This window comes from Labrus mixtus, chromosome 24, assembly GCF_963584025.1.
Source record: "Labrus mixtus chromosome 24, fLabMix1.1, whole genome shotgun sequence".
NCBI lineage: Eukaryota > Metazoa > Chordata > Actinopteri > Labriformes > Labridae > Labrus > Labrus mixtus.
The window spans coordinates 1,877,484-1,945,203 of record NC_083635.1 but is presented as its reverse complement, the minus strand read 5'-3'; the positions used below and the strand labels follow the sequence as shown (position 1 = coordinate 1,945,203).

The window sequence follows — 67,720 nt, the reverse complement described above, 5'->3', positions numbered from 1 at the left end:
CAGGACCAAACAAGCACAACAATAAACAGACAGAAGAGCACAGGATGCACACGATCATACGATAAAAACAAAGTCAAACAGGAAGAGATCATACATGTCCTCTGTAGGAGCGGTTTAAATAAAGTCTAGAGTTTACTGAAAAGAAATGGCCGTCTTCATAATCTCCATCATGTCAAACTCATGGAAGTTGAAATTGAATATGTTTCTTTGAATTACACACAAAGTCATAGACCATCCCTCTTTTCAAACAAAATTCTGCTCAATTTTTTTAAAATTCTGCTCATTTTGTAAAACACAGAATCTTATTTCTTTGCCCACAAACTAAAACCTACTGCAAGTACACATACCAAAAACACACACACACACACACACACACACACACACACACACACACACACACACACACACACACACACACACACACACACACACACACACACATCGGCTTAAATCAATAGCCAAATAAGGCCCACACAAAAAGCGGTAATGCACATTTCTCATTTATTTATTCCTTTATCTCTTCATTCATCTCTATTTAGTTCTCCATCAGATTCATCCACCCGCTGGTTTGAAGATGCCCACGAGCTGCAAGAAGTCGGAATCTGATTATAAAACAGTGAGTAGGCCCGGGGCGTGCTTCACTGGATCCACCGTGTCTACATGTGCGTCCGGGGCGCACATGTGCATTGTAGACTACTAATATATGTGTGTTTACATGGCACCTCCATGCTTGGGTAGAAATAATCAATAGATGAATCACCCAAAGCGGTGTAGCTCTCTCCGGGCGGTGTGGTGCAGCTTAATGCTATTCTTTCCATTCACCTTGGGAACGGCATCCATCAGGCCTCCCCCCAAAGTGAGGTACGCTTGCCTAAAACACCACCAGCGCTCGAGGGCTCCGCTTGGAAAGGGATGCAGGGAGAGCACAGTTGACCCCTTGGCCTCCTCCATGTTTGCGCTCGCTTCCCTCCTCTTTGGCGGAGCGGCAAATCACAGAGTTCCTGCCTCATTGGCGTTGTCAGACGCTTACAGTAGTGTTTATCTGCATTGTGCTGGTGGTTAACTGGTTCAAATGTTATGGAAATGATATTTTACCTCTTCTTTGATCCTGTAAACGCCCAAACACGCAGGCCTTTTTTTTCCCCCCAGTTGAGGGAAGACGGACTTAAAGAGGCGCTAAAAATACAAACACAAGGAAAAAAATAGACGTCCAAAAAGGAGCTGCATGCTCTTAAATTCCCTTAAATTTCTCTGGTCTAACTTTTCTGCTGCTGCTGCTTAAAGGACACAATGAAAGATTTGAAACCAACTCCTTATTCCTCATAATTTGCTATTAACTCAATCAATTCTTATTTATAAAGAAATCAAAAGAAAAGTGATCTTTTGACTCTCCTTGTAAAGATCAGGTCAGAACTGTACTCTGCTTCCTTCTTTAAAGTAGCCAAACAATAATCCTCCAAAGGTCAAGTCCTTGAACAACTTCCTTTTAGGCAGAAACCTCGAGCAGAACCAGACTCATAGGTGTACAAAAAAAATCTGCTGAGAAAGATGACAGATGAGCTCTCGCTCTCATTTGTCTTTATTCCTTTCTTATCGCAGAATCCTGAAATAGGGCGGAGGTGGGGTTGGGGAGCGGCTCTGCTTTGGGATGAATGCTCGACGTGTCAGATTCAGTGCTGTGACAAACTGACACAATCCCTGCAGTTAATTTGTCACCAGCGACTGCTCCTTCACAGACGCACCCTGACTCCATACAATGAAAGAAATGAACGCTATAATGCAAAAACAATGATCTAAGTGGAGTTTGACTAATCACTCAAACAATCACACCAGTGCGGCCGTCATCTCACTGACATCTCTCTGTGGAGCTCTTTGAGTGATAATAATGCAGTGCTGATTTACAACCAAGAGGGGGCACAGTAATCCCTGCTTCAGATCAGTGTCACTACAACCAGCCTGAGAAGTGCATCGACTTTGATGCTGATATTGAGATGTGAGCCCGTTTGTCGACAATTAAATAATCCAAACAGCTGGAATGAACTTGTTGTAGTTAAGGAGCTTTGTCGGGCTGCAGTGAACCTCGTAGTTTTGGTGTGATTTGTCAAACGCAGACCTCAAAGCTCCAGACTTAATGTCATTTAGAATAAAGCCGGGGATTCGAGCTGTAATTCCACTGTATCAATAAAATACTTCATACTTTAAGGCTTTAATGAGAGAGAACAAGAACAATAAGGAACACACGAGTAACAAGGATTTCAGAGGAAACAATAATAACCTAGAAAAGTAATTGTGAAAAAAGAGAGGACACAAAAGAAGCTTCTGAACATGTTATAATCTGGATACAAAGACAAACTAAGCACATGTGATCCTGTAATAAACTACTCGTGGTAACTGGGGGGGAGCGATACACTTCATGGGGTGGGAAGCTTTAAATTAAAATGGTAACTATTTACTTTTCATCCATTAATATTCTCTTTGATTTCACAGTAAGATCACACCAGTAATATTTCCCTTTGTCTGCTCTTTAACTTCAATTTTGTCGTCCTGCAAACACAATCCATTTCCATCTTTTTGTTGATTTTTTCCCCGGTGCTAATTGTATTTTTCTGCTGTATGAGAGGATTTATGGTATTAATATTCCCTCTGATAAAAGTACGATATCATGTCGGTACCTGAAACCTGCAGGTGAAGTACTTAGTATCAGCAGGAACTATTCACTGGTACCTGATTCATACAGCCTAATAGAACTCATACCAACTATGTTTCTCATCATCAGATAGTCGGCATATTATTTTTTTCAGTGCGATGTTTAATTTTCGTCATTAAGATTTTTTTTTAAAAGGGGGGAAATAAGTTAATAAATAAATAAGTTTCTAGAGACGTTTTTAAATTCCTTATTTTGTCCAATAAACAAACAGTCCAACACTAAAAGATTCTTCATTTACTGTCAAATTAAAACAAAGAGAAGCAGCAAATATTGACTTTGAAGAGGCTGGAAACAACAGGAAAAATGATTGAACCGATTAATCGATGGTTCAAATAATTGTTGATTAACTTTCTTTCGACTGATTAATCAGTTTTGATTTGATTAATCGCAGCTGTTCAACTCTTTACATTGTTAATCATAGGATGTTATATGAAGTGCTACATTTACAGGCTTATTCTCAGGCCTCTTGATGGAGCCGCAGCATTCCCTAAAATACAAATACTACTTATTTTTTTTCATTCTCCACTTTCTTTTTTGTCTGTCATCATTAATAATTCATCTCCTTTTCTTGGATGCTAAAACAACAACAAACAGAACAACAGCTCAGATAATGTATTCAGTCAAAAGCTCATTGTCTGGGGGAGGAGGAGAGGGGACAGCGAAAATGTGCACTGGAGTGAGACAAGAGAGCACCCCGACAGGGAGAGGCTCAATGTCACTCCGCAGCGTGGCGGGAAGGAAGAAAAACAAACGCCAGAGGGGGAAAAAAAGAAAAAAAAAAAGAGAGGAAGATACAGTTTGTAAGTCATAAAAGCCCAATTAGAGGCATTAGGGTCCTCAAATGGAGGATTACAATGAATAATTTGTGACTGCAATTTTTTCAGGCTGATTGTGCCATTAATGTGGGCGACAAAAAAAAAGATATATTCTTGTGGAAAAGCTTTCAATGTGGAAAAAAAACAACCAATAATTCAAGGTTACATGAATACGCTGCCAGATCTGCACCCGGGCCGTCCATTGACTCAGCTGCCTTACTTTAAATCTCTTCACTCCCGTCCCCCCCCCACCGCCCCCCTTCCGTCACCTCGTCATTTGGAGTGGCTCGACCTTGAATGTCTCCGGTGTGAACCAGTGGCCTCGGCTTTCACATTACGCCAGAATGGATCCTGACTCATTCAATTTAAACCCATCAAGAAAGCACAATACAAGGCAAATTAGCTGCCATTATTTAGACACTTTCATGCCCCCCAATTTGAGGTTATATGACAATTAGTTACATTTGTCTCCGCTGTCTCCGTGGTTGTCCTGTTCTTGGCAGCACACATGGCCCTCTTCAACAGGATTTTGATGTTTCTATCTTTCATTCTTATAGAGGAATTAGCTAATTAAACACTAATTACAACATGGATAATCCACTGTGATCCATTTTTTCTGTTTTTATTGAGGAATAAACTGCTGAACAGTTCACTCATTATCTTCCTGACAGCTCCTTCCCTTTAATCGAACCGCAGCTCTTTTTTTTAGAGGATTCAAACATTGACTAAATCCGTCCTTAAAGATGATCTTTATGCTGTTAAACTTGACAACATTAATATGTTCTCATGGGACTTTAAATCAGTTCCTCTTGTTGGTAAAAAAAAAAACTTGAGCACACCCTGATGATAACCTCCTCCTAAAACTGAACAAACCTGTATACAGGAAACCTCCTACATGAAAAAAATGATGAAGGGAAAGCCAACAATTAGACTTTTTCACTGAGTCCAGACTGGAAACATGTGGTACGATTAAGCTGCACTCCATTAATGTTGTCAGAGTAATAGCTGTAGGTAAAAATGATCAAAATCAATGCAAGGCTAAACCATTAATACCGCTGTTTTAATTCCATGTTTTGTATAAACCTTCACAAGGACTACCCACAATGCATTTGGCATGTCATGCTAGTAGTGGCTAATTTGGCCTGTAGATTCTGGCCTAAATCAAAGATGTTGTGCGGGCTATGTTGTGAGGTCTGGGAGGCTTCAATTCTTTTAAAAAATCCAAATACCGCAGTTTTAAAAAATGATAAACTAACCATTGAAATCATAATGGATGAAGTCTGAGTGACGTCATCGATCTTCCTATTGATGGCAGTCGCCATGTTGGAAATGTTGTCTCAACCTAACTTTCAGTCAACCTAACGACAGACTGCGAGCTGGAGCTTTCAGCCCCTTGAGACGAACTTGTTCTTTGGCGCCAACTGATGCTGACTCAAGTGACATCATCTAAGGCAAGTTATACGCTTTTTCACATAACACAAAACTGCTGTATACAACTTTTCACATCTACTGTTGGAAAAGCTGGACTCCCCTGAACGTACAGTCTATGAAGTGAACGTCATACTGCGCACCAGTGATGTCATCAGGGATCCAAACAGTCAAACTATGTTGATATAAGAGCCTTCTTTCTCCAATCTCAGTATGTGATCTCCTTGAATAAAAAGGTGTCATAGAGGGGCTTACACATTCCTCTCATTCATCTGATCGTCTGTAAAAGATGAGTGAGAAAGTTTTCCTTTAAAATATCTTTAAAGTTCCTTTTAAGTATTTCATACTTTGTAATGTGAGAAAAGGGAAACATTCAGTTTATCAACTTCTCTTTCGTTACATGTTTTGATCCTGCCTCTTGAGTAGGTAAAGTGGATGGATAATTTATTCATTAACAGGTGAATTTCATTTACCACCTAACGAGGGGAGGTTGTTTCCAACCTGAACCATGTTGGCACTAATTATAGAGCTTCTCCCTGATTGGCTAAAGACAACAGGTAGCAGGTTATAAAAAGACTGTGGAGACAGCTGACTTGTTGGTCCTTTTTGACATTCTGAGAGAAGTAGGAGAGCGAGAGGTTTCTTCTGTATGATCCCTGAGAGTCAAAATGAAAAAACAAACAAATGTGTAGTTTCTTTTTGTGGTACTCTTTTGTTAGCAGGCCTGAATAAACTCTTAGAATGTGATCAATGAACTCCTGTGTGCTGGTCTCCTCTTCCCTCAGTACCAACACAACCAGCCATCCTCAACTGCAATAATATGTTCAAATGAATTTATTTAGAACGGCAGTCTTTGATTGATTGAAGAACAACTCCCTCTTAATTACTCCCTGTGCTTAATTATGGTGCGTTCTAATTGATAACTCCTTCATGGAGAGGGTTTGGAGGTGTGCCGCTGGAGCAGAGCCGAGGCTTCAGAATAGAGGAGGTGTCTCCACGCAGCAGTTTTTATTTTGGTTTAGTGCTGGTGCTCAAGGAGCGACATCTACTGGATCAAATAGTCGCACATTCTTCCTTTAAGCTGTTTTCACACGTGCACTCTTGAACATTTTAGGACAGCATGCCCCTGAAGTCTTACATAGTAGCTGAGTTGGAAGCAAAAACCTGACGTGGAAAAGATGCTGCAGAAATCAGTTCAATCAAACAGTACAACAATATCTCTTTTTTTGCCCCTATAAAAATTTGACAACTGATCAGCCACATATTCACATTATAAATGAAAGAGTGGAAAAGACCATACTGGTATGCAGAAAACATAATGAAGCAGTTTCTTGATGGCACTGGATGCATATTCCCATAGCGGCCTTGTTGCTGTGATGTCATGCTCAGTATGTTGATGTCGCCGCAAATCTGAGAAACATTTCATAGCTTCCTGATTGATCTGAGCACCCAATGAGTTGAAACCATATTTATTAACCTGTCAGCTATTGCCAACGTTGTTTATTAATTCCAGATATTAACGGTACTTACAAGAGCAAGATTAATTGTCCATCACTGTGTAACTTACACTTTAGTAAAAGTGTCCTATAGTAGATAAAGTGTTTGGGCTCCAGTGTTTGGGTATGAATGGACTTCTATGTACACTCTGTCATTTATATATCTTTATTCAAACAAGACAAAGACTTAGAATAAAGAAGACAACGACCTAGCAGGAATGTATCCTCGACCAGCAGGAGCAAAGAAGTGGTTTTACTTCCAGAGGGAGAAGATGAAAGAGAATGTGTGAATGCAGTTAATGACTTCTCTCACCTGTAGTCTGTTTGCAGCTGTTCCCTGAGTTTACCTCTTACCAGGCCCAGAGATAAAGCGTATAGTTTACAACATTTCCCTCTTTCCTTATCTTGTGCTTTGTTACGCCGTGCTGCACAAACTTCACATCAATATCTGCATTGAGTTTTAAGGTGGAGGGTTCAGAGCCCGAGAATGATGCACGGAGAATCACTGCTGCTTTCAACATCTCATTTGAAAGAGTTTGTTGAAGGGAAACCGTCTGGGCCGCTCTCTTAACAGGTGTTCACGCCGCCCTCCAGCGCTGGCTCTTTATGGAGCCTTAAGGTAGCTTTAACCTCGGCGCCATCACACCCGGGGTAAACAAACATGAACCACAGGAATCGTCCATTGACAACCTGGTCCTGCGTGAGGAAATTTGTAATTGTGAGAGAACACTTCAATGCAAATGGTCCTTTTTATATTTTGAGATGTTTTTAGAATACTATATATGCACTTCTCTGCAGACGAACCTTTAAACAGAAGCCAAAATCTGAAAAACTCATAGCTACATCAATATTTTGTGTAAAAAAAAAACTAAAAAAACTTTTCACTCAAGAATATTTGCTGAAGCCAAAATTCTATTTGAATCAATCCAGACACTTCAGGTGCTACTTACAGAATGTTATAATGAATCATTTTGAATATTTGAGACACATTTTATAGCACTGTGATGCTCTCAACACGTCCCCCTTTATGGTCACACGATTAAAACAGAGCATTTAAGCCCCCCTCCTTTTAGCAGACTCCTATAAAGAGAAATTGAGTTAATATTACGTCAATAGGTTGTAATTCAATTCAATTAAATTCAAAAAACTTTATTTGTCCCCGGGGGGCAATTCAAAGTCACACAGAGCAGTAAATTAACAACAGTGCAAGTAAACGAAACATTTTAACCTAAATATAAAGTGTCAATTTAAATACAACTTAAAGCTTAAACTTAACTTAAAAATACAAAAATAAAAGAGTAGATATAAGTGGACAGTGATCGGACTAATAGATGTAAACAGATGTAACCAGAACTATGTGCAGTAAACGAGAAATAAATATAAATATACAGAGCTATGTGCAAGCGGCTGTGTAAGAAAACAGATGCTCTAAGCCACTATAGAAACAAGTCTTTAACACGTTCTCTTCATTTGTCAGTGTTGGTGCAGAGAGATGTTTATTTCCCAGACAGTTGAGTGATTGATTCAAACAGCTACAGAAATAGCACCTTAATGGCCACAACACTGACTTGACTTCACCGTCTGTTTACAAGTCAATGACCAAAGTTCTGCGTGGAAGAAAGAGCTTTGAAGTTACTTTTTAATTGCATGTATTTAAGATATTGTAAAGAGAGAGGGAAAAAAAGCAGAAAAGTTGTCCCTCTCTGTCTCAAATGTAATATGAATTCATGGTATGATACCTGAGGTTTATTAATTCAGGGCCACAGAGACAGCTGAATAATGAAATTTAATGAAAATTTTAGATGGACTAAAAGTCAGAGTGCTTCAGTCATTAATTTTAAAAGCACACATACCATCAGGCTTTGCAGGCAGTAATGATGAATTCCTCCATTGGGCTTTATGCCATATGGTAACAGGCTCAAATCCTGTGCAGAAATAACTTTAGGTTTTTATAAATCCAGCTCAATTCAAGGTCTTATTATATAAAATGGAATTCAGGAAATGGTGCACGATGACAAAACGCTGTTACATTAGGGACTGTAAAATGAGTCGTAATGAGGAGGGCAGCTGATTGTTGTGCCGCACAAAAAAAAGTAAACCCTTCACATAGAAACATAGAAGTTTTCAATGGAGTATCGTTGAAATGGGACAGCCTTGAAAGCCTCGTTTTTAATGTCCACAACTTTTGTAGTCAACATATTTTACCATTTGACTTCAAATTCAGAGTTAAGAGATGAAATAAATTACCAGCATTTTCTACTTTTCTACTTTCTCAGAGTGAAATATTGTCCATTATTTTTGGCCTTTTTGCCTTTATTCATAGGAGCTGAAGAGAGACTGTTAGGAGGAGAGAGTGAGGGATGAGAGTCAGAGACTGAAGTGAAAAGGAAGCATCAACAGACTCTGACAACACTGAAGAACAGAATAATTGTAATCATAAACCAGTAAAATCACTTCAAAGGTTGTATTTGGTTTCAATTCTTAATTTCTTAAGAAAGTAGCCGTGCAGTAAACTCATTTAACTTGGACGTGTAGTTGAAGGTGAGACAATTGTCAACCTATGAACAAACAGCGATTGAGGTGCAGCAGTTTGCATGAAAAACTTTTGTCACCATAAAGCATACATTTTTCAAAGCAATTTCTTCAAGTGGGAACAACAAAAACCCTTCTGTGACCCTTCTTTTTAATTTCATCAGATATTCTCCAACACTCTTGTCTAGAGGAATGTTTGTCACACTTTAACAGGATAAATGATCACTAATTCAATGCTTTATTTCATTGTCGGTGCACTGAAACTTAATTTCTGGTCCGAACAGTGTGAATTATGAGAGTAGAATTATGTTCTCTAAGGATAGCCTTCAACATTTTTATCTTAAATTAATCTATTTAAAAGAAGTCCACTTTCTCTCTGTGCCAAACTTCTTCACAATTAATTGAGTTATCAACTTCTTTTCACATATGTTAAATTAAGTTCAGAGGCAAGTTCCACATCGCTGAATGAGAACTTAAAAAACTCGACCTGAAGTGCTGATCAGTTTTTAGCTTGATGACCTTCAGTTCTTATATTCTATGTGGGCTTCATTTTTCATTCTGAATTACATAGAGCCAATTTGAAAATATAAACAAAAAGGTGTCCTTGTTACAGCACATTTGTAAGAGCCATCCTCTTCCTGCCTCTTTATCTTGCGTCTCCTGTAGCCTGCTCTTTATCTCTGTGTATCTTACAGCGTATTGCGCGAGCACAATGGCTCCGCTACCGGCTAAAGAGGATGCTAGCAGGAGAGTAAATCCACTCGGCTCCCTGCCGTTTACTCATCCTACCTCATGTCCCGTGGACTTGCCACTATACCTCGGGCCCAGCGTGGGCTGCACTCAGCCAGGCATGGTGCTATTGGACCGGGCATTGAAGCCCCGTGTACTTTGACCCCAGCGGAGATTGGATCCTCGGTCACGGGGGAACATAGCAGAGGCTGCCTCCGTGGCACCGCAGTGTGACTTCTGACAGTGGGATAATGTTTTAGTTGTAGTGATAAAACTCCAGACATTATTATAAATAAGCCTTAATCCTTAAAGCATTATAACAAAAAAAAATGTTCAGTTCCTTTTTCCTTCACTTTAAACGTAAAGGCTATGGACACACTTTTGGTTTATCAAAACAAAATAAAAGTTTTTAGGTATTGGTTAAAATATAAAATATAAAAATATGAAACACTTCCAGCCCCAATGAATACAAAACTGTAGTCCTTGATCATGCTCAAACAACAGGAGAAGTAATTCCATCCTATTTGCTGATCTTTATTGTCAACTCGTCTACTTTTATTTTGAGTATGAACAAGAGTTTGCATACATCTTCTTATTCTATCAGTCAGTCAAACAACATTTTAAGTTGAAGCGAATGTAACCCTAATGTTGTTTGAAAATCACTTGGAGTCCTAAATCTGTTCAAAACGTAAAATTAGCTCGTCAACTTGGTTTACATTTGGCAGCAAAAAGGTATCCCTATATTTTTTGAGCGGGCATACAGCCGACTCTTTTTGAAGGTGTTTGTCTATGGAGTGTCAAAGCTGTCAAATGATGTTGTCACATAAACATGTCAGTGTGAGATCCAATATCTAGCCCCCGTCCAACCGCTGACAGAACGCCGCTGTCTCTGTTAAATCCTCTCCTTGCCTGCACAGTATGACTCTTCATAAACAAACAAACAGAGACAAAAGACGAAGACAAAAGCCGAATATCTTACATGTCGAAATTCAAACTCTTTGAAAACCCCCCCCAAAAAAGGAGGAAGTGTTTCCAAAGAGCGGGCTGTAACAACCAGAAACTGTCTCTCACTTAACTACCCATAGCTTTTGAATAGCATTAGAATACATGAGGACTCCTAGACAGAGAGGTGCGCTCCCCTGGTTCCTAATGTATGACTATTTCATATGGACAGGAGCGGGGGGCGCGGGGGGAGCTGTCTGTGGGGGTGATTGACACAGGCCCACATTAGGAGCAGCTTTTGGAAATAGGTCCGTTGAGACTTGGCGGATTGGGTCTGCCGAAGGAACGGTGTCTCCACGAGGAGCCGTGCCTTCTTAACCCCACTCATTGGTATGCCGATGTGCGGGTAAGCGAGCTGTGCTCCGAACGGCACAGCCTTCCAGACTGCTTCCCCCCTCCCCAACACACCGCTACGCAGACACAATCCCACCGAGGACCCGTGACGATATGCAGCGTGGAATACTGAATCAAAATAGACCCCAATTAATAATCACATTGTTAGTTCATTTTTAAGGTGCACACTGGCCTGCAGGAGCTTATTCTTCCGGAAGTTATTGAAGGGAAAAGTTTGGTTTAAAACATTCCCAACAATCTCTAGTACACACATACACACACACACGCGCGCGCACACACACACACACACACACACACACACACACACACACACACACGCAAGGCGTCAAACATGTCATCTTCGAGGAAATAAGAAAGCACAGGCCCTCGAGTCTGTCCCTCCCACATGTGACAAAACACAGGCAAAATAAAATGTTTAAATTTGGTTTTAGATCTCCCTTCTGGTCTCTAGAATGAGAGGAATAACATGTCAGCATTGAGACATACTCTGCTGTCAGGTAAGAAGACAGAATATCACTTTACCCTATTGTGACTTTGAACTATATGACGGTAAGCAGACAGATTGTTTTTGTCACAGAACTAAGTGACCTTGAACCCAGCCGTTCTCTTTTCAAACTCTTCCTCCGTACATCTAAAAATATTCCCATCAGAAGCAAACTGATAGGATTTACAAGACCTAATGTCATTGCAAAGAAATATTACCACAAACATACAGTACATATTTTTGTCTTTATCATTCGGAGGGAGTTATCATTTAGCAAGCGTCGGGGTCCAAGGTGAGACAGGAATATTTGAGTACGCCTAATGAAAGGCAATATAAAAGGTGCCTCTTGTGTTGTTTGAAATCAGCTTGTTTTGTTTTTTGGGCTAATGTTACATGTGCTGGCACTAATTATACAAGCTAGGTAGTCCTCGCACATTCAAAAAAGAATACTCGACCATTTTTGACATGTTCATTTAAAGTTACTAATCAGATGTAAATATGCAAAGCAGGTCCCGATGGGATTTCTTTGATATGCAAATTGAAAGTGCAAACAAAGGTGGGGGAGATGAAGGGGTTTGTTTCCCCCCCCTCCCAAAAAAAAAAAAAAAAAACACAAGAAAATCTCAGGGATGGTATTGTCACGACAATCTGTTGGGGGAGAAAAATGTAAGATACCACCTTTAATGGCGTTTTGTCACACCAAGGCCAGAGCTGGTAGCATTGCGGCTAACGTGTGGGCATGAACACAAACAGTTTCCCCACAGTCACATTTTTGACGTAAATTCATACATACAAAGGCAAAGACTGATACAAATCTCCTCCGATTCACAACTTGGCTGCATTGGAAAGCATGTAAACAGGCATTGGCAGTGTGCTCCCCCTCCTCCTATCATAACAGCAACTTACTGGCCAGTTATCTGTTTGATGGGATGTAAAGGGAAGGTCAGTGTTTCCATAATTCACTCCACAACCATAAATCACATTATATGATCTCCTCTGCACAGATAAATGGTGAGTACTGTTCACTCTGAATGCACAAAACGACCAATTCACTGCTGTATAACACCGCACTTACGGGCACAGGTGGCGGTGTTAAAGACAATGTTTTTCCTCTTTCTGTCACTTACTGTCGACTAGTATGTGCAGATTAATGGTCAAAATCTAACTGCCTTTTTGCAGGGTTTTTTTTCCACCTTAGCAAGATATTAGCCGTCCTAGCTCTGCTCTTGACTGTATCTGACAAAAGTCCCTTTGTGGTCAGCGAAGGGAAGCAATGGAGGGGAGCTGACTTTTATTGACACGAGGCTGTCAGAATGGAGACGGCACCGCTGTTCATTTCCAATTTCAGCCCGCAGATTGGAATCCGCCGCTGGGCTCTCCAGTGTCTCAAGCACCATTTTCCGAACCTATGGTGTGGAAAACATGATTTAATTCCTGTTCAATGCTTTTCATCAGGTTCTCTATCGCTCCAAATCGTCTTTGTGTGGCATCATATTGAAGGAGTAATTGTGCATCGCTGTGGATGGTGGAGTGCAACATCCTCTGGTAAAGTAAGGGGTCAAAAAAAAGAAAATCAGCCAGACAGTTGAACTGCAAAATAATGTGACTTAAGTTGTAGCTTACGGCTGTATTGCTTAATTCTGTAACATATTTACCTTTAAGAAAGAGTCTTCCTCTTCTTTTTTCACTTACAATACATGGGTAATGTCCTTTTTCACTGATTGGGACTCAATGGTTGCAGCCACAGCGATGAAAACAACAGCGACTAATGAGCAGTGACTGCATGATCAATGTTTTAATTACACCTCTGCGGAAAGTAACACAATGCTGCTCCTTCACCGATTCTATGTTTATCCATACCAGAAGTTGAAGGTGATGTAATGCAAGATTTCCCCTTGCACTGGAGTCACATAAAGGCCATCGGGTAGATTTATTTTTGTCTACTAATGTTAGTTCCTGTTGTTATTTTTTACTGGATAAATGACATTAGGATACTTGTGACTGGAAACAAGAGTAATTGGTTAGATTACTCCTTACACATCTCGCTTCCACTGATTCTTGTATGTAGGGTGTATGTAAAGGGATCGCTTGGTTTTTTGAAGTTGGGTTTGTTAATAGGAGTGTATTAGCGGAATAGTAAGTGTATTAGCCATAGGAGATGCCGGTAAGCTCGGCTCTTTATTGAAAAACCATTGGGAAGCACGAGCTAGGTGTAAAGGGTTGAAAAATGTGTTCATAATTATTTAAAATGTGTTTCGTCTTAAGAAAAAAACAAAGGTTATTAAAAGGTTCAAATGGATCACAATGCAATTTAAAGAATTTCATAAATAGGTTCAAAGTCATTGGGACGGTGGAAAAGTTCATGATAGTGAAAATACAGTTCATTGCTAAAAGAACAAGTTAAATGAGTTAAAAAGAGACCCCAATATATTGTTTTATGTTTATGTATCTCAAAGAGCTATTTAAAGCTAGATTCCAGTGCACTGCGCTAGTTACAATGTTATAATACCGAACCAGGTCGCTAGAGGGCGCATAGCGCTTCTGAGGAGCATAATACCCCAAAAGGGCAAAATCTGCAGAATAAGGTTTGAAACCGAGTATTTTTACAGTTATGCATGTGTGAAAAGTAGAGATGTGAAGATGCACACTAGCATGCTAGGCTAGCGCACCTGTTGCTAATGCATAGTAACATTACGGAAATGCTGAGACACATTATAGGGGTTTGTTTTGGTTTGATTATGATTCAGAAATCATACAGAGAGCTAATGTGAACATTTCATGTTCTAATTTATGTGTGTACGTTTCTGGCTGACTCAAGAAGAGACGTTAGTTATGTGTGAATGTGTAATATCTGAGTATGCTAATTTGAGTACGGAAATACCACAGCTATTCAGGTTAACATTATATATTGTTTAATATGTATTTACATACAGACAGACCACTGTAAAGACACACTCCTCCCTGGCACCCCTAGGCCAGGTCGGGGGAGCAACATGGGCAACATGTCGCTGCAGGTGAGGCTACTTTAACAACATAATTAAGCTAATTTAAAAAAAAAAATCACCTAAACACCAATGTTAAGGTAAGTATGGGCTATTTTTGAGGAAATTCCAGCTGCATTTGCATGATAAGTGTCGGTGCAGTGACCGGCAAATTTATATCAGGGGCCAAGCTAAACAACATCTCCTGTGCCTAAGATAAGACACTAATTGACAAGTACCTCAACACCACTTAAAAAAACAAGCTCAGCAGCATCAAGCCAGTTGAGTAATGTTAAGCCAATACGCTTATCTAAAAAACCTGCCTTAAACTAGCAATATGTTTAGCAGTCTGTTGATGGTGAGCCAGCTAGCTAACATTCAGCCATTTGTTTATCTCAAAACATCTCTATCAACAAGCCAGCATCCGTTTGTTAGCAAGCAAGTTAAAGAGACGACAACATAGGAAAACGTAGGGTAACTGGGCGTGTAAACACTGAACTATCTCAATGACAGCTGAGCCACTCACGTTTAAATTCAATTTAAATCAATGAGTTGTGGATGTATTTGTCAGCACTAGCTTGTAATAAACAATTGCCCGTACAGATGACAGGCTTTCATTGGTCAAAAGGTAAATGTGATACATTAAATAACATAGATGTTCAATATTGTTTTTCTAACGACTTGTCAGACATCAGTATCCCAGGTATACTGCTGTGTGCATGGAGTTAAGGAAAAAATATATAATTGCTTCAGGACTAGGCGATTTATCACACAAAAGACAGAATGCATGAAAATATCCATCAAACCACGCATGTTTTCTTACTTGTTGACGGGCTATTGTGGCAAGGCCAGCGCTGAAGTATGGAGGGGAAAAAAATAGAGAAAGGGATTTATTATCCTGTATTGAAGTTCACCCCAAAAGAGCTAGCATTTCACAGGAGCTGCACGCTGACCTTTCCGACAGCCAAAAATGTCATTGAAGGTTTAAGGCAAAGAAATCCAGTCGTATTTAACCAAGCCTTCAAAATCTTTGACATTTCTTCTGATGTTGCCACAGGATGGCACCCTGAAGACTAAGAGCTGGCCTTCTCATAGAGAGCTATAGCTTTTCTACACATACAGGCTTCACGTGGAGGCAGACCTTGTGCAAACACCAGTCTTCACTATGAAAAGATAGGATTTACAGAGATGGCATCGCGGCTGATAGAAGATATGATTTGGTCCTTTTTGAAAGCTCCTTTGTCTTCTTTTCTCTTACATGAATGGGGTATTAATTAGGAAAGACACACACGGGTCACGTTGTAACCGTTGGTGATTATTTTAGAAAGATTATAGAGGTGAAATTAAGATATTCCTTTTCTTCCTTACACACTTTATTTATGTATCATCTTGATTTAGACACTCTAAATCTGTGCAGTTTGTTAGCCCTGCACTAAACCAAGACATAATGACACACACACACACTCGCCCCACACACACACACGCTCACACCCCTCTGAATCAGTATGGTGTCAGTCCGCATCTTCCCTGCCACTCACTAAATTGGAGAGAGAGCTGCTCTGCGCTCAGGCAGAACTAAACTAGGAAGTGCTAAAGCTAGAGGCAGAAACAAGGGACAAGAGTGGGGGTGGGGGAGGAGACAGGGGGGCTTGTGAAAGAGAACACAGTAGTGGAGGTAGAGGAGGGGGGGGGGGGGGGGGGCACACTCTCTACACCACTGGATACCACCGCGGTGGTCCCTCACTGATTCACATTCCCCTAATGCCGGTTGGCAACCTCTTGGACAGGCACGCTCTCCCCACGCACACACCGACAAATGCACACACTCACACAGACACACTCACATCCCCCACGCTGCTCTAACTCACTCACTCTTTTAGAAAACAGACACAATGGTGGGGATGGGTCCGGCTTTAGACGAGGCTCAGCCGCAGATTGAAGTCTTTACACTAGCGTAGTCATCTCGGTGGATTGACATCACCTCCAAGTAAGAGGTTGAGCTCCTGGGAATATCAGCGCTACTGAAGAGATTACCCCCTATCAAGGAAAACTCAGGATATGGAATTTGTTGAATCCCCAAAGCAGGCGGAGTTTGAAAATGTAACCTCTTTCTTATGTGAAGATTTCATTTTCATTTACGTAATGCAAGCGCAGCCCAGCAAGCCTTCTGAAGCATCACACTTTTAATGTTAGGCTCGTATATGCATCTGTGTCTTTAAGATGTGTTGTTATATAATTGGATAAAATGAGTTGCCAATTGTCAGTTTAATAGTTGACTTAGAGCAGTGGTTCTCAACTGGTGGGTCAGGACCCTAAAGCGGGTCGATGAGCCATTTTCAGTGTGTTGAGAATTAGTGCCTGGAAAAGAAATAACTAGAAAAAAAAGTTCCATGAAGCACGTTTTAACCATGTTGTTTTTCCGTCTCTTTGCAGGAGACTTTGCTGTGATTCACTAGGATTGTGGGTAATGTAGTTTATTTTTTTCCCCGGGCAGCAAACAAACCATCTTTTCCTTAAGTTGAGATGAAACTTGTGTCTTCTACAGAAGCATAAACCATGGTTAGTGGTTCATGACATTATGGCTCATAATCAAATCTGCTATGGAGGAAATGATTAGCATTATTACGTACAGATCCACACTGAGACACTCTAATTGAAAAGTCCCCAGCTCAACACTGTATATGAAAAAGAAGTTATGAAAGTATGGTGATTACGTGCTTATTCAGCACCTCACTTTTATCTCTTCAGGGTGGCTACAAGTGGGTGCCAGTGTCCAGATTAAGAGGAAAAGAACTGCAGATAATTTCTGTGCAAGGCTGAATGTTCAGGCTATCTGAAGGTCCAACTTGCATTTAAGTGCTTCTTCATAGCAGCCTTTTTAGTCTACCAACTCAAACAGAGAGAGAGAAAGAAAGAGGGAGTGTAATGGAACTTTAAAAAAAAGTAGTGCTTTATATCGTGAAAAATAGAACAGATTAAACAGTGGAGGTATTTTCTTAATCGAAATGAATTAGAGGTTTCATACACACACACACACACACACACACACAGACGCACACACACCTGTGTCTTTGGCTCCCTGCCAGGAGTTGTGACATGCAGACAGACTATAGTTTTCCCATCTGGCTGCACTTTCACTGTCCTTTCTCTTGGTGTTAACATGCACATCTTTATTCCCACTCTGAATCTTAAACCTCTGTCATTGTATTCGGGCTGCGTGTGAGCGCTTACCTTGAATTTCCCTTAACAATGTAAACAAACATGTCCATTTAAGCTCGGACAGAATCTCCAGCGGCTTGAAAAACAATTTGATTGGCCGTACATTTTTCTAAGTTGATTGGATGTGTAGTTTTATTGTCCGGCAGTTTGGCTGGTGTCAGGTGTCCATTCCCAGGAACAATAGCGGTTACCTTTTGCTACGGACTGTTAACGGCCGCTAATTTAGAGAACTAAGGAGGGGGTTGGAAGAATTTTCTATATGAATTAATTACAAATGCTTGGAAATGTCAAGTATAGATAAAGCCTAATACCCTGTCTCCTCCCTTCTGCAACAGAGAAGCTTTTAAATGGCTCTCTGCCAGACCCTATCTGCCAAACGACACCAAGGTTACTGGGAGAAGCTGAAATATTCATAATATATGCAAAACCACCGCTGTCCATGGACAGTGTTCATTGGAATTCAAGAGCGAGCTTCAAACCTTTGACAACTGCTTAAGTAATTAGTTGCTGGGAGAGCGACACCCCCCCCCCCCCCCCCCACCTCCCCACCTCCTCCTCCTCTCCCTCCCTTGGCATTGCTGCTGAAACTGGCAAGTAAATATTAGAGCATTTTATCTTTTCAGTTTGATACTATAATTGAATGTGTTACGCTTGTTAGATTCGGTGTAATCTAAGTTCATCTAAGGATCATTTGACATGAAAGAAATCGAACGTGTAAATTAAGTCAGCGCGCGGCTAACCAAAGTTTTCCTCGGCTGAATAGACGACAAAGTATTTTTAAAGAATTGCAACAAATCAGGCCTCTTCTGCGAATTAATTGGAAGTGCGAGTAAAAGGCTGTATATGAAAACAGGTAAGTAAATAAGAAGAAAGTGTCAATTAGGATGAAGTTGTTCGTTAAGGAAAGTCTCACAGCATTCTTATGAGTTATGTAATACTCAGGGTTTTGAAGAAGGTGTCTCATGCCTAATTCTGCTCTATTTGACTTACAGATTGTGGCCGATGTATTATTAATCGCAGACAACAAAGAACAACATGTTCTGCGTTGAAACAATAGGAGAATTCAGTGTTGGACATGAGGCTTGTGCTGCTTCTCTGCTGTATCTTCACTCTCCCCCTGTGCAGACTGCGAGTCACCGGTCAGCCCGTCAAGCCTGGGAGCCGCCGCACAATGAGAATCATGCCCGAGTTGGAGCCCAGCCAAAGCCCATTCAAACGCGGCTCCTCGTGTCTAACGCATTACCCTGCCTTATTAATCTGAAGAGACCGTGTTTTTGTGTTTACTAAGCGTGATTCGCTTCTAATTAAAGCCAAATAATTATACTTCAAAGGAGCAGGGGAGGCAGGAGAAGTGTTCAAAGACGAGAGCACCTCTTGTCACGCCGAGAATTGCTTAACACAACAATGCAGGACGGCAATATTAATCAAATGGATTGCAGAGATGTTAAAGTCTTTGCTGCACGAGTTGCGGTGTTAAATCACCGTCAGTTTCACACACAACACTGTACACTAATGAACATCTCTGTACACCTGCATGTCATCATGAAGTTATTTGATTTTAAAGGCCTTCAATCAGGTCATTTATATTCGATTTGCTTATAAATGATTAGCAAATCATTCAACAGGGCCGATGTCCTTTTCAAATATTGATCATTTATTGATTCAAAGTGTTCTTACACATTTCATCCTTGAATTTCTGCAGCTTATTTCTTCATTTATACGAGAAAAACAGCATTTTATAAGCGTGTGATTACTAAATGCTGGATTAAAGAATGGAAAACTAAATAAATTTAATGTTATAAAAAACCTGCGGCAACTTCTAAATAAAATAAAATTCAGTTAGTTTCACATTCCCTTAGTGTAAAGTGAACATTGTTAGCCTGACTCTTGGGCTTGGTTCAGCAGCCATGGCTGGTGTGAACAATTGGACCACCCCTTTTTATGAGCACAAGTGTCCTTGTCCTTGGCAAGGCGAAGGTCGATGTGTTCCCCCCTCTCTCTCCCGCTGTGCCGCTTCCACCGGCCATTCATTTGGGCCTGTGATGGCTCTAATAACATCTCCATCACATTAAAACCGAACCAGGCTGAGGAGATGTTAATACTCCCCTGCACTCGCTGCCAGGGAATTGGTCATGTATTACAACAAGTGCTTTTTAAGAGCCTCTGTGGCCAAGTCTATGGAAACGGCAGATATTCATGACTGCCTGCATGTGAAGCTCTTAACACGGTGGATTTTCAAGTTGTGACAGTTCAAGGGAAGCGGCGCTGTTAACATATTCAGAATGGTCCTGTAGCAAGGCCGTTCCTCCAATCCCTCTTTGCATCTCCACTGCTCGGCTGACAAGGTTGCCTGTTATTTTTTTTTAAAGATGGAGATTAGAGAGGAATGCTGCAAACACTCAACTCAAAAGCAGGGTCTGATAAAAGGATCATTTTGAATTAAAAGGGGAAAAAACGTGAAAAGACAAGGAATCATGCTCATTGTGGAAGGATACATTGTACCAAGATACATAGAGGAGGTTCAACACAAAGCATCAGTGTTCAAATGTATTGTACTGAGATTTATACTCACTATATAGATCACTTAGTTTAAGAATACAGAAGTCTAACACTTTCTTTAATATATAAAAGTCAACACTATTGGGAAATATTACAACACACGGGCAATGTGAACTTATATATGGGAGTTTTAACAGTGAGAAGTGTCAAACTTAAACATGTAAATGGTAAATGGACCTGAGCTTGGAGCTGGGGATCAAACCTTAGACCTTCTGGTTGAGAGATGACGACTCTACCAACTGAGCCACAGCCCCCCTTTTAAAGAAAAAAAAAAAACATTTACATTTATTTTCCAGGAAGGTGAATAAAAAGTATTTTGTTATGTTAAAAAAATAGAGTCTAGGGAAAAACAAAGCTGTTTTTTTTTTTTCATAAACCAGAACAAACAAATTGATTTGCCATTTTGCTGCACTTTTGAGACGGTCCCTAACTTCAACTGTTAAGTTTGCAGGAGGTCACACAGACTTTAAAAAAGGTTAAAAGGATGCTTTTTCTGTTATTTCCCTTTGGGTTTATTGCCACATGTCCTCTATGGTGTATTCCCATGTGTTTAATGTCTGTGTGTTTCAATTAGACTGAATATGGGCACTGAGGGGAAAAACTAACAAATAATATTGCAAAAACGATCTTTTCATAAATGAGTAATATATTTGGTAACATCCTCAATAGAAAAGCTAAAGATGGATTGTTGATTGCTGGGTAGAGGCTGTGCTCCTCGGCTTGCTGTCACCGGCGGTCACCATGGTGAAGGAGGGATTGATGGCAGCCATTGGCTAGTGAAGATGTATACATCATGTTGGTCCAGGGCTGCTGCATCCAGATGGACCTGGGCCATCCATTGTCTGTCAGGGACACAGCTGTCTCAGAAGTGCCCTCCTGCCTTCTCCTTCTTTCTTGCAGTGTTAAAGGGTCTCTCACCCACCACATAGGATGATGTCAATAGGGGAAGAAGGAGCTTTTCTGCCAGCGCACATGATTTGAAGTAGCACGATGATGTGTCACAGAGCGCATGTATGTTTATTTTTTTGTTGCCAACATGTCAGAGCAGGAAAGCTCAGTAATTTATTTCAATTGGTTTGTCGGGGAAAATTGATTTTCAATGTTATATTTTGAAGTGTTGGGACTTGAGAATCTCAAGGGAATTGTGTGAAAAGACGAAGGATACTGTAGTAAAAGTGTTTTTATTACCACAAGCCATCTTCACAAATGAAAAAAAAGTTAAACTATACGGTCTTTTTAAATGCTGTCTCAAACTTACTCCCTGTACAGTTTGTGTCAAATAAGACATGAGCTATTCAGACCAAAACCTTTTTTTTTTACCAGGCTGTTAACATGTTTATAGTTTTCTACTGTCAAAATGGACATTTTAACAAAGGTGTTGATGGGACTTTGGGGGCTTTTGCATTAGGCCTCAAGTGGACACCTGAGGAACTGCAGGTTTTTTGCACTTCTGCGTCGGCTTCATTTTATAACACTGGAGGTTGCAGCTTGAGACAGAAGTAGAACAATAGCACTTTTCTAACTCAAGGCCAAAAAACAAAAGTTTAATTTATGTAGCCATTTTCTCCAAAATGTCGAACTGTTCCTTTAATAAAAACTACAGCAGGTGTTTCAGCTGCACACTCGTCCACAGTCACACACACACACACACACACATTCCAGCCAGCCAGCCAGCCAGTACATCGCCTCCCCCTGAGGTGTGAGGTGGGACCAGGGAAGCATGGAGTTATTCACTGTCTGCCTACTTGGTCCTAATAGTCTGGCACAGCGTGACTGACGCTGCCCCTCTCAGCCGTGATTGAGTGTATTGATCCTGAGCTGCTGCCGCCGGCGTGCTCCCTGGACACCAGTCGGGAGGAGACCAACAATCAGATCCTTCACTGGGGGAAAAAGCCCTCCTCATCTGCCTTAATCATCCGATCGATGATTAGCGCGCCGGCCCTCTCATGTCTCTCTCTCACTGACAAAGACATCTCCTTTAGTCTCTGCTTGCCGGTTGTGTTTTTCAACCTCACTTCCTCCTCTTTATTTCCCCCTTCATCTCGCCCTGTGTGTCTTTGAGCGCTGCATCGGATTAGATGTGTGTGACGGAAGCCAAAGAGAAAACATCTTCAGCGAAAAAAAAAAAAAAAGGGCCTTGTGCTGACCACCCATTTTTTTTTTGAGTGAAAGTGAGGAAGACAGGGGAGGAACTTGATTAGAGGGAGACACAGGGAGAAATAGAGGGGGAGAAAAACAGAGACAAAGGGATGTAATGGAATGTGACAATAGGAACTGTTGAATCACCAGCTGCTTTTTGGGGTTGGGATGCTTCCAACCCCTTTCTCCTAGCCCCCTTAACCCCTCCCTGCTGTCGTCAGTAGCCAATGGTGCACTCCTCGCCTCCGTCGTGCGGCGTTGATTGGGCGGCAAATTGCTCCCATCACCTGGCATTAGTCCAAGTCTCACCAGTCAAAGCTTTTAATCTGATCATTATCCCGGTGCTAAGCGGCGGCACCACAGCTTCTGTTTGCTGGAGCAAGATATTGTGGCTGATTGAGCGAGGCAGACGGCTATAGAATTTCAGTTCCAACGCCATCGAAGCGTTTAAACGTGTGGATTATCAGAACTGGAGCAGGATCTTGTGACCTCACGGAGCTCCTCTCTCTGTCTCTTGCCCTTTCCCTCTTCGAATTCTCTTTTAAATCATGTTGTTTCCCCTCCCAAGGTTACCACTGTAGATAGACTTTGTCCACACACCGTTATAATGGAAGCAGCACTATTATGACATGAAGGACAATTATTGTTTGTCTATTTCATCTTCAGCTCTCCTGAAGACACGTCCTTCAGTGGGATAACATATTCCAAAGAGTTTATTTTTCTTTCACTGATGGAACAAGGCCTCATTCTGCAGAAACCTGTCAAAGTGCGACGAGAGGTAAGGGTACCATTTGACCTGAAAGCCAAAGACGGAGACAAAAAGGAAGACAAAGTAACAATACCAAGAGCGTTGTCCACTTCCAATCCTTGAGGAGCATATTTCTTCGCATTTTGTCACATTTCAGTAAAAATGTTGAAAAAAGTTAAGTCCACTCTCTGCAAATAAAATGTTTCCTTTTCTTGTTTAGGAAAAAAATGAGTTGAAACACCTTTAAAATAGAATCCTCTAAAGAGACTTTCAATTGCATGTTTGGTACAACACAGTCTAGCACATGAATACCAGCCAACCGCTTCCAAGTGCTCACTTTCAATTACCTTCTATTAGAAATTCCAGCATCTACTGCCCCTCGCTGAGAACCCACTCCTGCTGCCCACCCACTAACCTACACACACTCCAATCCAACACCCGAATGGGCCCGAAGAGCCCGCAAAACATGCCAGCAGGCGAAACAATGCGTGATGTAAGTTTGGAGAGCGTCGAGAGGCACTTCATGCAAGAGAATCAGCCCGCACCGTCTCTCGAGATGGAAGGGTGGGTGGGCGGGGAAGACGCGGAAACAAAATGACTGTTTTTAGAAGATCCACTTCTTCCTGATGAAGCAAAGCCATTCCCCCTCCATCCAGTGGAAAAGGCTCTTGTGGATATAGAGGATAACTAACACTAGAGATGGGTAGTTATTGTTCGAGTGGCGTTCTCTAACTTGCAAATAGCCCCTCAAATCGGTGTGGAGGGCTTTTCTTTAATATAAATGCTGGAGTGTTCCCTCAAAGCAAATGAAGGAAGGAAATTAGAAGCAGCATTAGACAAAAGAGGCGTTTGCTGGATGTGAGAAGTTAATCCAACACGAGCAGGGTGCACAAACAGAGAGTAACGATTACTTTTGTTTTATTATAATTGAACAAGTTTAAAGCTTGTGGGCTTTGGTGGAAAACATTTAAAAGAAGAAGAGGCAGAACAGACAGTGAACAGAAATCAGTGAAACCAGGAAGTATCATAAACTCTTTAACATGCATGGAACGCTGTAGCTTCACTGTTCGATCAAGATCTTTGGCGTCATCATTTGTCTTTCATGGTCTATCTAATTAGCCTTGGATAGCCGTAACCATTCACTATGTAATGTGTGTGTATGTTAGGCCACAACAATCACAGAAAAAAACGGCTAAATCTGTCATTTTTGCAGGCTCGGAAACCAAAGCAATAGGCTGAAAGATAAAGTGCTTATTAGAACCAAAACTTCCAAATCTTCTCCTCTGTCGCCCCCCGGTGGTGGAATGAACTTCCAAACTCCATTCGATCTGCAGAGTCCCTCTGCACCTTTAAGAAAAAGCTAAAGACCCAGCTCTTTCATGAATACCTACTAACTTAATGATGATGGTCTCCATATTATTGATGATGATGATGGTAATGACGATGGTTTTTGTTTGATAACGACGACTTATAAGATGGTTTCTATACTGATTAGAGCTCTCAAGAACTGCCCTCAATGTTGTGCTTTGCCTCTGGTCACTTCCTGTCAGCACCTGTGTGTCCAATCAGACTCAAAGCTGATCGTTTGCTCTTACTGACATTGTTCCCTTTTTTCTAGATCCTTGCTTGTGTTGTTCTTACTCTCTGATGTACGTCGCTTTGGATAAAAGAGTCTGCTAAGTGAATTGTAGAATTGTAGAATTGTAAATCCTGGAGGTGCTGAGAAAATGGATCCCCCCCCCCCGACATTGGTCTTCACTAACGCCTGACTGTCAGTCTATTTTACGTGACACATGACAACCACCCTGTTCTTTCACCTGCCAATTCCAAGGAGTGGATGCAGGGCGTTGATGGTTGTTGTTTCGTTCCCATGACAAACAGGAGGCAGGGGAACCAATTAGTTGCAACAGATTTTAACATCCCCCTTGAACCAGAAGGAGATGCAGAGGTTTACTGGAGTCTGTTACTGGCTTTATTATAAAAAAAAGGAAAGAGGGATGTTTTGCTCTCCAGTGCATGCAGAGATATTACTAATTCATTCTTCCAGCATGGATGGAGAATAAAACTGAACAGACATTTGTATGTCTCTAGTACTGATGACTGTGTGGATGCAAAATCCAGATTGAGATGGGCTATAGAAACCACATAATTCAATTCTGTTTGTGTCTTACACAACCTTACACACACCTGTTAGTTCAGCACTCTACAGACCTGTTGCAGAGTCTAATGCAGCTCTGTTCATGTAAGGGAATCTAGTTATCTAGTTAAAAGAAGATTCATTTAAGCACCCCGCTACAGTAAACAGGACTGTTACTATAAACTCTGTGTGTTGGTTAAGTATGAGGATATCAGAACGCTCTCAGATACCATCAGTCCACCTTGACCACCTTATTTAAAACACGGTGAAACCTTAAATGATATTAACAATGTTAAAGTCTTCAGTCGATGCTGAGTTCGGCTGAATTAGAGTCCTGCAGTTTTGGAGGAATCCAGCAGATTCCCTTCATGATTCAAAAGTTGGATCTCATCTTGAAAAGCTCATGAGATGACACTACCTGGCCGATGTAATGCACCTACTATAATAATAACAAATTGGCCCAAAATACTACTGTAAGTGCAGCAGCATTTGCTGACATTCTAACACTGATGAAGTTTTTTCTCTCTAAACAAATCATCTTCCAGGCTGCAGCTGACTTGTTGGACTTCACTGTGTAAATGGTTCAGCACATATGGCAGCTGCTAGCTTTCAGGCCAACTTGTTGAACTTGATGGAAAGTGAAAAGGCCTTCGGGCTGCATGTGTTGGCCGTCCATACCCCATGCTTTCCTTTCCTTCTTTGCTGCTTCCTCTCTTCGCCTATTGATTATCAGAACTTCCTCTCAACACTCGGATACATTACCTCCTCTCCTCAGCGTGTTCTCCAGCACTCTCCAAACAGGTCTGATCCGTAGCAAAGGTGAGGGGGGAGGGGGGGGTGGCTGCAGCTCGATGTGTTCCAGCACAGCAGAGGTGAACGGAGAGAGGTCTGTGTTCCTGGCACACGCTTCCTTCAGCACGCTGTCACGTCTCTTCAACTCTCCCCCTCTCTGATGTTACCTGACAGGTGAGGGTGTGTGTATGTGTGTGTGTGTGTGTGTGTGTGTGTGTGTGTGTGTGTGTGTATGTTGTTTCATGCATTCTGCAGTCCGGGGTTGGGGGGTGAGGAGAAAGGTGAGGGAGGGGGACAAACAACAGGATAGGGATAGGGTTGGATTGGGAAGGATGCTGGGAAGAAAAAAGAGACAGAAGATAGGTAAGAAGGAGACAAGGGGAGCAGGTTGGGTATGTGCATTGTGGATTTATGTGTGTCTGTAAGAATGTGGGCATCTGTGTGCGTGTGTGTGTGTGTGTGTGTGCCTATTGATTTGTGTATTTCTGTGTGTGTGTGCCATGGACAAGGAGGGTGTGTGATGGCAGTGCCTTCAGGCTCCTCCAGGCGTAAGAATCAGTGAGCAGGTGGAGCGCACCGGCATTGCTGTCTTCTGACGAGTCCCCGCCGTCTCCTGTTTTGTCAGGACCCCTGGAGCGAAGACCGGGGAGTGTGTGTGTGTGTGTGTGTGTGTGTGTGTGTGTGTGTGTGTGTGTGTGTGTGTTTTGACCGGTCGGGATGCACTGTGATCATTAGGATTCACAATGGCTTTGACAGCAGGGCTCTGGAGCAGTGGACACAGCATATGCCCAGAGAGATAACTGGTTGGCTGACTGGTTATCTTACTGGCTGGCTGCTACGCTAACTGCGCCCACTCTGCTAATAAATTCACATCCATTAATTCAAACAGACTTTGCAGGCCCGCTCTGTGCAGCAGACTGGTCTGTATTGCATCAGGCAAGACCACGAGTCTGAATTATTTGTTTGCTCTCAAAGTTGGGATAAATTTTGCAGCAGTCTTGCTTCATGTGAATTCAAAGCGTCAGAGAGAACATGTTGTTGATTTTGTAATGTGGATATTTTGGGACTGCTTTTACAAGATGAGGAATTTTAGCTGTAATGATTCTGGGGAATAATAACAAGGCTGCTATTTCACGCAGGCTCTTTGGAGGAAGAGTGTGTGTGAGTATGTGTGTGTGTGACTATCCTAAGTGTGTAAGTGGCTCAGGTGGTAAAGAAAGGACGTCCTAATAATAGCCCCCTGTCTCCACACTGGTCCACAGGCTGTAGCCGTATCGATTCTGCCTCTGCATCTCCGGCGTTGCCCGGCATCGTTATAGAGCACATACTGTAGCGAGGGTTTTTCTGTTTGGAATCTTGTGCAGCGCAGAGCAGCGATTTCTCCGACCTGAGCTGGATAAAGCCGAACGCCCTGGGGGGAGGCAGCAGTGGTTTTTAATTGTTTGTAGTGTTAGTTGGTCACGCTGGAGGCAAGCTCTCCAGGGACAGGCCTCCAGCCGGGGTCGTGACCTCGCTACATGCACACAAACACCAATGACAAAATGAACGAGGTGATATACACAGGCTTGCACAGGTAAACCTGAATACACACACAACTATATGCATACCAATACATTGTTTTACATGTTAAGAAACCCAATTTAAGGTGCACTTATAGTAGGAATTGCATTAAATAAAACTTAGTAAAAAACAAAACAATTTTGATGATAAATTAAAAACTGTTTATTCTGCATCATTAAGTTGGCCACTACCTGTAACATAAACTACTTTTTCACCTTTCCAAACTTTAAAATGTTGCGCTTTATTTTCTGCATACAACCAAATTCTATCAACCTTGAAAATGTTTAAAGAGTATTATTTTTTTTTTACGTTGCATTTCATTTGGTATCCATTAAAATGCATTGTATTTCACTTTTACAAATGTATGAAGTAAGTTGGTCGTAAATGTGCTTTGAGTTTTGCTTAAGTGCCTTTTAATCGTTGGTGAGACTGTAATCATTCGTAACAGTGAGAACCCAAATGGACTCCTCATAAAGGAAAAAAAAATGCAAAATCTTCTCTGCTCTCTCTTCATTTGCAGGAGCGGTTGTTTTATCCTTTGATCTACAGTACATTAATGTAATACTGTGGGTTTGAAAAACCATTAGATGGCCTTTTGTAGGGCAGCAGGTCTCCTTTTAAAAGCACAATGAACCTCTATACAGATCAGGTTAGAAACTTAGTTAAAGGCACAATAACACATAGTCTCAAATTAGTCTTAAATGGTGTTAGCCCTCAAATAAGACCATTGACTTCTGACCTGCGCTGCTGCAGTCCAATTACACCTACAGCTTTTTCCTGTTTTCAGCTGTTTGGAGCGAGACGGAGAGTTCTCAGATTCAGCCGAGAGTTAAAATATTCACATGCTGTGTCTTTTGTCTTTTCCGCCCGCCTGTCTTACTGTCCGTCATGCTCTGTGTCTGTCTTTCTGTCAGGGTGGCAGGTCTTGTTGAATAGAGAGTGGGTCATCTCCCTGACAGAGCTCAACTGGTAGTTATGGCAGCCTCGCCACGGCTGGCTGGCTCCACACAGTCACCAGGAGACAGGGGATGATCAAGTCTGTCCTCCTGCTCCGGCACACACACACACACACACACACACATCGACGATAATATGCTCACTTTCACAGACACACTACATGCACCTTTAATAATAATGGCTGGATAAAGTTGTAAGATCATTACGACAGACAAGGACGTATTAGTCATTTCCTCACCCTTGATGCAGCTTACAAATTGTCACATTTCAAATACTGTCAAAGTAGAGTTGGATAAAAACTCAAGTAAGAAAGCTTTTAAATAAGGTTTTGTTTTTTGTAATTAACAATGTACTGTATACTTATGGTGGCCAAAATTATGATAAGCAATAAGGGAAAAAAAGGATGTTATTTAACACCCTAAATATATTGATTTTATATTGAAATGTTGAAAAGAACACAAAGGCCCATTAAATGTATTCTAGGCCAAACAGAATGATGTTTGCGCACTGCTACTACTGGCTTGAAACATTTGTATAAAAAACAGTTTTGTCCTCTTTTTACAAAATCCACCATAGCTCAACTATTGTAATTTGCATTTACTTATATATACAGTGAAGTAAATTACAGTTCCGGTAATACTTTGATGGATATCAGAACACTCTGGTTATCAGTAAAGATAAAAGTGAATGTCCCAGTTATTCCACACAGCCAACAGTGTTTTAATCTTCTGCGCCACTTAATGTCCCATTTAAATGTTCTGCAGCCTTCAAATATGAATCATGAATATCTGCACCCAGGGGCTGGCCAGCACAGTCTATTAGAATACATCACTACTGTACCAGGGGACCACTTTGTGCATCCCTCTAAAATGTATCATATCTCCACTGTGGAGAGGGAGACATGACTTCATGTGTCTTGTGATGTAAGTATTATTACAATTCATGAAATTCAAACACTTATGGCAGGGCCATTAATTTGAACTATAAGCCATTGGGGAGAGATTTACAGTATAGTTAAGGGCGATCACACCATTAAGGACTTGGGAGGAAGACACATAGACTGTGGAAGATAACTGGTTGGAGCTGCAGCTACAACAGCCACTGTTTGAATGTCTTCATGTGTAGCAGCAGCAATTAATATTTCTGTTTCACCCTCTCAGGCCATAGTCACAAACATTTCCGTTAGAATTATAGAGGGAATAGTGAAGTTCTGAAGGTTCACCAGTTAAAACATAACCCCTGCCTCTTGCCTTGGCTCCCTCTCAGTCTACATACAAAGTGCTGAATTTTGCATGAGCGCCTGAGCGTATAGCAACTGGAACCCTATAGCGTTGTTTACTGATACTTCCTCGAGGCGTCTCGCTCTGCGCAGCCCATTCTGATAAGAGCGCGAGCAGCTGAGACCTGTCTCCCGTCGGTGCTGTGTGATGGTCTTGTTATACAGCGGAGCATGAAGAAACAACGGGCAGGGGTCAGGACATGCAGACGTACTTCTCTGCTTCAAAATGACCAATCAGGAAGTCTGCTCCCAGACAATGTTCATTTCTCAGATAGAGCTGCTACAAATTGACATGTGACTCACAGCAGAAATAGTCTGGGGTTGTCCCTCGTGTTGTAAGTGCCACAAAAGTTATTACCCTATTTGGAGGAAATCGATATCAAGATTTTACTGTTTGACCAATACTGTCTTCATAATGTATTTAGTAAAATCTTACATCCCTCATGACTTGTCGTACTTACACTTACAGTAAATCTCCTCTAATCTTCTGCCTCATAAATATTAGCATAAAACCAGCAGACCATTAGCTTAAAAGGCAGAAGCGCAGGGCTGCCCTATCTGTTCAACAGTAAAGACAAAATGTAAAGTTTTATACCCCACTTATATTTTAAATGTAAGACAAACAAAGTACATGAACTCCATCTGATAGCTTCTGGGGTGCATTTATATATTTCAATTTGTGAGCTTTTAAGGTGCTGGTAGAAGTATGTTTTTCTTTGTTGACAACCAGGCTAGTTAACGGTATTTTAAGAAACCTGAAATAAGCGAACATTCTCCTAGCCTTCTCTTCTAAACATAAACAATGCAAAATATTTTCATTTACAATCTTTGGAGTTGCTGCTGGTTGTAGATTTTCCAGGTTAAAAGCCAAACTAGTGTTATTGGTTATCTGATTTTCTGAAAAAAAAGCATATTGTGCTACCCAGAATATCAACCAATTTGCTTTTCAGAAATACAGATTCATGTCACCTGAACTGGGTTTGATAATGTCTGCAACTATAAAGTGAACAGTACCTCAAAGCAGGGAAACATACACCTTTTTGGAGATTTACTTTGAACTCAGCCAGCTATAATCTTCTCAGAGTGGCCCAGGCTCTGTGTTTGCTATCATTTGTCACATGGCCACAGTGTTATGGGTTCAAACAGAAATGTGCAATGGCTCAGTGCACTCCAACAGCACACTTTCCATCCCCGCTCTCCCCTGGCCCAGTTTCATTATCCTCAAGGTATTCAAGGAGTAATGGCTTCAAGGGCCAGACACCCTGTTGGCCATTTCAAGTTCTTTCCTCAGAATTTCGTAGTTATTGTTCAGGAGCTGCGTGTAAGTGTTTGGAGAGACGGGAAAAAATTTTGCACAGCTGACTGCAGCTGTCTCTGCCTCCATGCCTCCCAATCCTTTCTAAGCTGTACATCTTGTTCTAAATCTGATTTTCAGATAAGTACCTGATGTGATCTCTCTGCGCTACGCCTTTGATGATTTAAATACACATTTGAATCATCTTGCTTTCCAATTGGTCTGACAGTTGGAAAAGTAGAGGAGAAAAAAAAGCTGAGGAGGATTTATTTTAAGTGTGGCCTTGAATCCCACATGCTCCTACCATGTGAGAAATCTACATACACTGACAGGAGGCAAACTATGTAAAGTATTGTTCCCAGACATGAAGTACGTTTCCACGCCAAGTGACAAAAAATGTGACAATTTGACATAGTGTCAACAAGTCAAAATGGCTTTGTTTAGGAATTAAAAATGGTTTCTACATGGGTAAGAAGCGTCTATACGTGTAAACATTGTTTCAGAACCAGGTCGTCTTTTCTCCGAGGAGCTGCTGTGGTGTAACTTCGGCTCCATTGAGCATCACCCTTCACTGGGTTTGAGGTATCTGATTGAGTCCATCCATGTGGAGTGCTATTGAATCAAAAGAGTAAACCTCAAGGACATGGTCCAGCACACACACATCTACTGGGCGGGAGCTGAGGAAAATGCTTGCACTTACAGAATACATGGAATCAGTGTTTGTACTGTATATGTGAAGATAAGTCTGTAACTGCTTTAAAGGGACATTAAATAATGTGCTCCAATGGCATATTTCCATTCAGAAAAGTTGAATTAACAGTAGTTTAAATGTATTGAATTTGACTCGCTGTAACGGAGCAGAGCAGCGAGTGATTTATCATTTACTCCCAGCATGTGTAATCTGTTCCTCCACAACCCTGGCGCGATGTTTTTCCTCATAATTATATTGTTCCTGGTTGTCAGACGTCAGATTCACATTAGTGGTATGAAGGCAAACTCTTGCACAGAGGGAGATTTGTCTCATTTCAAATAGCCAACAGAGAGAGCTGCTGCGAGATGGACTGGTCAGCAACAATAACCCTGCTCTCTCCACTGCAGGAGACAACGCCGCACTACTGTAGACTCGGCTACACCTCTCAAGTGCTTAATTAAATGAGTCCAAGCATAGAGCTAGAACACAACGCTTGGTTTACCATAAACAATGTGATTAAAGCAACCATGGGCCAGCCAGAATGTAGAGTAGGAAAAAAAAAGAAAAAGAAGCCCAGATCACCATGGAGATGTGTGAGAAAAAGAGGTCTGAATACAGACAGGGATGTCATTATTACTTTTTTATTCATTATTTTCATAATGACTGTCATTATGCGCAGGCTCTGATTGAATTCCATTTTGCTCGTCAGGTTTGTGGCGAGCAGAATAATTATCACTTAAGTGATATTAAGATTCACACTAAACATTTTCATGGTCAGAGTCTCTACATGTTTGGCAAAAAAGGACTTTGATGATATGAAAGGAAAGAAAAAGAGGGAATTGAATGTGTTTTCAGTTTGAAAAAAAAAACTAGTTCACTCTGATAAGAAAAGGGACTGTAATACTCCAGACCACTTTGAATACTTTAAAACAGCCGACACATGGTCAATCTTTGCAAATCAGAGTGTTAATACATCATGCAAGTATCCATTTAACTCAAATGTAAATACATTACTTTGTGACATCTGAGCAGATTTAACATAACCGGTATTTATTCTGCATGGACAATGCATTTATAGTCTCTCATTTCAAAGTGATGAACATAGATTATTACATCATGGGAAGTGTAATTCATTCATATCAAGTGATGTATGTGAATTGATGAAATTTTTGCAGCCATGAAAAGTCTTTTTTGTGAGCTGGAGGAGAATGTGAGACCTCTGAAAGGAGATACATTAGTGAATGGAAAATGTTTAAAGACCACTGATGTTGACGCTAACGCCTGTGCATGATCACACATGGGGGTTTTCTCCCCTCTTTTGTTTCCCTTAAGTTGCTTTAATGTCATTAAAATCACAGAGCATATATAGCAGTGATCAATTCAAGAACTGTGCTCAAGTCCAAACAGAAACAGATTTTTATGTAAGTCATTTATTTAAATGTAATATATGAGTGATCAGTGCTTAGTTTTAGAGTTTAAATTATCCCAACTTTAACCACCAACACATTTTAGATGCTGCTAACACATGTAGTATTAATAATAATCCTATGAAAGGAAATCAAAAAATTAATCAGTCATTTATTTGCTTTCTTTGTGGATTTTACCCAAAGTTAAAGAAGTAATATTTTAACTTAATATTTCACTTTCTTAAAGTTTAGTTTAAAGTGAACATTTTAAACACTCCACTGTTTCAGATAAATCGATTATTGTGTCCTGACTGTGGGTCGGTGGGGTTTAACCCTTTACGTGATCTGTTGTAATGTTCTAACAGCTCTTAAAATACAATCACTGCTGTTTAATCAGCTTTTCATTTCTTGTCATGAATTAATTTCACAACAATAGTTTTTTTTAACCTTTATTGTTTGAACTGATTAGGTCTTTCAGACATTGAGGATAAGTTCTGTGTTGGGGTCTATAGGTCGACCTTCCTGGGGTCTAAATGATCCCAAATGTAAGAAACCAAATGGTAAACGTCTTTGTTTGAGAATGTCTATTTAGCACACAAAAGTAAGATTTATCTATAAAATGTTCTTAATATGGTGTAGTAACAATGTTTAATTTTTATTCCTGCATTTCATTGTGTACATGTTTGTATATATTAATAAGGTCAGAATAAAAAAAATGTATTTAAAGGGAAAGATATTGATTTTTTCCATGTCGAGATGAACTTTGCCATTTGAACTGCAGCTGACTTAATGTAGATACAAACAGAGCGACCATGTTTCTCATCCTGCTGTCTTTTCCTCGCTGTGTCTCTCTCTGCCTCACACAGCAGCAGCAGAAGCGGGCGGGCCTGCAGCCTACCAATGCGTTCAGCGAGGGGGGATTTGGCCGGCCTCTAATCAATCACTGACAGATTACCTCCAAAGCCACTTCCACAGCCATTAAAGCAGGACAAATGCAGAATTGCAACTGAACAAGTTGGAGTTTTTAAGCCAACACCAGGACTTCCTGGTTATTTGTCAAAGTCACTGCCGCTGAGCCGCATGAGTGGCTGCACGAGTGTGCCGGGCTCAGAGGCAAGCCGGCCGGGCGTCGCAGTGTGTGTGTGTGTGTGTGTGTGTGTGTGTGTGTGTGTGTGTGTGTGTGTGTGTGTGTGTGTGTGTGTGTGTGTGTGTGTGTCAGGGAGAATGAGGGAGAGAGCAGGAGACAGTAACAGAGTGAGTGAGTTATTGTTAGTGTGTGTTTTCATGCTCTCAGGTGTGTGTGTGTGTGTGTGTGTGTGTGTGTGTGTGTGTGTGTGTGTGTGTGTGTGTGTGTGTGTGTGTGTGTGTGTGTGTGCATGTATGCGCGCCGGCGGCCGCGTTGCTCTCTGCCCAGTGGAGCTTACAGTAAATCACATTCCCTTTATTGCCAAATTTAGCAGCTTATGCTCAATAGGCTCTGCTCAAATCCACGCCGTGTCCCATCAGGGCGTTAGTCTGGGCTCATAAAAGTGGATTGGCCACACACACTCGCCTCTGAGCAAAGACGACTCATCCCCTCTTCTTTTTTTCCCCTGCTCTTCTTTATCTGAGCGACTGGAAACACTGTCTGGGCTGCTCTAATCTCTCCTCTTTTCTCCCTCTGGATTTCCTGCTTTGAGATTGTCCCCCATTCACTGGGGCTTTGTTTATATCACAGTATATTTGATAGAAGACTCTAAGAAATTGGATATCATCATTTTCATAGCCTGTATTACCAGGGGAACATTCTACTCTAAATGTATTGCACACTTTGTAAAGAGTGGACATTTTATCCTATAAGCTTTCTTCTTCATCCAAATTGATTTTGACGTTTTTACGTCGCCGCAGACACGGAGGGTTAAGTGCTGATAATTATTTGGTTGAGATGAATAAAAATATGAAATGTGTCTGGAAGAGGTGGCATCAAAGCAGCCGCATTTTGTTGCATGTTCTTCCTCTTATACTGTGAATATGGAACATTTGGAGTCTGGGTTTGATTAGTGTGACATTCAGCGGGTGCTTTGATTAGGCCCTGGTGTGAAAAGCCTTTGTTTCTACCTTGTTCTTCATTTAGATAACATTAAATCTGTTTTATATGTCCTCCTTTTTCCTATTTGTTAAAAATGCATTATGGGGAAAAAGGCACAGAAAGTGTAGTGGTGAAGTGATGAGGGCCGACACTGAAGTCTGCAGGCACTGGAGTTGAAATTTAGCTGGTCATGTGACTATGACTCCCCCCTATGACTCCCCCCCCCCCCTCCTCATGACCCCGGAGAGAAAAAGGAGGAAAAAAAACACCCCATACCAACACAGGAGGCGGGATTGTATTTGTAGTTGTGTGTGGATGTGTCTTTGTGTGTACATCCTTTTGTGCACTTTGGGTTGTGTGGGCGTCCATGCTGTGTATACGTGTATGGTTGTGTGTGTCTGTGCATGTGTGTGTGTTGCTCTACCCCCCTCCTATTCAATTAAGAGCTTAAGCTCATTAGTGGCAGACTTACATCATTACCTCTCCAATGGCTAATGAGTTAAAATCTATTTAGATTTATGTTGCCGTTAAATCTCCACACACACACACACACACACTCAAACACACAAATGCAGTGTGTGCCCGTCACAAATCAGAAAATATGTTGTAAAATTAAATCCTGTGTCGCCACATAAGATTTTCCACATAAGCGTGTGGATCCTTTTATAGCAACACTGCATATTCAACACACTTGAATTATACCTTTTGCCTTCAGTATGTAAATCAGATGGAGAAAGAGCATGTGTGCTAATGCATCTACATACACTATAATGCTACTACAAAGCCCCTGGTTTCCTCACTTAAACCTTAAAGGGGCTTATAGAAGGCTTTTTCTAATTACTAATAATTTGCATTGTGCAACAAAAGAGGAACAACCCCTCTCCACAAAGCTATTAGATGAGTTTTCAATCAATTCTAATCACAAACAAATACTTGATTGCACTGCAGGGACTGATACAGTTAACGAAAAAATAGAAATGTTTGAAGAAAGAATGAATTCAAGACAATGGAGAATGAAAGGTGTAGCTCTGAACCTTAAAACAAAACAAAAACTGCAAGAACAGGTGGGGAAATGAAACAGTCCACCTTTCTACGTGCTACTCAAGGGCATCATATTTGACTCTCCGACCACCTGCATTCCCGTTTATTTGTGTTTACATATGGAAGCCTTTGATTGAAATTACACCTGTAATGTGATATCAACTTGTGTGGGGGGTGATTAGGAACAATGAACTGACAGTTCCTCCATCTTTGATGTCTTGTTTAAATGTGCTCCCCCCGCTGATGCTTTGATAACTCGCTAACTGGGACATTTTTCCTTCTAATTAGGGCTTCAATTGCTAATTCCATATTGCTGCTATAATTATCACTGGGAGATACGCGGACTCAGTCGGTGCGTTTGCTGTGAGGTTTCGGGCAAACTCGGGGGGGGGGGGGGGCGGGGGCGTCCCCAAACTGTGGGGTCCTCCAGTGTGTTTTTAATCAACTTCGTAGGCTACACAGGTGAGAGCACACCTTCCTCATTCTGTTAACCTATCCCAATGAGCCTTTAAATTCGTATCTTACTGCGAACATTTAAGACTAAAAAAAAATGCTTAAATTGAAGTGTAGCCTATCAAAGAAAATAATGTTAGTTTGAGCAACATTATGCACAGCTGACTCGTAAAAGTGAGTGAAAAGGTCTGCAGTCTCTTTCCATTTTGTCTCAACATTTGGACTCACTGTGCCACACAAACTATACGCCCATAATAACCTTATGGGCAATAATTGGAATTGAGGATTTTTTTTTTTCTCTCTCTCCTTCTTTCCCCCCGTTGAGCGCATGCGCAGTGGGGAGCGTACTGGTCAGTGTGAGAAGCAGCTGTTCAGGGCTGGTGAAATTCCAACATGGCAGTGGCTGTGGTCAGTGTTTCCTGCGCTCACTTGGGATGGTTTCAGCTCGCACACAACCTGGCTTAACCTCGGCACCCCTCGTTCATCAGCAGCACCCCTTCCCGGGATCGATGCGACCCTAACACCCCCACCCCCCCCGCCCCCCAACGTGAGAGGTCGACCTGTCGCTAAAAAAGCAGGTAAGAAAGGGTAGTCTGCTGCGTCTGCGATTACACGGAGTGGTCAGAGCAGACGGCGCGTCTGTGCAGAAGCTCGGAATAATTCACGTCCACTTAGCGATTAAACAAGTTGTCCGAATTGCAAACGATACCTTCGCCTGAATTGTTGTTGCAATTTTTATTTTATTTTTTAAATGTGATTGTCAAGTAGCGCACCTGCGCCACGGTCAACCCGCACAGGCTGGGCTGCACTATAAGCTGTCTGTTTCATGTCTCGGGCTGTGCGGCACCAAAAAACACACAACTTGCGTGCGTGAGGACGCTTCTCCAGCCTGCATCGAGCTCCTGCGGCTTCTGTTACAACAAGTTGCCGTATACATGCGTGCAGAGAGCGGATACAGTGTCACCGCAGCATGTATTTTTTACAAGCTTGGACATTTTAGGGCGTTCGCACCAGATTTAACTTGACTCCGTCTCCGGGCGTCATTTCCCAAACTATCCGAGCTGCACCAGTTGATTTCCCTCCCTCTCTCTCCCTCTCTCTCTCTCTCTCTCTCTCTCTCTCTGTGTCTCTGTGTGTGTGTGTCTCTCTCTCTCTCTCTCCGCCTGTCATCCACTTTCTAATGACATGCATGTAGGTTAGCTGCTTCTCCTGTTCAGTTGCTCCTCGCCCACCTTTCACACGGTTTGAGATCCGAGCTGCAACAAGCTTAGAAAAAAGTGTAATCTAAAAGCTTTTGCCCCTTTTTTTGCTTTTTTGGAATCCTTTTCCTTTTTTTGTCCGTCTCTTCACACATTAATCCCAATGCTCTCATCTCCTCTTCCTCTCCCTCTTCCTCCTCTGTTCCAGCACGAGATGATCAGCAGCAGCAGCGTCTATGGTGAGTCAAATTTGACATCAACTTATGCCCTTTTTTTTCTATGAATATGGCAGAAGGTGTAGAAAAAACAGACAGGATCAAATTCAGTATCAGGTAGAGGTGATGAGCTCATTTATCTCCAAACAGGGATGCATTTGACTGAAACTGATGGCATTGTGTGTGTACATGTGTGTTTGTGTGTGTACATGTATTCAAACCTTTAGCTTTGATTACAATTTAAATTGTGCGTCAATTTTGTTATTATTATTCATTTGTTATTTTAAATGGTAGTCATGTTTTACTATATTTCTATCTTCCAATTGAACCTCTCAGCAGCTGTTTGTCGTAATCATGAAATGAATTATTGGAATATTAAAGTAAATGACACTAGGCTCCATTTGCAACAACTATTATAATTTAAATACATTAAAATCAGCTCCATTATCACCAAACTTTCTAGTAATTGTCAAACCTGCAGAGAAATTCTAAAGATATGGGATCTAGAGTGTTCTTTGGATTGAATGTTGTAAATACACTTCACTGATAAACAAGTGGCTGTGTTTTACATGGCTGGAGTCACAGTGACAAAGGCCCCACATACTGGAAAAATGCATGTCAAAATGCATTTTTATTTTTGGGATTATTTCCTCTTTATTGTTATTTTTTTACACTTTATTACATTAGAGTGGAGATAGCTTTCTAGAATTGAAATTATGATACCGTGGGATTTTTCAGTGATTCAATGAATAATCAGTGTGAAAGACAGTTTAGGAGCACAACTTCCTGACAAAAAAATACTCCAAATATGCACACTGAAATTCCAAATATATATATATATATAAAAAAAATGTGATTTATGTGAGCTGTGAGTGTCCACCGCTGCAGGAAACAACATTCACACAGAACAATGGTGGATTGTTGGAACTGAAAACATCCATTCCACCCTGTTGCAAGTGAAACCGGCAAGGAAAAGCAAGCGGATACATTTCTAATGAATAATCACATTTTAGAAAAACATTTTTAAAAAAAAGAAAAAAGAAAACCAACACAATGCGCTTTACTTTTAATGCGCTGAACTTCCACGATTGCACATTCTTGGTTTTTGTTGCAGTTATTAGAGAGGACTCAACCTTTCACCTTTGGTCTCGCTCGCTCTCTGCTCCCTCTCTCTCTCACACACACACACACACACTCACCCACAGTTATTTGCTTCCCATCATGTGCAGTTTCCACCTTTTTCCTGTTGATGCACTTGTGTGTGTTTAACTCAGGCCGCCGTTATACTTTGACTCATATTGCTCTTATTATTGCGAGTGTGCACACTGTCATGAAAGTGATGCTTCTTTTATACTGATACATTACAGATACACAAGTGTGCACTTATTAAAAGACAACAATAGGTGCATATTTTGGTGCACAAGTCAAATCACGATTAACGTTTTCCTCCAACTTTCTGTTCACATTAGTTATATTTTACTTCAACATATTGGAGGACACTGCAGAAGCAAATTCACTTTTTTTCCAGATTCTTTTTTTTTGTTGCATTTAATGGGACTGATAGGGTGCAAGAGTTTTTAAATGTGTGTGTGTAGGTGTGTGTGTGTTTGCATGAGTCGAGGAAACCCAGGCGCAACTGTTCAAGCGTTGTCTTGTGTGTGTGTGTGTGTGTGTGTGTGTGTGTGTGTGTGTAATGTAAATAATGTAGATACTCAGCGGCTTGTGTACTCCTCTAAGTGTATTTGTTTGCGACAGTCCTCGGCTTAAGATCTGTCCCTGTGCATCGTCTGTGCGCGCGTGTTGCAGTGACAGTAGCAATAATCCCCCTCATTATACACATAACATATTGCCTCACATCTCCGGCAGCCCCCCGATACAGCTAATAGGGACCGAGAGAGGGGAGGTAATAGGAAGAGAAGAAAAAGTGCTTTACAAACGGGCTCCCCTTTACTCTGCTTTTATTTATCCAAATACGGACTTCTCCCTCAAATGAATAGAGAGAGCTGGTGCGCGGCGAGGGTGGCTGAGCGACTCCCAGTGGGACCGTATAAATAAATTATCCTGACACTTTCTATCAGTCTGTAATGTTTACCATTAAAAGCTGTTTTACCGTCCCAGAGCCACCGGCGTGCGATCCAGCCCGCCCCCCGTGGGACTTCTGCCAGATGTAAGACGATGTGGGGAAATATTGTGCTTTTCAGACACACACACACACACACACACACACACACACACACACACACACCAGAGACAGAGAGGAAGAGAGAGAGACATTTGTTCGTCTCGGCTGCAACCATATCAGTGGATTTCTCCTGTCTGCACGTCCTGACAAAGGGCCTCTTCAAACGAGATCCAGCCAGGGTTGTCATCTTTTAGCAAATATGTTAAGTGTTATCTTTTGTGCTCTCGGCTCGCCGAGCGGCGCTGGACCCCATGGGAGCCCAGCGCATGCAAATAGAACAAATCCCTCTCGGACCTGTCTGTCTGTTTCACTCTCTCCATCTCTCTCTGTCTTCTCATCTTTCTCTCCCCCTCCCTCTCTGTCTTTTCTCCACGTTTGCTCGACAGTGCGTCAGCCTGTCTTGTCTCCTTGCTCTCTCATCTATTTCACTCTTTGTCCACTTATTTCCCCTCCTCTCTCTCTCTCTCTCTCTCTTTCTCTCTCTCTCCTTCATCGTCCCAGAAGACAGAGCTGGGGCTGTGTGTCATCTAGCGAGGCTGTGTAAGTCTTTGTGTGTTTCCCTGTGTGCTTGCTGACAGCCCCTCCTCACTGATCTAAGGTCCTCTCCAAGAGGCGGCGGGCAGCTGTAAACGCGTCTCTCTTGGTAGATGAGTGGACGCCATATCCCCTAAAATCCTTGACAGTATGATCCATTCAAACCATCCCTTCCTCTCTCCTCTCCTGTGGGTATGGTTTCCTGTTTCTGGAAAGGTAGGGGGGGGGGGCAGTGTTGCTGTGACTGACAGTTGCTGGTTGATGGATTCTTTCCCCCCCCCCTGCACACACACGGCCTCACGCACTCGCGCCCTCCACATCACAAATTATATTCATCGTGCCCTCACGCCTAACACTCAGTGCTGACTGCTTATTATCCAGTCAGAATCTGATGGCTGTACTTAAAGACGAGGGGTATCCACACAAAGCTGACTCAGGGGTGGAATAATACCTGCAGCTTACCACTTTTGACCTGCTGTAACCTGGGGTGCCTTAAAACCGAGCTTATGCTTCAATGTGATGCTCTAAAGATCAGGTTTTTGTGTCACAGTGTTTTCTTACCGGTGTCAGGATGAGATGTGACTGAACATCTGTGATAAGGAAACTCTTTCATTCCCAGTAAGAAGACAATGTTAGTTTGCGGTTGAATAAAAAGTAAGAAAAATACATTGAATTGTAGTTTTCATAAATAAATATAAAGGCAGCTCCCAGGTCAGTTCAGGCCTCAATACCAGCTGAGAACCAAAACTGATCTAAGACCAGCGTCAAACTTGCAGACTTTCCCACCTCCTATTTCCCATTCTGGAAGAGACGTTCCACTAAATTCATTTCCATGTTAATTCCAGCGTTAAAAGCATTATCTCTCTTTCTTTGAACTCCGAATCCCCCCGAAATGTTTGAAGTTTCTTTGGTTTATGTAATGCGCCACTTTCATACATTTTAATCAAATCAAAGCTGTAGATTTTTTCCTCTCTCCCTCCTACCTTCTTTTGCAATCCGCTGCCCCCTTTTTTTTGAATTTTAAGCAGACCCCCGCTCACCTCGCTTTACTCTTTTACCAGCAATCTCCACCACCCATGGCCCGGATTCTCTGGCAGATATTAAAACATTCAGCATGTGGAAGTGTTAAATATGCTAAGGACTTATTTAAAAAAAAAAAAAAAAAAAGACAATCTGACTTCCACTTTGGAATATTTCAGCACCATTAGACCTCGGTAGACATGGCGGCATGAAGCTTATCCTTTACATTGTGCCTTCAAATGAGAAAAGGCGCCGTTTCTAATTAGGTTATTGCCATGGAAGTCTTAAGTTAAATTGTGCATTGATATGCGGAGAAGCTCGCCAGTCATTTGGCCCGGCGATGGAGGACGCAGATGAGAGCCTTTTTTTTTTCTCCCACAAGGGCCAAAGAAAATGACAGCAAGGAGAGAGGAAGGATCTGACTGTAATCTCTCGCCGCCGCTGCTCTGGCTGGATGATCTGATTTTGTTAACAGCTAGCCTGGGATAGATACTGGCCGTCTGCTTGCCCCCACCACCACCATCTCCTCCTCCCCTCCAATCCAACCTTCCCCTGTCGGCCGCTCAGTTTGAACGTCTTGATTAGCGGGCGGCAAGTAAGGCGAACACTTGTCTGTGTGGCGGCAAAGGTGTGCGTGCGCGTTAATGAACAATGGCTCATTGTGTGTGTGTGTGTGTGTGTGTGTGTGTGTGTGTGTGTGTGTGTGTGTGTGTGTGTGTGTGTGTGTGTGTGTGTGTGTGTGTGTGTGTGTGTGTGTGTGTGTGTGTGTGTGTGTGTGTGTGTGTGTGTGTGTGTGTGTGTGTGTGTGTGAGCTTGGCAGGCTGCCAGCGGATGGACACAAAGGATGTTGAGTGGCTGGGCGTGTGGCACAGCATCACTGAGCTGCCTGTGGCCTCTGGGAGATGGGCACAAACTGGGAGCAGGAGCAAAAAACAAGTGCTGTCGCTACGTAGCCACAAGTGCTGCTGCGTTCTTTGCAGAGCTGCATGCGAGGCATTAAAGCCACTTTAATAAGTTGAAAGCGCCAAAACTTAGAGATATTCATTTTTTATGATATATTACAAAGAAAACAAAATCAAGTCATCCCATTTAGGAATTTTGCTTTTTCACTTTTTTTTCCCTTTGATGAACTTTCAATTTGTGCAGATTTTTAGGTCATTTTATTGACTTTTATTTCTGCAGTTTAAGCAACATCGGTGCTGAATTGAAACCTGTCAATTGCCGCTTCTTGTGTGTCTGCTGCTTTGCCTATAAGAACAGCTAAAGAAATAAGAAAAAGGATTGAATCGAGTTAATTTACATTTTTTTTCGCCAAGGATTCCAAAACCAAAAGATATTTCTTTTACAATCACAGAAAGCAAATTAAGAACCAATTTCTATAGTGAAAAGGGGCTCAAAGTGGAATTTTCTTCATGTATTTTTGCCTAAAAAGTGACTTAAAATCAGTGTACGTTAAAGTCCCAGAGGGATGGAAGGTGTTTGTTTGCGTTCCTGTGATTATGTTCTTGCGTTCTTGTTAGTGCGTAATTCTGTTAATTATCAATTTGCATAAATGCCAGTTATCCCGGGTCAAAAGGAGGTGATTTCAAACATCCCATTTTTACCATCGAGGAGTCCAAACATTTCTTTTTCTAATCATAATGCCAAGAAAAGCATCCATTTCTAATGTTTTTTTTTGTTATTTTTGCTTAAAAAACAACTTAAAATCTGTGAATGTTCCATGTAACAGCCTGCTGGGGATGGAAGGTGTTTGTTTGCGTACCTGTGATTATGTTCTCGCATTCTTTCACTGTATGTGTGTGTGTGTGTGTGTGTGTATTGTGTGTTTTCGGGCCAAGTTTCCCCCCCAGTGGAAGCAGGCGGGAGCATTAGGGTGCTGCCTGTACAACTCTGTTGGCAGGATGGACACATGTGGTAGATAGCTAATGATAGCATGCAGCGTATAATGAGATCCTACTCTCCGTCTGTCTCCCCTACCTGGCATCATGCATTAACCATACAAGAGGAAGAGGAGGCACGCATGGTATTGACTTTTGAGTGGGTGTCTGCTTGTCCGTTGTTGGTTTTGTTTAGCACTCAGAGGTCAGCATGGCTGCAAGCGCCGCACATTTATAACAAGTGTTTTTTTGTTTTTTTCTGTGTGTGTGCATTTTATTTTCATTGCAGGAGTTATTTTTTTTTTAAATATATTTGAGGCGAGATTTCTCCTCATCTGCACCTCTTGAGCTCTGTTAAATGGTTGTAAATTGATTTTGGATGTGTTGCGATGTATATGCTTAACAAGCCAAATGGGTTCAGTTTGCGGGTTAGTTTGTGTGTTCAGAAGATTAATCTATTAATGTATTCCACACACTCATAATCCACAGTATGAGGCGCTGGCACTGCTCCATCTTCTTGCCCAGTAACATATATTTATCCTCTTCACTACACAATCCTCTAGGCTGCTCAAATCCCCCAGGGGGTCCCGATGACATGCTTACTAATGTGTGCTTTGGAAAGGGAGTGCTATTGTATCCCCTAAATCTCACAAAGCACTGTATGATTTGCCCATTGTCGTTAAATCGCTTTGCTTGTGCCAAGTACTTGCATCTCACAGAGGCTTAATGCTTTGAGGGTTTCAGGGACGGCTTCGAGTTCCTCTTTTGTTGATTTCGGGGAAAAGTGCCAAGACTGCTGCGCTGAATATTGTTTTGAGTATGGAGGAGGGAGGCGAAGAAGGGCCATTGCCAAGCGACTCCATTGAGCCCCGTGAATGGGCCATTCATATTTAGGAGAATCACCCAGATGCCATATTGTTGGCTCAACAACGCTAAATATTCTCCAACAAGGATGGGATTGTAACAGGTTTTTTGAATTGTGCGAGAGCAGAAAAGGACGTTGGGAAATTGGGGAGGAAAAAAAAGCAGTCAAGCCTTCAGTCCGCCTGAAAGGAATAAACAGTACAGAGCAGGACGACTTTGACGTGATTATGGTCGAACTTTGCTTAAAATATTTCTCTATTTGCAAGAAGTTTTTTTTATCTGAAAAATAAGTCTTCAGAGTTTTTCTCTCATTCTAAAAGCAGCCGACTTTCTCGATTTGATTCTGCCCGGGATGTCAGTCAAATCATACGTTTGTCCTAAATATGAGAAAGGGGTTTAAAATAGTGAGAGCGTCTTCTTTTTCATACTTTCATGTTCATTTCCAGTATGTAATACATGCAGCAGTTTGCTTTAACATGCCTATATCTGCATACAGCTACATTTAAAAGTGAGACAAAAAGCTTCATTACATGTTGAACACTGCTTCTGGAGGTGCAACAGAGGGTCGTTTCATTTCATGCATTTCATACTCAAAGTAGCCTCATCTGTTTCAAGCCTGTGTCAAAGTCTGCACCAGTAAGTCATTTTCAATATTAATGATTTCACAATATGCTAAAGGTGACATTTAGAAACACTGATGCCATATTAAGTAGTAACAGAATAGTCATGTTTGTGGTGTAAGGTTTCAGTTATTGAGTTAGTTTCACTGTTAAACGTAGCCTCTTCAATGTAAAGACAAGTACGGAGTGTCATGAAGGCCTTCGAACAGTAAAGGGCAGTTTGGATCTGATCCCAGGTCAGAAAGAACGAGTAATAAGTAGCAATGCTGCTATGGAGCTCCCCAACTGCACAAAAACAACCTTGAAAGCACCGCTGTAAGCAGCAGAACTCCTGTCCCCGCATCGTCAGAGACAGGACTAAGACGGGGCTTAACAAAATGTCATTGTGGTCTTTTATGTCATGCATGCACTGAGTATTAATCACAGCTGGATCTGCGCCTGAGAGGCTGATCAAATTTATTGTTTGGCTGCACGGGACAGTAATGGGTGTTTAATTACTCAATAAAAGCCCTTTTATAGATTCGCAGGCCTCCTGTGTGTTGAGCAAATGGTATTGATCTGTCTCCGGGCTGCAACATGATAGCCTGTGAAGGAGAATTAGAGCCGTTAGCCCGCTAGCGCTTTCTCATTCATTAGCCGCATTAGCCAGAGGGTGGTTAAGACGTAGCATCATTGTTAATACCAATGTCTCAGAGGTTTTTATATGTCTGCCTTGTGTTGTGAAGCTCCGCGCGGCTCATTTACACAAATATGGATTAGATAAGCAATGAATAACATTGCCCACCGTGGAAGGAGTTTCAATAAGAATCTCCAGGAGAGTTTGATTTCTCTTCAACATTTCCCTCAGTGTCACACATGGCGGTATAATCCACAGGACTAAATTTGACAACGCCCTTAGCGGAGCTGTGAGCTGCATTAGCCGGGCTACCATCTAGACTGCATGTTTAATCTCACCACTTCCCCACCTTCTAATCTGTAATCTGACAGCTCCTCCTCCTCTTCCTCAACCCCCTCCTCCTCCTCCTCCTCCTCCTCCTCCTCCTCCTCTTCCTCCTCAGAGGCCTAATTCTGGATATACATCCTCCTGCTCTCTACGCTGTCAACTCTGAGAGGGAGAGAAAAGCTGAATGATAATGACAGTGAGCCTCGCTGCGTCTCCATATGGTTTTTCCGTCCATGCATTCATATCAGCAGAGATGTGCGGTGTTCATGTCCAGCGCTGCACGGGGTCCACTGTTTGTTTTATTCTCCGTCCTGCTGCATCTGCCTTGCATCTATTGTTCTTTTATGTTGAGAGCATTTTCTCCTACTTCTGTGGCCACTTCTCTTGATGCACGGCAAAACCACCGCAACACGTCCCTTGATGTGTCTATATCAAATGAATGTGGCCTATTACAGACGTGGCGGAGTCAGTTGGGCGGCTTTGTGGACGAGAAAAGGGCCTGCGAGGGACCATGAAAGAGACATTGTCCAATATGGACGATACAGTCCCTTTGTAGATAAATGGATTTTCATGCTTATCAACTCGCACACTGACATGAGTGAAAACTGTGGAGAATGTGGAATTATTCTCTCTGCTCGGCCGTACACACAGACAACTGTAGTTTCAAGTGTGTGTGGTCTGTCATTGTCCTGCAGCAAGGTTTTTATATTCGCTGTAACATTCAATTTGGAACAATATGCACTTTTAATGCTCCAAACGGGCACTGTGCATGCAGCCAATATATTCTCTGGGAAAAGATTACTCACCAACTTCCCCACGTACATGTTTGAACACCAGGCTTATTCTAGTGTTGGTTTTATGGGATGTAATACCTACTGCAAGTCAACAGTATCTACACAGAGGGAACACATATAGCGTATAGTGACACCAACATGCATTTTTCTTTCTTAACCAAGTTTGATTTTGAAATGGATCCTAGAAGTTAAATTGGCCGGTAGTATGTGCTCATTAAATGTAGCCAGCTTTAATTAAATGACCCGTTTGCTCATAAAACAACTTTAAAAAAGTGTCTTTAATTGTAATGTTGGCTGTTTTTTAGCCAACAGAGAGGCCAGTCTTTGGCTTCGCTTCATGATAAGCTAGCCGTTGTCGACTTCAAATATCAGGAGACGCTTGTCCTAATGTTGTGTTAAACTTAATTCAATCACATGAAGTGATTCAGAGATGTGAAGTAGCTCGTCGGCGTCAAACGCATGACTCTCTTGACTTGCCTGTACGCTAGCTGTTAAAGGTAACGCTATTTTCCCCCCCTGTAACTTCTCCGCAACATTTATCGAATCGCTTCTTTTGTGGTGTCCAAAACCAAATTCAGATATTTGAAAAAAAAAAAAAAAAAAAAAAAGACAGGCTGTACTGCTCACATATGAATAAACACAAAGGTGAATGCATTTTTTTAAGTGTGTCACAATGTTTGTCAGTGAAGTTGCCTTTTCTGTAACTGTAAACATAAGAGAAGAAACATTTGATTTATCGTTGATACTCGATTCAATTCTAATTGTCACCTCGCCCATGAGGCCAACAGTCTGAAGCTGACGGCTAACAACCTCGTTCACAGCTCTGCGCGTTAGCCGAGCGTAGAATCATACACCCATGGAGGGGCTTGTAGCATCAGAAAACACGTGATCCACGAGACCAAACAGGTTTCTACCTGACACTGGCCGCCTTGTTTTCTGTTGTGATCTTAGGGACATGTATACATTTATGCAAACATGCCCACACAGAGAGACGGACACATTAAACCCTGTTCACATTCCCCCTGCCTGTGGGGCGCGAGCGAGAAGCGGTGTCTGCTCGATGCGGAGCCAGTGATCTAGGTAATCTGCCTGTGCTGTGGGACAGGTCTATTGGTCCACAAATCAATTGGCTTCATGTCCGTGCCATTAGGCTAACATGGCGCTGCTGAGGCGCTGAGAGCGGTAAACAGACTGTTTAATTCCCCTGGATACCAGCCAGGTGGACACTCCTCCTCCTCCTCCTGCTTCCTCCTGATCCCTCCGTTTTATTTATTTTTTCCACCTCCCCTCATTCTCTCGTCCTCTTACATTGACTCCACTTCAGTCAATGCGGTTATCCTCAGCGGACGAGTGCTTACAGGAATATTGCTTGGAGGGGTTGTGTGTGTGTATGTGTGTGTATATAAAGAGGAGAGATTTTGGCCAATGAACCCTTGCTGTGCTCTGTCCTCCAGTACTGTGTCTATACCGAGTAAGTGATCCCTTGGGATGCAGTACACACATCCCTCCCTATCTCTCCCTCCATTTCTCTGTGTCTCTCTCTCTCCCTCTCTCTGTATGTTTGTCTCTCTTTGTTTCTCTCACAGTCTATCTCTCCCCTATTCTGTCTCTGCCTCTTTCTGTCTCTCTCTTCATACATTTCCTCACCCCTCCCTTCTTCCCTTTTCTACCTCCAGACAGAGGCAGCAAACAAGTACAGTAATAAGAGGAGGCCGCGTCGGAAACACACAAACTCATGATGAGAAAAATGCAGATTTAAGAAGTTTACCACTTCCTCTTTCGCACAGATACACCAAATATAAAAAAAAATACCTCCATCCTTGGCGCTGTATCTTCCCCTATATGGATGTGTCTAATGACTTAGCTTGTATAACGTCAGCAATTCAATTTATCCGCTTCAACGCCACAAATCCCTGTTTAGTACGAGTCTTTGCGCTACAGTATGGTAATTGAGCCGGCGTGTCTTGACAGATGAGTGTTGCTGGCAGCATCACTGTTGTGTGTCTCATTTCCTGCCGCTGTTGACTGATAAGATAAGAGGCCTGCAGCCACGTCTGAGAGCTTGCGGCGCAACTAACAACCTGATGAACGGCAGCGCTAAAGCCATGATCCATGATTAAGACGTGGTGGTGGTGGTGGTGGGGAGGGAGGGGGAGGGGGTGGTGGTGGAGCGGCGTTGGCTCAAGCTCTCGAAGGGAAATCTTTACATGAAGAACACAGATGTCATGGTTTCAAGAGTGTGAGCGACGTTACATTGGAGCATCATCTTACAGAAAACCTTCAAATTATGACACAGTAAAGATGTGTGTGTGTGTGTGTGTGTGTGTGTGTGTTGTGGATTCTGATCCACCCGTAGGGCCAGAACATTTTTCTGTTGCTAGGAGACGCTGCAACCCTCGGACACATCTGGTCAGATGTTAGTACAAGTTGTTGACAGGGGCTGGAGCATCTGCAACAGCGTGATACTGTTTACAAAAATGTCTCGTCAATCGTGTTTTTTAAGTCGCAGGAAACATGCAGGCACTGCTGTCTTTAAGTGTGTTTGTCTCAAGAGCAGGGACACATGAAGTGTAGATAGATAGAGAGATAGGGACGTTATTATTTAAAAGGAAGCAGTGTAGCAACCTAAGTGATTAGATAAGCTACAATTCACTGATAGACTTTTGTGATCCTAAACTAGAAAATGGATGATTTTCTGATGTCTCAAGTAGGAGGCGAAAAAAAGTAGATCAAATAAAAAAAAAAAAAACCTCTGAATTTTCGGCTGTCCTGCCGGCCCTTCGTTCCTCAGCTTTGACTCATCTTCCTCCTGGGACCTCGATGGTGGAGTGACATTCATCTTCCAACAGTACAGCCGAGTCACTCTTTATCTTATGTCACAGCTTATCTCTTCAAGAAATGCTTCCTTTTCTCCTCTCCTTTTCTGTTCTTACACCTATCTACCTGATAATGTCCCTATCTGCTGTACCGACAAGAATATGTTTATCTTTATGGTTCCTATGCTTTAGTTTAGTGTTATTTTCATATTGATTTATGGGAAGAAAACTTATGGCTATGCACTGTACAGAAATGTTTCCACAGTATAGTTTGGATCCCGTCTGTCTGAATAGGAAATATTTGGATTTTCCATTGGAGATCCACTTCTTTGGTTTTGGTCCAGATGACAAACAAGTACAGATCCTGTGTTTGCCTCGGGGCTGCAGCGGCGCCCCACAGTAATAAAGCTGTAATTATTTATTTAGTAAGAGTGAAAACAAGACTTTCTAACTGCTGCCTCTCTGAGAAATATTGCACCAACAATATGTGAAAGTGCATTAAGTTGCCAGCATACACACAAACACGCACATCCACACACTGCTATCAAGGTCCCGGTCTTTCTCACTCCAGATCAGGCAGAACTGGAGGGAAAATGCAGAGAGGTATTAAATATCTCATTTTCTGTTTGCTTCACAGCTTTAATGGGATTGAATAGGGATGTTGCACAATCGTGTCCTGGAAGGATGTGTTGTAGTTCCTGCTGATGACATCAATTATTGTCGCTGTGGAACTACAATTCAAGCTAACAAATGTAAAAAAAAAGGTATTTTTACTCTGAATGCTCAGCAAATAACAGGAATATTCAAAATGTACATTTACTGATAACAGCTAGACTTTACATATATGTACAAACTATACATAAACCACTGACTGGAAGGTCCACAGCTTAACAGAAAAAGACATTTGTTGGTCAAATCGTAGCGTAAGCAGTTGAATGTACTTCACTGTTATTGGAGCCAACATTGAGACAAAGACTTGAATTTGGTGAAATGACGTCTACTGAGTGCCTGGCATTTCTTCTGAACATTAAATGAGAGCTAAGAATGCTGGTAGATGTAGTCATTGGTCAAAAAATAATCAGTAACACTTCATGCTAATGACCGGAGGGACTTTTTGATTTGAAAAAGCCAAACATATGACATTCCATTTTTCAATTTTTCTCATTGTATGGCACATTTCAATTTAGAGTTAGTGATTTGCTAACATCTTTCTCTCAGGTTCTAAAAGGCTTTGGTCTGGTCTTGATGACAACCCTTTTTGTTTGGTGGTTTATTGCAGCAGAGCTCCTTCACTGTATCGTTGTCGATAATTGGAATTGGACAAAGTGTAAGTCACTTTCAGCCTGACACCTTTAGTCCAGATAACAGCTGAGTCTACGTGGCTTGGACAGCATCAGGCACATCTTTATTTACTTCATAAGTAAATGCTGCATGTTTTTTTTTTTTTTTTTATTACCCTGCGAGCACGGCTGATAGAATCTGTCAGCAGCGGTTGTCATTTCAGCGCGTGGAATCAGCAGCGGCCCGGATTATCTGAGAAGCCTGTGTTCACAGTACAGAGCCTACTAGTGTGTTCATCGCCTGTGAATGTGATTACAGCTATTGATCGATAGACAATGACACGACGCTGGTGCGTGTCACCTGAGGAGAGAGTGTGTGAGATGGTGTGTGTTGTGAGGAAAAACAGGCGTACAGAGAAAAGGAAGTGTGTGTGTGTGTGTGTATCCATATGGTTGTGCGTGTTGGTCCATATGCCCGTGCGTGTGCGTTCATGTACATGTGTGCGCCTGTTAAACCCAGATCCAGTGTGGTAATGTGAGATCAGACGTAGCCTGTTAGCCGGAGCCTTACATCTGCTGTCAGCCGCTCGCTCTAACTCTGTTAAGGACGTTATTGATTGCTCATTATTACCCCGTTCCCTGAAAGATGAGCGTCCCCTATGATCACATTAAATCTCTCCTCTGTCCAATTCTCCTGAGATGCCTTCTGCTCATCGGTGCCCATCAAATTTCTCCCTCCGAGATCTGATATCAAGCAGCCTGACGTTTTTTATTGCCTCTGGTTCTCTTTTGCGTCTTGTTTGATTTACTCCAAGTAACTGTCTGTTTCCTTTCTTGTTTTTTTCTCCCTCTTTTCCGACGCACTTTAGCTAATTGATGTCTTTAGTCTGTGTAATGGAAATCAGCCAACACGGATGAGCAGCATTTGAAATTATGATTTGTTTTCTTTTTATTAGCGCAAAGGGACGCGTCAGGTTTTCATGTTAACTTTGTGATCCGTGTTTATTGACTTGATAGCAAACAAGACGAGCTGACAAGGGAGTCATAATATGTACTTTATTTTTCACTCTGGGGCTATTTTAGCTCTGTAAAAAAAAATCTTTAAAAGACACAGGTGCTTGTTTGTGAATAAGGGTTTGTCTTCAAGCTATCATGTCAAACTTACAGTCTTGCCTTTGAATTTGCTTACAAATTCATCCCAGAGCCCCCCCCCCCCATCTTTCAAGTGCCCTTTCTCGTGCCTCACGTTGTCATTTTCGCTGACGATAAGCAGTTGTTGAAGGTGTCACGCGTCCGCCAGCCCCTGTAAAGTTTGGGCCCTGTTGAAATCCAGCCCTCAGTGAGAGGCCATCTCATCGGCCCCCGCCGTCCCCATGAATAATGCAGAGCTATCGACTGTGTCAGTTGTGCGCGGGGAGACGCGGCGGCAGCAGCCAGCTTGATATTCAGCTGCTGGAGCTGACTGGATGCCCTCACTTTGAGACAAACTGCTGGCAGACTGCTCTGACTGGAACAGACAGGACCTGAATCTGCTCATACGAGATGTTGTGTTTGTGTGGAGGTTGTTCTTGTCCCAAGGAGGCCTGTGGTTTCTATTCGAGTGGGCAGAAAAAGACAAGTGTTCGTATATCTATCTACATGCTTTCAGAAAAAATTTGCAGTTGATTCCGCACCAGATTTCTGATGTGCAGTCTGTACAAACACACACACACACACATATAATGATGTGCGTCCTCCAGCCCGCAGCCTGCAGAGAGCTCTAGTGAGATTCTTCTGCCCCCTCGACACGACCAGTTCAGTCTCAATGCCACCGATCGATGGCTGTATTGATCCGCTGTTTGACTGTTTAGACAACCTGTGTGAATTCCAGCATAATGCGAGCCGCAGTGGATTTAAAGACGTGCGACACCACATACCTGCTGAAATGAGCACGCACCTCTGTCATGCTGTCCTTTTTTTTTTTTTTTTTTGTAAATACACAAAACAGGAGTGTAAATGGAGCAGCAAAAGGACCGGCTAGACGTGTCGGCTGTAGCTCGGAGCAGCTTTCACTAAAGTTTGGATCCAACTCTGTGACCTTAAGCGACCTGTCCTCACTTTCCCCTTTCACCTGTCCTGTCAGCCACCGCTACATCCTGTATACGCTGCTGTCACACAGAGCCATTATGATAAATGACTCCAAAGTTTGTGGCCAACTCATTGCAAGCGGAGAAAAGGGCAAATTATTGTGCAATTAACTGACTTTTAATAGCATAGAAGCATCACCATTAACCTTTAACACGCTGACTTTGCTCTTTAAAGTTCTAAAAGCAAAAAATATTTTAAAAAAACAGTCTGACAGGCTGCATGTTTTTCCTTTTTTATTGGGACACAGCGAGAGAAGGCGTGAGTTGGCAGATCTTGCCAGAATCCATATGAAGTGTGCAGGATTTCGCACTTCAAACATGCACGGTGAAGAATCCTGCGAGTTCACAGGCTGGGGGTAGAGGTTATCCCAGCCAGGGCCTCTTCAGTAATCCACACACACCCCACAGGCGCACACACACTCACACACGTGCACACACACCCTCGCACGTGCGCTACTCACGGCGGGCGTTAATCTCCACCAACTGCTGTTGAACTCTAATCTGGCTCGCTTGCCAAGTGTTTGGTACACTGCAAAAACCTTCAGTAACGAGTCATTTAACAGAGTGGACGCCTTCGAATCCTGCTCTTATTTATGAGCCATGGTATCGCAATGACAGCTTAAAATATTTAATTAGGATAAGTGGAAAGATTTATCTTGTTCTGGAAAGAGTTTTGAAATAAATTATGCATTTTTTCCTCTGCAGTTGGCAAAGATTTTACTTGTTTTTTAGGAAAAGAAAAAAACGACTTAAGGTCATTATTTTATTTTCAAAAACTTCTCCGCTTGTTGAAATTGACAGGTTTTGCAGTGTAGTTAGAATTTGGCACCGAATGTGCCTGCTGTTGTCAGAAGAAGCAAACTATGGAGCTGTGGTCCAGTTTACTGTCTGACTGAGTGCCCCCTCCCACCCCCACCCCCCTTTACTGCCACACCACCCACACACACACACACACACACTTAGATACACACATACGCACAGCCCAGTGCAGACAGACATAATGCATCCACAGATGGTGACACTCCGGCAGTCACTCCTGGGCTGTCTGTCTACGTGCCAGCGTTGATAACACACTCACACATAAACACACACATACACACAGACATATGCACACACATACACACAGCCTGGCGGCAACAAACACGGTGATGCATCATTGAGCATCGGCTGGTTTTTCTCTAACTGCTGAGGGGAAATCAGTGCCGTGTTAAGTAACCATTCATGTGTAGCCGGACCACACACAAACAAACATCGCACCCACACTTCTAAAAATATATATTTTACCTCCGCAGAATAAAATCATACAATTGAAGAATATAAAAGTCTTGTATGTGGGTATTATTGACTACCAAGTGGGATCATTGATATGTTAATACACTCCAGCATCACTCTTTAATTCCCATGACAAACATCTCTTTCAAACTCTTACTTGAATTGTGATATATTCATTTGTTGATGCATTGTTAATGCTTCCACTCTGGACCGGAGTATGCTGTGTAGGTAATCGCCCACTCCGGGGCTGCGGCGCCGCTGTTTGTGATGTGGCTCTTCCTGAGGATTGTATTTGAATAATGAGGGAGGCTGGAGCGTTTCTCTTGTGCAGAGTGTCTCCACGCCGCAGCGGTAAATGACCTCTGAATAGTTGTTTTGGATTAGCCATCAAAGTCTTCCCTCCAAGTGGCCAATAGATAGGTACTTCCAGAAATGAGTCACTTGAAAATGATCATCGCCGCCGTTGCCGTATAAGATAATGGATAACCATTACACTCCATTTTCCCCAGCTCCGCACCCACACAACGCCTGCTCTTGAAATATGATGCATCCACTGTGCTTAGCGAGCACTTAATGTCCAAAAGCACCGTGTTTGTTGAGATTTACAACTGCGCCGGTAGAAGAAGGAGAGTGTCGTCGGCGTATAATGTTGTTCACTCAATAATTATCTCATTTTATTTACGAAGACAGACAGCTTTAGTCGAGGTTAGAGGCTTCCTCTCTATTATCTCCACCTGCCAACCCCTCTGCCGCACCCACACCCAACCCCCACTCTCCTCCCTGCTTGGCCCTAAATGACGTCCTTCATGTCGAGGACTTTCCAAAGTTTCCATCAAAGAGGAAAAGGGGGGGGGGGAGCGTCCTCACGCTGATTCTGTGTGTAGAGGAGAGAAAAAAGAAAGTTACACGGCAGCTCTCTTGCACTGGTAGCAGGGATCGATGTCATTTCTAAAAGGATTAGGCCTCCTCTCAGAAATCTATTTTAATTACTGAACACACAGGTAAACAAAGTGCTGCTGGTTCACAGGTATGGATCCGGGCGTCAGAGGAGTATTGATAGCATGTGGCCCCATGTTAACCTCGGGGGCCGCTCTGAAAGATCCTGTTGATGCCCCTCAGGTAGAGGCAGAGCAGCAGACTGAGAGGTGTTTGCAGGGAATGCCGATGGAGATGTACGACTGTTCCTGCTGTCACCCGGCAAACACCGCAGCTGTGGACGGAGTAGCTTTAATTGACATCAGTGTAGGAGGATGTTTGTCTCTCTTTGTTACCCTTCTGAAAGAGTACACAAAGTTAGTCCATTAACAACCACCCAAGTATCGGCAGCTTCGTCACCACTTTCTTATTACGTCTAATGAAGAGAATATACCAGTAGTTTGTTTTAAACTATCTTTAAATGATCCCTTTTGACACTAAGAGGAGGTTTATAAACCCTTAAAGACGTTCATATTTAGAGTTCATTCATTCTTAATATTATAGTATGTCCAGAAAACAGTGTGTATTGTTTCTTATGACAGTAATACATTTGTTGTCCTATTAATACAAATGACATTTTATTACATGTGTTATTATAAATTACCTAAATATGATTTCATCAATGATTTCAAAACTGAATCCGGTGCTAACAGGCTATGATATTTGAATTAGCCAGTATAGAACGTTTGATTTGACTGGTTTTGTTTCTGGATCAGTAATTAGGAAATGATTGATTCACTTAAAGCTGATGAAATCTCCTTCTCAGAACCTGCTTTACAAGTTATCACCCCTGGCTTTATCACAGTAATAATATGTGCAAATGCTGGATAGATTAGAAATAAGAAAAAATATGAAATAGTCAATATTGTGAAGAAGTCATTAATGAGATCGTATTAACCTGTGAGGCTGTTCATGATTATTTATGTTAAGGAGTGATTAATTGAAGCCAGAAAACATCAACAACATCTGGGCTGGGATATGAAAGTTTGCAGCAGTTATTATCACATCCAAATCCCTTTTCTTTCAAACGTATCCCCGCAGCAGATACAACACTTATTAAGGTCCGCCTTGATTAGTCATTTAAACGGCAACACCCTGTAGTGTGATGTCGTCTCACTTACCACAGGACGCGTGTGTCGTCACTTTTCCCAGCTGTGGATGTATGGTGTATTTTCTTTCCTGACCCAGTGGTGCTGAGAGCCTTTACAGATGTTTAATTCACCAGATAAGAATAACGGCTTGGCCTCAGCGGGCCTGATGTTTCTGTGCGTGTTCTATTATGTCCTGCATGTGTCTGCCTTCATTCCCGCCTGTGTGTGTGTGTGTGTGCGCGCGCGTGTGTGTGTGTGTCTTTGAGGAAGGAACCCCGCGTCGAGCCGGGTGATTAGGCACGCTGCGCTAGTCACAGGAAATGGAGTAGCTGACGGACAGGCCGAGTGCATTATAGATGAATGCCACGCGTTAGCGGCTCCGAGCCCCCGCCGAATATCTCTCAATTTCCTCTCTGAATGACAAAAGAAGCCACGCACAATTTCCTTGATCCGGAGCATTTGTTTAACTGCGCCCTACCCATTTAACCCACCCATTCAATAGTCTGTCTAGTAAAGGGAAATTTAGACAGTGTCAATTTATCCAGCTGTAAGGAAGATCTGATACAGGCAGGCAGGGGCGGCGATGATACGCCTCTGGAATTTACGGAGAGACTTATAGTCTTGATTTATTCAGCCATCTAAATTTAGATTCATCATGAAATAAAAGCCTAATGTGTTTAAAGCTTTGACTTTTCCATACCACCATGAAGCCTAGTTCTGATCTCGCTCTCAAACGTGCTCCACAAAGACTCACTGATTTCAAAGTTTGATGGTCGGAGCTGCGTTAAAAAACTTATCAGGAGGTCAAAAGTCGCCGATTACAATGAATATTAGATTTTTTTAAAGACTCCGTCATTTGTCACATATCCTTATATCGCAGCTCCGAGCTGTCATCCGTACAGCAATCTCCCCCCCCCCCTCCGTTCTGTCTTTGAGTTAGTGACAGCTCATCTCTCCCGGTCACTGCTCAGCGTCTAGACTTTGAACTCGCTCTGTTTACTCTCTTTTTTTTTTTTTTTTTCTGTCCTTGTTGTTGTTGTTTTTGTCGTCGCTTTGCCACAGACTAGTCGTCGGCGTCGTCGTCGTGAAATGTAAGCTTGCAGCTGCGCTTCAAAGACGTGGATCGGTGCTGGTTGGCTTGTTCAGAGGGAAAAAAAAGTCTGGCTTCGGGGACAGTTTTGTCGCCTTTCAGAAGGGATGGAAGAGAAACTGAGTTTATGTGTTAGCACAAATTGTCTCTTTTAATCACTTGATGTGGTTTTAAGTCAAAAAAAAGGTCGATGATGAGGGCCTCTTTCATTTTGCTACTTTTGTATAGCAGCTTTTCCTCCGATGATGATTCGCACACAAACACACGGGGAGGATCTTTGATTAGTGCGCGCGCGCGTGTGTGTGTGTGTGTGTGTGTGTGTGTGCGTGTGTGTGACACAAGCTCATGACTAATTTCATAATTAATTGCCTTTTGGAGGACCTAATCACATTATTTGACTCTAATGTAGCTTGTGTGCCAATACAGCGTAGCCCGTGGCTTAGTCACAGTGTGCTGGACTCATTAACAAGGTGGTCCGGAGGTTGTCAAACACACACAAGGGCTTGTGCGCTTGAGGATACACACACACACATGCACTCTTTTAAAACAATAGCTACATTTGGCGCATATTCAGGTTTTTTTTCCCGTGCAGCGATTTGGAGGTTAAAAGATGCCCTCTGGTGTATTTGATAAGGATTTGAATAACTGGCTGCTTAGATTTCCCCCGTGGTGTGTGAAAACAGGTCTCTCCTGATGAAGTTATCGCCTGTCACGCCGCTCCTTCTCCTCCTCCTCCTACACCTCATCGCAGATGCAAGGACAGGTTTTGTAAAGATATGACACAGTTGTTTGATAGTTTGTTGTTTTTTTTGACGGTGTCTGTTTATGTTAGGAAGACAGAAAAAGGCCACACATTTGTACGTCTTGTCACAGATTTAGTGTGTGTGCTGGCACGTCTTTTCCACACACACACACATGCGGCTTAATTATGACGTTACCAAAATGGGCAGTTTGCTCTGACACCCCGCTTGCAGAATCACACGGCGGACAGAGTTAAAAGAGCTCATTAGCTCTCTCTAAAGAGCTGTTTACTGCACATATACACACACGCACAGTAATGGGCAGCTCTGTTGATGCAGATGGACGCCGAGTGTAATGAGAATGATTAGGCGTCTCTATGTGGAGGCTGGAGGAGGAGGAGGAAGGAGGAAAAAAAGGGTGCTGGCAGACTTGACGCTTCAGAAGGTGGAGAAGATTTTCTGTTGGATGTTGTTTCAGCTGAGTGCACGATCCCTCTCCCTCCCTCTTTTCTCCGACTCTCTGCAACACAAACACATCTCTTCTTGTTTATTTTAATTTTTTTTCATCTTTTGCTGCATGTGTCCGTCCGAAAGCCTTTGCAAGTTTCCCTCAGCCCTTAAAAACCCCTCTTCAGATGAAAAAAAGTGTTGGATTTTGTCGCCTCACTAGGTTGCTGAAATCAGAAAAATTAAAACAATGAGTGAAAAGACTTCTTAAGAGTGTCGCCTTTCCATGCAGTCTCATGAAGGCTGTTTAAGAAAAAACACATATTTCAACAGGAACACTCGGTAAAGTAGAAATTGGCTTCTGTTTTTCTAACGAAAAAGGGCCTTGAAAGTTTTTGAAAGGAGTTGGAGGCACTAATGGTAATTTTTGTGTTGATTTTAATGTGAATATTGAGTTCTTGTTCTCCTCTCCGACACTGAATTCGTTGGCGTTTCAGCGACTTTCAAGGTCTTTCAAAGTGAGTTGCAAGTCAGCCTACCTTGATTTTATTTTTTCTTCCCGTGGTTGACCCCGCCCATCCTGCACCCCCACATGAAGTGACTTTGCTTCACTCGTTGCCCTTGGTTTACATCACATTGAATTAGAAGGATACACAGTGAATGAGTCCAAAGTCAATCCTCCTCCATCCCTTTCATATGTTTTGGAGAAGGAGCAGCCGGTTCAAAGCGCTCAGTTCAAAGCCTCCGTCCTCATTTGAATAACGTGGAGTAATCGCTATTACCTTATTTAAATAGTGCAAGTTATCATTTGGCCTTAATTTGCATTGCTGGGGTAATCACTGCGTCTCTGCATTAACCTCATTATAGAAGAGATGAAAGCCCTGATGGAGGCTGACACACTCTTTTATATATGTTATCTTTATTAATGACGGTATTAGAAAGATCCATGTTTCTTTAAATGGAGGACACATCCGAGTTTGATGGAGTGTCAAACTATGTGGAGAGACGAATGCGTGCGATTCACAAGGCTTGTTTTATTTTATTTTCTGCCCTCCCCCTTCCTCCCCCAGTGTCCCTCCAGAGCTTGCTTCCTCTCTTCCATCCTCACTTTTATCTCCGTCTCCGTCCATCTCTCTGTACGCATCCCCGATCTGAGAAGCAAAAACCAAAGCCTGGCACTAAAAGTGAAGCCTAAACAGGCCAATTCATCATGACAGCGAGAACACACATCCATCTTAACACGTCATAATATTTGCACTTGTTTGTAATGCAGTGCAGCGTTGTGGTCGGGAGAGATGTGTCAAATCAACTGATAATTGTCTTGAAACAACCTTATTGCAGGATGTAGTCAGTAGCTTCTAATTTTTCGCCTGACTGCACGAAACTGATCAGCTCCCTGCAATGTCAGGTTTTTTAACATCAAAAATTCAATGTAACATAATACTGTATGATTGGAAATAATGAAAACGGATTGGAAATAATGAAAACGTGGAAAAAGCTAATTTTGTGCCCCTAGAAAGTGTTGAATCAAAGTGTTGGACTTATTTTTGAACACACTAGTTTATAAAAACACATGGTATATTGTATTATAGAAATATAAGTGTCACCCCATGTACAGTGTGAACCAATACAGACAGACCAGGCTTTACACATGGTTATTCCTGCTGTCAAAATGGGCATTTAACATTGGTATTAATAGCACTTCCAGTGCTGTTGGTTCAGTGGACACTTGGGGAACTGCAGCTTTATGCACTTTCACATCGGGGCTATTTTTCAACAGCGGAGGTGTTTGCTTGGGCGAGGTGCGTCAGCTAGCTCAAAGTGGATGACCATCTTACTCTAGCTGTCATTTTTTAAACATACTTTTGTTACAACAAGAATGGAAAAGGGAAAAGCCAGCTAGTAACAGCAACACAAAATATAACCATAAATACATGTATTTTACAACCACAGTAAAATTGATGGCAGTCCGTCTTAGCTTGTTTTTTGTAGTTAATAAAAACGGGCTGAGCAAACGATTACTCGTCGTTTTAGATCCTTATGTTCACTTTTATATGTTTTTAGATGCTGTTCTATACCATAAAAGTCTGTTCTCTCCACACAGTCTCACAATGGGACTTCATTATTCTGTTCATATATGGACAAGGTCGAGCACTTGAAGACTTTGTCGTCACTCGTTGGTCAGTAATAAGGTTACTGAATGAAATGTTATTGACTGCTCCATTAAAAAGACTTGTGCTGTAGTTTCTGACACTACTGTCAGGATGGACTGTGGGTTAGGAAGAGATGATGAAGACATGGCTGAATCCGGCACTCTCTGTACTCTGTACTGTGCTTCAGGCCACAGATCAATTAATTATGAATTAATTATGAAAATTATTTTCTCAATAATGATACTAATTTATGATTATATTTGGTAATGCTGTGTTTGAGATGTATTAGGGATAACAGAATAAAATGTGTCTTCCATTTTAAAAAGATATTTTACTATACCTAGTAAGGACCCTCGCTATTTATATTTTCAAATAGGTACATGACAACAGTGTTGTGTTGTTTACAAGCCGTGTTGCTATTGAAAGATTGTTGTTTTGTGGCCACAGCCTCATTTTCTCTTGTTTTGTCCAGTTTTCCAGCCTTGTAATTTTCTCCTTGAAATACTGCCCTTTTATCATGCTGCTCCCACTTAATATATTCTCAATATTAAAGGAGCCTCCCAGCTAATACAAAACTTTCCTCTCCTCAGCTCTTTGTCTCAGGCGTTCCCTGCTCGGTACACCGGGAGGGTGACAGGCTTGCCAGCCCCTGCTAGACTCCCCTCGGCTAAAATGTTGTAAATTAACACAATTAGCAGATCGCCATTCTGCTAATTAGCCAGTGGCGTCTGCCGAGAGATGGCTAGAGAGGAGAATCAGAGAGGAAATATAGGAGTCTGGGGATTCCCCCCTCCTTCCCTGTGTTGTTACCAAACAAACACAGGGCCTCAGAAAAGAGAGCAAGAGAGTGCGAACGTGTATGTGTTAGTGCCTGTGCTTTGTTTCGCGTGTATGTCTGTGTTTGTGCTCGTATAAATGGAAGGGAGGAAAGGAAGATTTGCTCCACCATGAATGGATTTCATTGTGCATGCCTGCTTTACTCACACAAACACAAAAACACACACATAAACCAATTCCAAAGCAGGGATTGCTCACCAGACCCCCAACTGTGGATCTCTACATGCAGCCGCTGCCAGTCAATAAGTCGGAGGAAGCAGCCTAAATGACACCGATATTATCCTTTATTTGTGTGCACTAAGTCAAATCAAACGGGGTTCAATCTGCCGTGCGGCTGCTGTGATTACGCCCCGTCCAGCCTTTGATAGTGCCACGGCTTTGATAGTGAGACAACGATGGAGTCGCTGTGTGACTGTCAGTGTTTGCAGATGGCATTGGCTGGGATTAAAGGAAACAGTGGCTCTCTAGCCTCCTGAGGCAATAAAGGGGAGAGCCAGGTGAGTGTGTCTGAGATGAGATGGAGCAAGGAAGGCGGGAGGGGAGGAGGAGGGGAGGAGGGGGAAGCAAGCACAGAGGGAGTAAATAAGAGGAGGGGTGGCTGCAGAGGAAAGGCAGAAAGGGAATGAAAAGAAGAGATATATATCAAAATAGATGGAGTCAGAATAAAGGGAGGTGAAGAGGAATAAAGAAGGATCTAGAAGGAGGGGTGGTGGAAAATGGTCGACCAGAAAAAAAGCAAAGAGGAGACACTGAGGGGAAAGAGAAGGCAGCAGGGAGGCATAAAGAAGAGAGGCAGACAGAAAGGTAAAGAGAACGGTGGAGAGAGAGGTCAAGGTGGAGCTGTGCAGACAGGAACTAAGCTTGAGACACAATGTGTTGTAATTCATTGCTCGATACAGCTCCTGTGTGCGTGCCTGTGTTTGTGCGTCTGGGTCAGTGGATGTGAGCTTGTGTGAGTGTGTGCACGTCAGCACGCCTGAGTGCAGGCAAAGATAGTTTTTTTTTTTAAACGCCTGTGTGTCTAAGCAAGGGTGTGTGTGTGTATTGGATGAAAGCGCCACGAGGAGGGGGGGGGGGGGGGATGTGTATGGGTGTGTGTGTTTTGCTTTGTGGCACTCGGCGAGGCGCATTTTCAAACCCATCTTCAGCCACCTCAGATGAGCCGGGGATTATAGAGTGACCCTCAATGCCTCTGTCTTATTGGTCTGGCCAGGGTGCATTAGGCTGCAGTAACCAGCCATCCCACCATCCCTCTGTACCACACTATACCTGCTGACAGTCTGCAGTCTTCTTATCAGTCAATCAATCGATTTTTATTCATATAGCACCAAATCATAATAAAAGTTATCATGTGTCATGAAATTTGATGTATGAAGCAAATCTAGACCAACAAACTGGCCTATTGGTGGACAGCCATTTGCCTCATCCAATGGAGTGGAATAGATCAAATTAAGTCAGAATACCCTCTCTTTATGAGTCACGTAGATCAAAATAAAAGCCTCCAGATGAATGTCACCTTTTTAATTGATCACCTTCCATCCCAAGCAATTTGGAGGTGTTGTTATTTTAATTATTCCTAAAATGATTTCTTCACGGCCATGGCTTCACCTTCCATTGTCTGTGTCCCCATTTCTTTCAGGCTTAAAGATGCAGTGGACCCCCGAGCACAGCCAGTGGGCCGAACAGCATTTCGACATCTCCTCCACCACGCGCTCGCCAGCCCACAAGGCCGAGGCCTACAGGGCGGTACCTGGCCACCTGCAGCGGTCCGCCGCCTACCAGTACGCCTGGGCCAATGATGACATCTCGGCCCTCACCGCCTCCAACCTGCTCAAGAAGTATGCCGAGAAGTATTCAGGTATTCTCGAGATGCCGGGGTCTTACTCTGAGGGGCCTGGTGTACCCGGAGTGATGAATGGACGGAAAGGTGAATCAGAACCGTGGCAGGACGGCGTCTACCCCATGAGCTGCATCCCTGAGGGGGTTTCCGTCAGAAAAGGGGGGGTGGCAGCAGCTTCAGATGTGGTGTCGGGCATGTGCAGCTCTCCGGGCCTGGCCTCCAGCACCCTGAGTGAACCTAGCTACTCCAGCAGCAGCTGTGGGAGCCACACCGCCACCGCACTCCACTCCTCCTCCATGGCCTCTCAGGAATACGGCCCGGCATACAGTGGCTCCTACCTTCACAGTAGTTACAGCTCCCAGTCTGCCCCCGCCCCAGCACTTCCCTCCCCACTGCACAGCTCTGGGCTCCTGCAGCCACCCCCTCCGCCGCCCTCCCACCCCACTTTAGTCCCAGCTTACAATGGAGGCTCCCCTAACTTGTCTAGTTATAATTACCCCCCAGCAGGCTACCCAGCTCAGAGCTCAGTAGGGCCAGGATACAGCCCTGGGGGAGCACCCCCACCTTCCTCATACCTCCCATCAGGCATTGCTGCACCTACACCTCTTCCCCCTCCATCTACTTTACCTGGATACCCATACCAGAGCCACAACCTGACCCCAATTGCCCCCACTCCTCTGAACAGTAGCTCCTCTAATTCACTGAAGAGGAAAGCCTTCTACATGACAGGCCAGGGAGAGATTGACTCTTACGGTAACTTTGGCTATGGCCAGGCTCGGAGCTCGTCTGAGAGCCCCATGTACAGGATAGCAGACAGCAGCAGTGCAAACGGAGGCTCCAACAGCGCCAGTGGTGGTGGATTTGACAGAAGTGTTGAAAAGACATCTTTACCTTTTAATCCTCAGAAGCAGTCCACAATGTCTTCAGAGCAGCAGAGGAAGTACGGCAGTCAGGCGACCGGGGGCCCAATGACTCCACCAGCATACGTTTCCTCCACCCTGGGGGGTTCTCGGTCAGCAGATTCCCTTGTCAACTTCACCTCCCCCTCTCTTAGTGAGCAAGGTGCTGATGACCACCGCCTTCACCTCTCCCACTCAGCGCCAGGGCCTACCTCCTCCTCATCCAATTCCTCCTCCAGACCTGCTGAAGAGCAGCTGAAAACCAGTGACCCTCACCTTCTTGACATGGTTACCTCTGAAATCGTTCAGCAAGGCCCCCCAGTGGATTGGAGTGACATCGCAGGACTAGAACTGGCCAAGGCAACCCTTAAAGAGGAGGTCCTGTGGCCTATTCTCCGCCCAGACATGTTCAGCAGCTTAGGACCGGCCCCACGATGCGTGTTGCTGTTTGGGCCCAGGGGCAGTGGCAGGACGTTGCTGGGACGCTGCCTGGCAAGCCAGCTGGGAGCACCATTCCTCCAGCTAAGCGGTTCCACGTTGGCCACCAAGTGGCTGGCAGATGGAGAAAAAATAATCAGAGCGTCCTTCCTGGTGGCGCGATGCAGGCAGCCCTCAGTACTGTTCATCAGTGAGGTGGACATGCTGCTCTCAGCCCACCTCAGTGAAGAGAGTCCCATCAACCACCTTAAGGGGGAGCTACTTTCCCAGTTGGACTCACTTCTCATGGGCTCAGGCGAAGATTTAAGCAACCAAGTGTTGGTGGTTTGTTCCACGAGCAGACCTCAAGACATGGATGAAGGGCTGCGCAGGTACTTTGCTCGTAGGGTCCTTGTGCCCCTGCCGGACAGCACAGCCCGGCACCATATCGTGAACCAGCTGCTGGCTCAATCTCAGCACAAATACTGCTTAAGCGAGGAGGAGCTGGCACTGCTGGTCCAGCGTACTGAGGGTTTCTCTGGACTGGACTTGGCCAGATTCTGCCAGGAGGCCCTCGTTGGTCTGTTACATGCCTCTGCACAGGGCATGGACATGACGGGTATGATGCCCCGGGGACAGGTCAGGCCACTCACCTACCAGGACTTTGAGAGTGTCTTTTGTAAATTCCAAGCCAGTATATCGCAGAAAGAGATTGACACGTACACTGAGTGGAACAAAATGTTCGGCTGCAGCCAGTGAAAAGATAGATTCCGCCCTTGAGAAAAAGAGGCATCCACATTTTCTCCCCTCAGGGCAGAAGCATTGTGCTGGAGGGAAAGGCACACAGAAGGCCAACACAAGCCCACAGAGTTCTCACAAGCAGGGTTTAGATGCACCCAGAGACCTGGTTTTGAAGAGACAACAGGCGGTTTTGCAGTTAATGAGCAAGAGTTTTAATTTGAATGCTTGACACTCCAGAAAAGCCAGGCGTTGTTTACACATTGCAAGCAAGTTGGCTTCAGAAGAGACGCCCCAGTGTCTGTGTATATATCTTTATGTCCTTGTTCTTGAGATTTAGTTGGCTATCCAAGTGCCTGAAGTGGTGCTTTCTGGGTTTCTTTCTTTGTTTATTTGCCTCACAATCTACATTCATGGCATGAGCTGACGATTATAAAGAGCTTTAAAACTTCAACGGTGAGTGTGAAAAACAGAGATTGACAGAGGCCATTGGTGATGGTCAATCAGTCTTTATTGTCTTGCTAAGAGCAGTAATCCATCAGGGTGGCAGTAGTCTGGGCCCTGACTCACTCTCATCTCTTCTGATCCTGTCTGCAAAGCAAACAAACGTAACAAACAAAACTCAGGAAAGCGTTTGTGAATTGTATAGTACCTCAAGATACCTTGACGAAAAGCACTAAGATCTGAGGGGAGAATCTGAGGGGGTTTGGCAGTTTAGTAAAGCAGTGTTAAGTGTACCTCAGCTGGCTAGGATAAATAGCAAAGAGGTGACAATGAATGTAACAGATATGTTCTAAAATGGTGGAACATAATCCATAGTGAGAGTAAAATACATTATTTCTTTTCTTTTTCCTCATGGCAGGTGCTTTAGCTACCTGTGTCTACTTGACCAATCCTAAAACTGAAGTCCATAACTCCATAACCATGTTGCCCAGCTTTGTTGTTTGGGGCTTTTCAGAGATGGACAGGTGTTGGTTTGGTGGGAGTTGTATATTTATCAAAACAACATTAATCAACATTGTTTATATTGTGTGTCCTTTTATACCCAGGCTGCACGAAGGCTCCATCAGTTTGTCAGATAACTTCTGCGCAAAATATCGACCCATTTGTTTACCACCCTGGTTAGTGGGGGAAATGTATCCTCTGAGATAGATGCACTAAAAACCCCTCCCAAAAAAATTAATTTCAAAAAATGAACAAGTTAAATATGAACCTCACTGGCTTATAGCTAGTGCCAAGAAAGGTTGTGGGAAATATGCTAATTTTCTGTCTTTTCAAGAGTCAAATGTGAAGCTTACTGGCTAATGCTAGTGCTAGGAAATTGTTCAGTGTTGTGGAAAATATGCTAGTTGTCTGTCATGGCAAGAGTTAAATGTAATGCTTACAAGCTACAGTTATGCTACCAGCCAGTTAACCTAGCTTAGCATAGTAAGTGTAAAGGGGGAAATGGCAAGGTAACAGGTTACAAAACCCATCCAATTTGCTGCTTAGCTAACAGCTTCTGGCTTAAGACTTATAGAACAGACATGTATGATTGACGTCTAACTACTCATCTTATTGTTCAAATATTTGCAAAATGCATTTTTAGCTAGCTCTCAAAAATAGCAGAATAAGCTTTGACAGTAGACAATGAGCTTAACTTAAACAAGCTGACATGGCTTAAAACATAACTTTGTACTGAGAGGGGGTACATGGTGTGATGCTAAGCTAACAGGCATATTCAACAGGACTATAGGGGGATAGCAATCTTCTTATTTTACTCTGTAATGACAGTAAACAAAGCATATTACCCAAAGTAACTGGACATTGGAATCACAGAGAGATACACAAAGACATTTACTTCATGTGTCGGTCTTAGATTTACAAGACTTAATGTCATT

At 42.7% G+C, this 67,720-nt stretch overlaps 1 protein-coding gene across 2 annotated transcripts; it reads left to right on the top strand.

Annotated features, from left to right (window-relative positions):
- Nucleotides 1–37,305: 37,305 nt before the first annotated feature.
- Nucleotides 37,306–66,271, top strand: LOC132959599 (fidgetin-like). 2 transcript variants are annotated; one of them, XM_061032726.1, is made up of 3 exons: nucleotides 37,306–37,449; nucleotides 38,279–38,309; nucleotides 63,586–66,271. In XM_061032726.1, the coding sequence occupies exons 2-3, from the start codon at nucleotides 38,285–38,287 to the stop codon at nucleotides 65,859–65,861; spliced, it is 2,301 nt and encodes a 766-aa protein (XP_060888709.1). In that variant the 5' UTR covers nucleotides 37,306–37,449; nucleotides 38,279–38,284; the 3' UTR covers nucleotides 65,862–66,271. The 2 variants fall into 2 exon arrangements, with proteins under 2 accessions (XP_060888709.1, XP_060888708.1); XM_061032725.1 differs by lacking the exon at nucleotides 37,306–37,449 and having other exon boundaries at nucleotides 37,537–38,309.
- Nucleotides 66,272–67,720: the final 1,449 nt, after the last annotated feature.

What these genes read in the sequence shown, in the direction of transcription:
- LOC132959599 (XM_061032725.1), top strand. Translation starts at nt 38,234, where the DNA reads ATGCTCTCATCTCCTCTTCCTCTCCCTCTTCCTCCTCTGTTCCAGCAC. An exon ending in CAGCAGCAGCAGCGTCTATG is followed by an intron (nt 38,310 to 63,585) that starts GTGAGTCAAATT and finishes CATTTCTTTCAG; the next exon opens with GCTTAAAGATGCAGTGGACC.